Here is a 52,685-nt window from a genome sequence, read left to right as displayed (position 1 = left end):
CAAAATAAGCAAAGTCGACATTAAACAGAAAGCTGTTGGTACAGAAATATATCCCACAATATGGCATGCCTAAACAAACACTGTGTAAAAATTTCAAGTATCTGCGATAAATAGTTGCCGAGATAAATGCGAGAGAAATTTTTGTTACGGACGGACAGACAGACAGACAGACAGACAGACACACAAGGGTAAAACAGTATACCCCCTCTCATTCGGAGCGGGGGTATAAATATATTTGTTTCAAGATATAAGATACAATATTATACCTGTACAGTTCCAAGGTCAAGATCTTTCTTCTGCAAGGTAAGGCCAAGTTCCATGACAGGTTGCGGAATGTCCATCATAGCATACGTCATGCTGACAAATATTTCAGTTCCAACCTTTTTGTGGAGACCAACAGTTTTGGGATCTTTTGCGTTAGAAGCACAGTAGGATAGCAAAGAGTCCAGCGTTCCAAGGCTTGATAAAAACTCAACCATCTGACCTACAAAAATATAATCTTTCATCAAATATGTAATATGCTTTAAAGATCTTTAAATATAAAATACAAAGTAAAATAAACCAGTAAGTTTACCTGATGAACTTCCCTGTATTTTACTGAAGGTTTATTCAATACTTTTTGTATAGCCTCTAATTTGTCTGCTTTGGTGGGTGAATTCTTAAAATGATAAGAAATAGTTTCAAGCGTCTCTTGAAACTTCAGCATCCAGTTACTTTCTTAGCCACTTGTTCTGTACACAGTGCTAGGCGATGAGCTGCACAATGCGTGTTTTGAAGATGGGGGTTATGCCGTAAAAAATGACCTGTGAGTCCCTCTTTCCGGCCGGTCATTGCCGAAGCACCGTCTGTTCCCAATCCCATAACCAATTTTACCTCTACTCCTCGTGAGTCAAGATGTTCCTTGATAGCTTCGAAAATCCATTTAACAGTACCATTTGTTACACGAAGATTCGTAAGAAAGAGGGTAGATGGCTAAAATTAAATAACATAATGGCAAATTTGACAATTATCAACTTTGCAAACATTTGACATTTTAAAAAATGTCTATTTATGTAGAACTTCTCATATCAATTATGTCTGGTCAAGTATTTTACATGAATATTTTAGATTAAAATTTTAAATAGTTACTGATACTAATTATAAATTCAAAATACCTGGAGACTGACTGGATTAATAATGCGAGCTGATATGGAGAGTTTGTGACGGTTTGCAATATCAGTGCTCTCGTCAGTTAAGATGGTAAGGTGAGGTGATCCCCTTAGCCTTTCTGTCGTGTCATTATTGATGACATTGGATATTGATTTGAGGAGATCATTGGCTGTATTGTATAACGAATAGTCTACATATTTGTTGACATACAAAGAATCAATGTCCGAAACCCCTATGTCTTTCAAAAATCTTATCATACTGGAGTATTTTGATAAGGCAATACCTTCTTTTGATAACCAATAAACCGCTTTCATAGCAATTACTATGGCTTTTTCCTCTTTGTTATGAACATTCTCGACTGTTTTTTTCAAGTTTTCCTGCTCTCGTGGGGCCATTATTGCTCGTTGATGGTCAATAGATGTTTTATGCCTTGTAAGTGTGCTTGTTCGGAAATTAGTATTTCCTGTAGTAAAAATGTTTTGCATCCTAAACTGCTTACAGTGTTTGCAAAACATTTTAGTTCCATCAACTTCCAACCACAGGTGCAAAGTTAGCCACTTGGACTGGAAATGTCAAACATCGTTGCCGTTGGCATAAGGAGTAAATGTTTTGGTCTGTTCTTCTAACTCAGAGACCTCTGCCGAGTCAGGAGATGAAAGAGTTGCTTTCGTTGTTTTGGGTCAGATGGCCCAATACCAATCTTCGCCTTTGGGGGCATTTCGGGCAAGCGTCTGGATACAAAATTAGTAACTTGTACTTGTTTTGCTTCGAAATAAATAATCAAAGTTTTTATGAAAAAATCATTATTACGTATTAGAACATATTACATACTGGAGTATATCTTTCATATGTTTATTATTTAAATCATTACATATAATTTTAATAAATATAATTTACTTAGTATTTGGAAAATAATTTCTAGGGTAATCTAAACGAAGGAAATATTCCATGTACAATTCCGATTTTAGTCTTGATCAACCAGACGCTCTGCTGATGTAAAGAGCATACGCGACTTCAAAGAGTCTGATTGAACGAAGTAACAGCCTGCTCAGATACGTCACACGATCGGTCAATCTTCCGCCAGAGTTCGTTTAAGTCAGCTTGAAAATAGATCTACAGAACGGTCTTAAAATGCAAGATAAGAGTTTCGACCCACAGTTTTGCATCTTAAAGCGCCATATCTGTAAGACATGCGCCAGACTAACCCCTTTCTAAATTTTTAGTGCGTCACTTACAAATATTGAGCGCCAATGGCGCAACCCAAAGTGATCCCTGTGTGTTGTTGTCATTTGTTAATAATGAGTATAGTAAATTCTTAGAATTCATTGTTTTCAGTTTCACTTATAACATGCTCCGGCAAAAGAGGAGAAAGGCGGGGGGGGGGGGGGGGGGGGGTTAAATTGATGATAAGTTAAGAGAAGTGTCTTCTGCAAAAAAAGGGGAGGCACTCGTCCACTAATCGGCACGCACAAATTAGGAATGAGACATATTATGGCGCGAAGTCATGAACTGGCTGGAATCTCGATCCGATGCTCATCCATAGACATAGATCCTTGGGGAGGATGTCAAATGAACTTTTTGACATTTGTTTTGTAACAACTACATATACACTGAACAAAAAAGAAAGGTATATATGTAAGTGTACAGTTTTGTTTTACTTTTGTTCGAACAAAATTTTTGACAATAAATGTCCTATATAACAGAGTTAAACTACATTCTATTTTGATTTTAAAAAATCCTGATTCTTCAACCGTAACGCCCATTAACTGACGGTGAGTACAATGGGTAGAAGCCCGTGCTACACACAGTTTGACCACGTGTATCCGCAACATTCTTTGCAAAGAAAACCTTTGCAGTCTGTTAAAAAAGAAAATCAAAAATTTAGTTCATTAAATGCTATTATTGAAATGCCTCGGTTGTCTAAAGAAAACTGTGAACGCTGTGTTGGGATGCTCCAAGCAGTCATGTCCCAACATGCTGTAGCAGCCACAGTCGGAACGTCTCAGACGACGGTCAGCCTTCTTTGGAGACGTTTCCAGACCACTGGATCTACAGATGACCGGCCCCGCAGTGGAAGACCAAATGTAACCAACCCTAGGGCGAAAAGTCAAATCCGGTTGCTTCATCTGAGAAACAGATTTTTAACGGTGGTAGATTCAGCTCAAAATGCTTCAGGGAGAAGGATTAGCTCTCAGACGCTACGAAACAGGCTGAAGCGTTGCGGTTTGAAAGCCCGTAGACCGTACAAAGGAACAGAGCTGACAGATCGACACAAAACCTCCCGACGGAACTGGGCGCGACAGCATTTGGGCTTTCGGGTGCAAGAGTTCTCTTTAGTGACGAGTCTCATCTAAGTTTGAATTTTGCCGATGGAAGAACCCGTGTCTGGAGGAGACGTGGAGAGCGTTTTGCTGGTTGCTGTGTGACAGAAGTAGACAGATTTGGTGGTGGTAGTGCAATGGTTTGGGGAGGAATTTGTGGTGGAAACCGAACAAGATTTGTTGCAGTGAACGGTACCTTAACATCCCAAAGATATAGAGATGAAATTCTCTCCCCTGTTGTACTGCCATATCTGCGCACCAATGGAGCTGGTCTAACATTCCAACAGGACAACGCAACAGCTCACACAGCTCGAGCAACAAGGGAATTCCTAAACCAGAACAACGTTGACATGTTAGACTGGCCCTCAAATTCTCCGGATCTCTCGCCACTCGAACACGTTTGGGACGAGTTAGGTAGGAGAGTAAGGATGCGCAGACCCCAGCTCAGAATCTCTTGCAACTGGCAACAGCACTAGAGGAGGAATGGAATAATAACCCGGGGCATGCAAATCAACGATATGTATCCTCTATGCGTAGAAGGTGTGCGCAGTATTGAATGGAGGTGGTGGCCACACACGGTACTGACTTGTGAAATTCCATTCTGACCCCAGGGTGGATCAGAAGAGTGTTCTAAGCCCGTGTGTTTCTAAAAGGGACTTTTTACAAAAGAATATTGTCAAACATTGGTGCCTTGTTATTACATGTATAACCAAACACTGTTCTGATCCTTTGATTTTAAATAAATTGACAACAAATTATTTATGCTATACCTTTCTTTTTTTGTTCAGTATATTATACTTTAGATCGAATGTTTGGGAAGAAATCTATCGACTTAACACAAACACTTAGAGTAATTCTTTAATGTTCAATAAGTTATCTAAGTTAGTAAGACGACGCGACTCATGTACCCTTTTCAAGATGAATGATCGAATATCGGGTCACCCCCCACCCCCATCCCCCAATCGGTTCCTTTAGTAAATATTCAAGCTTTATGAATTAATACATGTGTGTATTTGTTTTAATCAGAACTGATGTTTCATTGGTAATGATGATAATCCAATACCAATATTTTCTTACATTGTACAGCATTAGACAAAGAGATATGTAACAACTTGTTTCGATGACCCTTCCCCCTCACCATTGTTTAGATATGGCTATTATACTGAAGAGCGTGGTTTTTAATATTTAAATCGGTCAAAATATGTGTTTTGACAATTTCCCCTAAAGTAACTTATGCCCTGTGAATTTATGTGGATAATGTTTTTAAAATAATGATTATTAGATTACATATGCGTGATCTTTTAAAGATAAATATTAGGGCAGATTTGAGGGTTTTATATGGTTTAATATTCATTAAGTTTTTTATTATTTGTGTGTGTACTTTACAAACAGATGGCAGATCTAGAGAAAGAAATCCTGAGACTAGGAAGGGCCTACCAATGTCTTCTGTGCGATCAATACCAGGGAGAGAAGAGACATGGGATTCCTCAAATCTATAAATATCACATCGCCCTGCACAGTGTACCTTCTTATTATGGTCTCTGCCATTTCATAGCGACAGAGAAGAAGAAATTAGTAGACCATGTTACTCACTATGTTAAGCAAACTGAGGCAGCAAAAGACCTGGCGGATTAAGGAATGAGCTATTTACACGAGAATAAAGACCCTATACTATTGACAGAACACCACTTCGCAAAGATGGGAAGGGAAGACTCCCATGACCTGTAGGCCAGTCGGATAAGGCGGACAACTGTCGTCCCTGACTTAGGATTCCTGGGCTGCGAACCCAATCTTGAATTTTTGGACTAGATTTTAGGGTACGATTCCCCTCCAAAATCTGCAGGGCTCTTGAGCATTCAATGAAGAATACGTGCTGGAAAGGGGAGTGGAAAAGAGATAGAGAAAGAAGAGAGGAAAATGGAGAAAAGGGAGGAAAGGCAAAAATTGTTGAAGAAAAGGAAGGTGAAAAAAGATCCACAACAATCACGGCTAAAGGCAACCTTGATTTGCAAAGGTAGACACCATGAACAATCACTTATTCATGATTAATGATGTATTGCACCATATGATGGGAGAAATGAAGCATGAAACAGCAGAGCTACAAGAAATGAAGGATGCTAGACCATTGGAGAGAGAAGAAGCTGTCAGCAAAAGAAGGTGAAGAAAATGAGGCCAAACAGGACAAGGCGACCACCCAAGAGATGGACACCTCCTAGACGGAAAGGATGGAGGAAGTAAAAGACTAAAATGTATGAGTTACTTATTTATAGCTGTATTAAATTTTGATTTTGTGTATATGAATTTTATTCAGTTTCCATTATGACACTGGAAACTAAAGGGGGGGGGGGGTAAATATAGAGTGTAGAATGTAATATTTAAATAGGTCAAAGTATGTGTTTTGACACATTCCCCTCAAGTAACTTATACCATGTGAATTTATGTGGATGATGTTTATAAAATGATTATTATAAGATTACATATATGTCATCTTGTAGAGTTGAGTCCTATATTTAGTGTTAATGTACATGTAAAATTACTTGTTATTTATGCATTATTGTAATAAATTGTTACTGTGTTTACAGAACAGAGGCGATTTGAAATAACATGTTTTGTACGATTACAATCATGTTCTTGTTTTTAAAAGACTATTTATGTACTTACAGGTTTGTTATAACATTATTAATATGAATCTCTATCCTCTCGTTTCTGTAGTTCCTCTTTATTGACAATTTCACTTGTTTTTCTTGCATACGTATGCATTTCTGTGTTGCTGTTTCGAAGTTGACCTCTACGTCCGGGTCAAACTTCGTATTTTAGAGATCACCCTCATAAATATTCATACCGGGTGAATTTCAACGAAATTGACATTGTTAGTAAACAAAATCGCATTTTTGTATTGATGAAAAAAGTTTAAAAGTTTAACTTTGAATGTTTGTGATTTTTATTCATAGAACTATGTTATTTGAGATGTATTCCGTTTACTGTTACCAAAATATGTATTTAGCAAACGAATTTTAGAAGTGATATTGTTCAACTGATATGAACTGGGTTACATATATCAAGATTCTGATAATTTTCGTTAGTCCGCAACTTTGGGGGTTTTAGAGATGTAAGTGATTTATTTTATTGGAACTTTAGTAGGGTTTAAGAGGTTAGTTTTTGATCACATATTTTCATAATTTGAAAATCTGATCAATTAATTTAAAGTTAAATAGTGAATTATAATTAAGGCCACACTTTCAGATTTATATCGGAATCAGACCTTACAAACTTCTTTTGGGGAATTTTTATCATTGTTTACATTTAAATTAGGGTAGATAATTTTAGTAAAGTCACGTATTCAGAATATTTCTGAATCAGACAATTTAAACATTAAAGTTGTTGTGAATTTCCTGGAGTTATGAGGGTATATCAGAGACATGAATTTAATAAATGTTGTTTTGAGGAGGCTTATTTTTTTTATTTACTGACTTATAAGAAATAGTTTGTGTATCAATAAATTGTGAAACTTCACAGCAGACTCTTTATTTTTTTAATTATATTTGGGTTAAGTACTTGCCAGTAAATGTATCTGGTGTCATAAGAACAAGCATTTCAAAGTGAAGCGTAAGCACGTAACATATTTTTGGTGTCAGAAGTGGGATCCTATAACATTTTAATTACGATCCAGTGAAACAGACTCCCGAGTGCAATGTATGCAACAAGAGCACACAAGAGAATGGTGAACAATTTTAAGACAGGTGACAAATTAGACTCAAGTGATGTAGACACCCAAATGGATGGGGAGTCAGCTGATTGAGATGTCGGTAAAACGAATAGGAAACAGTCCAAAGACACTAATGATAGATACAAGAGATACAGCATGTACATTAGACAATAATGGTGTACCTACTCAACAACCCTCCTTCATCAGCAACTCCAATACATGTAGGGTCGGCTCAAACTCCCAGAGAGAGGCAAGTGCAGAGACAGACTATAGTAGTCAAGACGAGGTAAGATTCATAGCTCCATCTGTAAGGAACACCCCTACCTCTACTCGAGTATGATATCCACTTGTCAGTTCACGATCACCATTCTATCGAGCAGAGTCTGAGAATGACGAGGCAGCTGTTGAAAGACAAATGTAAAAAGCAGGGATTTTAGGTACTTTCAGAGCTCTCATTTAGGAAGTGACGACCACCATGACAGAAATGAGGTCAACGGTACAAACGCTGAATGGATAAATAAGAACCGGTAAGAAACCACGGAATAAATAAGTTAATGGTTATACCCATCATTTCCGTCCCTTAAACTCAAGAGTAAAAGGTCAGTTAACCTTTACAGCGAAGTACATTGAAGCATTTATTAGGGGTTTACTCCAGAAAAGTTTCTACGTAATGTTTTGACTGACCTTTGTCTAATCAGATCGTAGCTTGGCGGAGTTAAGACATTGCCGCTCGTGACTTGAATGAGAGAGAGAGAGAGTGAATTGAGTAAATTATAAGAGGTGCCGATGAAGGAACAATCATTAGTTATAAACTTGCAAACAAATTAGAACCATTTTAACAAGGCCTTGGACTTTCAGGAGGATGTAAATATCAATTTCTTGCGTCAAAAAAAGTTAAAATGACGCTGGTTTCAAGCGAAATATACATATATTGCGTAGCCTTCGCTCAAAAGCCAGACAATCCTTGTTGATTTCAAATAGCCATTACTGAGTGGCCAGCATTGAAATAGACGGGCCTACGATACATTGCCGATTGACACAACTACCCAAAGTCCAAGCCCTTGTTAAAATGGTTCTAATTAAGGTGTGTATATAAAAATCACATTTATATCCTATATTGGTATAACTTTAAAGCGTTTTAAAGAACGATTATGAAAATTTCTTTGGCCGCGCGCCGTCGACAACATGTACACTGTACATGGATAAAAATGACGTAGCTTACCAACTAAATTTCCTAGCATGGAGTCCGAGAATACGGACATAAAGTATTTTGAAATGCGAACGAATGATCACTTATGAACATGATGAATTTAGATGTAGTGTAAAGGAAAGGCAACGCAGGCGGATGCTTAGTGGGAAAGTAAAACAATGGCGGACAAATTCGTCCTAAGGTAAATAATGTTTCACACCGAGGAACCATGAAGAAAGTTTTTATACAAAGTAAACTTACAACCTATGTTTATTTCCAGGAAGATTCAGTCTTCTATGTTTGACATTACCTCATCCTATTACTGATCAATATATAGACATCGTTGTTCCCTGGTTAAAGAATTTCAAAAAACTTCAAAGTTTAATAAAATTATTAGATATACTAGACCTTGATTTGTCACTTTATAGGATAACTATTGTTAATAGATAGTTCGCTCATCTGCGTCATCTATAATTTTCTCCATTAACCAGTTAACTCTCTCTCTCTATCTCTCTCTCAAATTAAGTCACGAGTGGTAATGTCTCAACTTCGCCTTCTACGATCTGATTGGACAATCAAAACATTACGTAACAACTTTTCTTGAGTAAATGCCTATTAAACGCTTCAATGTATTTTGCTGTAGTACATGTAGAAATCTTACAAGAGAGGTAAGTACAGATACCTCATCCACTGAAGATGATGACGGAAGCTGTATTTCAACAGGAAACAACTCCAGCTTAATAAATGAGGAAAGGTAGAGTAACGTCTTTGGGGCCAAGTTACCCCCTTTACAGGCACAGAGCCATGGAAAGTTTGGCACAACAGGTTTGAACCAGTTGCTAAACTTAATAGATGGGATGAGCATGATAAACTACAATAACCTTTACCTTGGAAGCATAATCAAAACATTTGGTTAGATGATTAATTGCTTTAGAACCTAGATTGAAAATTTTCTTGTCTTTTCGAAGGCTGAAAAACTTGTTTAAAAAACTTTTTAGTGTGTTTGAAGTCACAGGGGCTCGGTTGTCGGATAGTTGAATACACTTTTTTAACATGATTGAGACAGGAGTTTTCAGTGAATGTGTTTGCTGCATTACACAACAATACGCGTAAGATTGCTGATTTTAATCAACTGATTTTAATTTTTGTCTTCGGAAACAAATAATAAAGAACTCCACTATCCGATAATAGAGGCCCTGTGACTGAATTCTGAACATCATTAAATCATAATGAAAATTGTAAAAACTAAGAAATCGTAGTAAATGCATTTGTGAAACAAAAATGAATCAAATATAAAATTTGTAAAACTACGAACCTGGATATTATAGTAGAATCATTATCCATGAATAGTTGATGATGGTTTTCATTTTCTCTAGCTTGATTTTTAAGGTCACCTGAGTCACTTGGGTGGTCTATTGGAATTAGTCGTGCGATGTCCGTACTTCGTTAACAATTTTAATTTCTTAACCTTCCTTTTAAACAGCATGGCCATTGTTATTGTATCTCGAGAAGAAGAGGCATATAAATGGTGACATTAATGACTATACCATTTTCGGTGCCTTTTTGGCGGGGCCAAATATGCAAAACAAGCCAAAGTTTTAAAAAAATGTCTTCTCTACTCCTTCAAGAGTGGTAAAAAAAACTAAATGCTTGATTATAGTGTCCATGAAGCCTTCTATTTGTAACATACATGTAAGTAATAATTCATTATTGGGTCAAAAGTGCATGTCCTATGGTTGGGCCAATATGGCTATATAGTGAAACATTTTGGTAAATCTTCTTCTCTACTCCCATATATATTTGAGAAAAACTAAATGCATCCATGAAGTTCTCTAGCTAAAGTGTTTAAATTCATAGCCCCTTGGTTAGGAGTTCAAGTTATTAGGTAGACAAATTTGGCTATATAGTGAAAATGTCTTAAAAAACCTTCACTACTACCGTATAAATTTGAGACCAACTTAATGCATGGTTATAATGTCCATGAAGTCCTCTACCTAAATTTGGAAATTCATTCATGGCCCCTGAATTAGGGGTTCAGACCCTAAGGCGAAGCCAATATAGCTTAATAGTGAAAAGATGTTAAGTCCTATAAAATCTACTTCTCCTTATTCGCACATATTTGAGAAAAACTACAAACTAAATACATAATAAGTAATAATTCATTATTGGGTCAAAAGTGCATGTCCTATGGTTGGGCCAATATGGCTATATAGTGAAACATTTTGGTAAATCTTCTTCTCTACTCCCATATATATTTGAGAAAAACTAAATGCATCCATGAAGTTCTCTAGCTAAAGTGTTTAAATTCATAGCCCCTTGGTTAGGAGTTCAAGTTATTAGGTAGACAAATTTGGCTATATAGTGAAAATGTCTTAAAAAACCTTCACTACTACCGTATAAATTTGAGACCAACTTAATGCATGGTTATAATGTCCATGAAGTCCTCTACCTAAATTTGGAAATTCATTCATGGCCCCTGAATTAGGGGTTCAGACCCTAAGGCGAAGCCAATGTAGCTGAATAGTGAAAAGATGTTAAGTCCTATAAAATCTACTTATCCTTATTCGTACATATTTGAGAAAAACTAAAAACTAAATACATGGTAATGATGTCCATGAAGTCCTGTGAAATGCATGGCCCCTGGTCAGGGCCTTGGTTAATGTTAATATGGCCACTTAATGAACATGTAAAAGATTGAACGTTTAATATGTTTTATCTACGTTTACAGCAGTGTGAGATAAATTAAATGCATGGTTGAGAACCTATTACTGTTGGTCATGTGTTGTCCTTGAACATTTTTACAATTTTAAGTTCATCTTAAAAACTTTGTTATAATATATTTAACAATTTTTGGCCCCTAAAGCTAGGGAATGAATTATCTGAGAATTCTCCGCCCCCCCCCCCCCTCCCCCCTAAATGAATTGATGTCTAAAGCAGCAAAAAATGATTTTTACCACGGTACGGAGATTAGAGGAAAAAAATTGTCTTGTTGATTTGAGTAAAAAATTGTATACAATGAAATTCATAGTTCGAGTCACGTGATGACGAGAGTATGATTGATGTTCGATGAGCACGAGATATCGGTTCTAGCCCGTCTTCTCACAAGAAGCATCACATTTTCATTAAAAAAAATTCATTCGGCGCGCATTTGCGATTTTGACATGGTGTGGGACACAGGTTTCCAGAGATTTTTCTATTGAATAGTTTTTTAAAATTTTTGTGTTGTTTTTTTCTAGTCGGTCATGTCGTCGATGACAGGATCAAAAGTTTCTTTTAAAAAGGGCGAGACAGCAATATTTTATAATATGTACATGATACATTATTTGTATTGTTTATTTAAAAAAAAAAAAAAAAGCTTCCGGGAGGCTCCAATTTGGCTAGTCGGCAAATATATATTGGAAGCCATCTGGGTGGTTGGCTAGTATCTCTGAATTCTCAGCATGTATAATGATCATAACTTCTTCATCTTATAATTCATATTTGTCAGGGGTAGTATTGATTTAATTATTCTTAAATCTATATGTTGGCCAGATTCCATTCTTTGTTGTCTATTAGTCCAGAAATACTCAAGATGACTGATCAGTCATACTCATTTATTAACACACATCATTTTAGCATAATACTGGTTGAACTGTACGTCACAATAATAACAACAAGCTTTCTATGTGAACACGATGTATAAATACAGATTATTCAGAAATACCAGTTTGGGCCGTGCAGTGATAGAGTAGTATAGTAGGAGATTTCTAAGTAGGCTATAAATTACATTATTGAAATTTCTCACCTATTTCTACTTTTGAAATGTTGCCGCCGTACAACTAGCTGAAATCTGTCGTAGCGTAGTGGTAGTACGCGCTTGCTTATATTGCCTCCCATTATCTGTCACATGACATGAAATAACCAATTGAAATATGCCGTACAAGCTATGAACCAATCAGAAGCCTGTACGGAAAGCTGAGTTACCTCACAAGTTCCCACACAGAACTACTTCTACCACACTGGCCTAACGTACAATGCCGAATGATAAATAATTTAACTAATCATCTATTAACAAGTTGCTAAGCAGTGAACATGTAACTAATTACACGTTTATAAATATCACATATTCATTTGTTCAATTTATTCGTAAATAATATAACTGCGCATGAATATCGTAACTACAGTCAATAGCATAAACAAATATAGTTCCTAGAGTAAGATTGCATATAAACAATTTATCAACAGTTTTCTTGAAATATTACACAGTGTTAAATAAAAATGCTAGTTAAATTAAACAGTCAGTACATTTAATTGGAAAAGATTAATAACTGGAAGTAACGAAGTCCACACGAAAAGGTGATGGAAGCCGAAAAGATAAAATGAAAATATAAACGAAGGAATCGTTCTTACACTGAATGTAGAGCCCTTAATGAAGTTTAATAAGGTAATTCTACGGTCGTATGTATTTCATCAAATCTATTAGCTCTGTAATAAAAACGTAAACAAATAGCTATTAAGTTATTAACACAGGCACATACTTCTGTTATCTAAAACTTGAAACATATGGGGAAATAGCTACATGACATCAATAAAAAAAAAATTCACATTTTATCAATTGAACAAAACATGAAGAGACAAACATATACACACTCATTCACTCACACATATTCAAAATGTACAAAGTCTAGAAAATCATACACTAGTAGTTATCATTATGAAAATATTTCTGTTGATGATAAATTAAGGAGAAAAATTGGACCAAAAAAGGTAATTAAGTAAAGACCAATACTTTATTCAAGTGATGTAATAAGGTTATCAAGCATACTCCATCTTATAGTGAATTTATCTAACATCATTTGAGTATAATATACTTTTTTCTCTATCAAATAATATGAATATCTTGAATTTTTGACTTCACTGATAAAGAGGCTTGAGCTTTTTCTTGATTTGTAAATTAGGTATTTCTATGTTAACAATTCAATTAATTAAGAAAATCATTTTTTTTCTTTTGTATAACCAAACATGATTTCACACAATGAAAAATGGACTCTTATTACAGTAAAAAAAAACCATATGTTCAATTGACTCAGACTCAGTTGTGCATAAATTACATCTGTTGGTGTTATTTATTTTTCAATTAAATAAATACATATTTGTTCCTAGAATTCGGTAAAGTATTTTATATTCCAGCCATAGCAGCTTACTGTCTTTTGTGCATTTAAAAAGTGCATTATATATTGCTTTCCAACAGAATGAGCTATCAAGGTTAAATAAAGTTTTCCATTTTTCTTCATGTTTGACAACAGTACATGTATTATAGTTACTTATAAACACATTATATACATCTTTGTTGCTTTTAATAAGATTGTAAATGTATCCTGGCAAAACAGACAACGTTTTATCCCATTCAGTAACATTGTTCACAAATAAACAAAGAACTCTTTTAAATCCAAGTATAATGGTGAATGGTAAATTTACATTGAAATCATTGCACTGTATAAACTCTCCATCTTCATTAAAAAAAGTCAGATACATATATAAACCCCTTTTTATACAGTATTTTAAAAAATATTGATTTTCTATCTATTTTTATATGTCAGAATAATGTTTAGTTTCCTTGGATGATGAAGAAGGCAGCTGGGCAGACCCAATAAAGCTGGTGAAGGAAATAGGGGATGGTGATGGTTCATTTTTCCTCTTTCGGTTTACAGGTGGATTAATCTGTTCTTGTTGGTGCTCTTCAATTGCCTCAACGAACTTTTAATTGATTCCAATAAATTTGGTCAGCCTCCTCCTGATTGTAGTCGAAGTAATTGATCTCCTTCTGTCCTTTGTTGGCTACTAGGCTTTATTCTGTATCATTTGCCATTTTTCTCGAAATGCTGGTCATTGCTTTCGTGTCACCTAGCACTGTTGCTATTAGGGACAGAACAAAACGCTGTGGGTCGGGACAAATGGTGGTACCTGAGTCTTCATGCTGTTCCAACCACTGACCCACTGATCCTTTTTCTTGTCCCAGATGATTCTTAAGGCCCCTGTTGTAAGGAAAATTCTAGTGAAACTCCCAGCAATCCATACTTTGTTATCTGTAATTTAATTAAATTGTTGTGAAGGGAAAGTTCATGTGACATCTTATATTGTCTTATCATCTAAAGGAATTTCTTCTTAATTTTCAAAAGTACTATGGATGATGTAGAACTGAATAGGAAATTATAACATCAAAAACATCTCGTGTAGCCAAAGCTCTACTGGTATCAACATCTACATCTAAATATTCATGAGACCGGTTAATACAAGACATCACACATCTACTGAATTCAATCCCTGATGTGTACCAGGTAGTAGGTCAACGTCTATAACACTGTTTGATAAATGACTTATTAACCATCCCAACATCTCTGGGAGAAGAGTTCTGGGTTATAAAACCAGCTCTTTCCTAACCTTCTTGCTGCACCAATCTACCGCCTATCTTTTACATAAAACATCGAAGTACGACTTCTCAAATTCAAATTCTGGAATACAGAACTAAGGAATGCACAACAACATCTATAGGAACTTCTCTAAATTATTTAAAGCTGTCTTGAACCAATTGGGGAGCATTTTTCCTTTATAACTTTTATAAACTTTTTCTGGTTTATAAGCTGTTCTCTGCACAAGGTAGTTGACGTCATCTATTCGTTTGGTAGTAAGGTATAGGCCTTTCTATTTGGACGTTAACTTGGGACACACTCAAACTTTCCTAGTATTGTCATACAGCCAGACAGGTTGACCTCTCTCCATCAGATGTTTCTTTGCTTTCAGATCTTAGTGCCGTTTGTTGTACTCTGCACTCTATTTCAGATGGTTTCTTGTTATTGTTATGGGCATCATTCAGGGTTCTCTGTAGCTCTTCTATATACTCGCTTATTTCAGTTTCACTATATGCTTCACTGGAAGGCTAGGCTTTCCAACGACTGCTTCTAGAGGGACAGTGACATTTCTGCCTAACATCATGAGGTTTTGTGTCTGATTAATGCTGGAATGTATAGTAGCTCGGTATGCTGTCATGACTTAAGGGGGTATTTATCCCATGTTCTCTGGATGTGCTCACAGTACATTGTCAGCATAGTAGCTAGGGTGCGATTCAAGCGCTTGGCACTGCCATTTGCCTGAGGCCTCATACTACTGGTTCTAGTTTAATCAATTCGAAGGAATTCACTCATTTCTTTAAAAAGTTTCTATTCGAAATTTCGTCCTTGATCGAAGGTGTACCAAATCTACAGATATTTCATTTACAAAGGTGGTTACAATGGTTTCAGCTTCTTGATCTGGAATAGCTATTGCTTCGGTCCATTTGTTAAACAGTCAATCAAAACTAAGATATATTTATTTCCCCTTGTAGACTCTGGCAGAGGTCCTAGAATATCAAGAGCTATCCTTTCCAAGGGTTCTCCAAACCAAATATTGTCCTAGGGGTGGTCTGTTTTGTCTTTGACAGGATTACGTGCAGCACAGAAAATCGCATCTTTTGCAGTACCGTGTAATTTCTTTAGTCATAGATGACCAGTAAAATGAATTCCTTATGCGGGATATGGTCTTTTCAGCGCCTAGGTTGGCTCCGATGGAAATATTATAATAATAGTGAAAGACACCTGGTTTCTTCTGTTTTGGTACAATTATCTGTAGTACGACTTTGTTAGTCTCAAGATCTGATCTATACAACAGACCATTGATGACTTTAAGTCTCTCCCTTTGCTCCGCGAAGTTTTAAATGACTTAGAATTGTGTGATATGACATCCCATTTTAGTCATGTATAACACACTGTCTAGGCTAATAACAGCATGCCTATAGATTAAATTTATATTTGTAATTGTCTAATTTCATCCACCCCATCCCTCTAATATTTCCTGCTTTGTAAATTTATGCTGGGGTACTTTGCTTCTAGTGGTCACTCTGACTGATTGCTTGTTATTGTTGATTAATTGCATTTTAATAGAAACGACAAACAGGTAGAAGAGGGTGAACATGGTTAAGTATTAATTCAAAGGGGAAAAGGCTCACTGGTAGATCACTCTGCTACTTATTAAGGCAATCTAAATGAATCTTTGATCCGGGTATCCCCTATTCTTTGTCTTAGAACTACCCTGTATTTAAGTAATTTAACTAGCTTATGATCATTTAAAAATTATATCACAATATCTAAAGAGCAATGTTTTATTTGAATTTTATTTTATGGATCGTTAAAAGTATTATTTCTAATGCATGATTTCGTTGTTTAGAAAAGAAAAGGAATTTTAGTATGTTTTTGTGAAATTAAAAAATGTTTTGTTCTAATTTAGACATGGTAGAGTTTAAATTTCGTTGTGAATAAATGCATCATAATAATATGATCATCTAAAAATCATGTCTAGTTATGTCAATGTTACGTTTTAATTTCAAAACAAAAAATATTTATGACAATAAAAATCAACTTTTGTTCATATTTTTCAAACTTATGGATGGAAATTAAGAAAAGAGTTGTGTCTTGTAGACAGCTAATGTTAGGAAATTATTTAGAAAGAAAGCAACATTTTAGAAATATTGATTCATTTGTTATGCTTTCTGAATTGCAACTTGCAATTAGTATATACGTTTATATTTGTCTACTGTTCGGTATTTAATTACTTGTTTTCTTTTTCTTTTTTAGAGATTAAGACATCGGAACAACTTCAGGGAGATCAACACATAGCCGTCATCTTGTGTCCTGGATTTATTATCTATTTAAACATCGGCCTCATTGACGTATTGATTTCACTCCAAGAAAACCGATTATACAAAGTTATGAGCGGTAGGGGATATAGCTCAGTGGTAGAGCATTCGACTGCAGATCGAGAGGTCCCCGGTTCGAACCCGGGTGTCCCCTAACCTTTTGGATGATTTAAGGGTAGTACAATTATAGCACAATTTTTATCGATGATTGTTATTGATTTTCTATCGAAGAACATTTAGCTATTTAAATATATGTTCTATACATTTTATAGCACAGCAAATCTTAAATCTATTATAACTAACTGATGTCAAAAATTTTGTTAATAAGTAATGTTACAAGCAGAGAACAAAACGAAATTAATTACTTTTAAAGATTTCAGTTTTGTATTTAAACGAATGGTTTTGATATTTGTAATTATTTGACTCGTCTGGCGATTTCATATTGCTGCTTCATTTAACTTATTCTTGTCAGGTTCTGTACGAGTCAAAGAAGACACTTAGTCTACCTTGCATAATGCCACACACTACCTCAATTGTTTCTAAGAAGGTTCACACTTGATGGGGGCTTGGGATAGTGATGCTGTGAATCTAAACTAGAAAATTTAAATATAAAGTTCAACTCTTTATTTATTAAAGCTTTGCTGTGAATCAGAGTTTACAATATTAAATTATTTGATTTAAAAGCGAATGTTTGAGAAAGAATTAATAGATAAACATGCAGTACTTACGTTTCTAAAAAAAAATGAATTACAAACATTGTTTTCTTTCATAAATTCATTCTAAAATTATTATTTGCTGAGTAAATACTTATCCTTCAGATTCTCAAAAACCAAACAATTGCGGCAATTGTACTTTTTTTCCTGATCGATAACATTTAGTATTATAGAGGAAAACTTAACATTGTATTCATTTTTGTTTAAGTACTAATGCCTTGCTTTAAGATAAAGTCCCTTGCTATGAAATCTTTACATATCAAAGGCTCATCATTAGATGACTCTTCAGAGAGACAGAATACAGTTTTCAAGTTAGGAAGTTGTTCTTTTGCAGATCAATTGTACATATATCAAAGGTGTGCATATTGCTTGGATTTTCATTTCCGATAATTTATGAAAAAAATACCAGCTTTTGAACTTCGTCATTTTTTGGCAAAATATTGCATATAGGGTACCCTCATTGTACGGATAACTCCTCCTACAGTTTTCAAGATAGGAAGTTGTTCTTTTGCAGATCAATTGTACTTATATCAGAGGTGTGCATATTGCTAGGATTTTGATTTCCAATAATTTAACAAGAAAATACTAGCTTTTGAACTTAGTCATTTTTCGGCAAAATGTTGCATATAGGGTACCCTCATTGTACGGATAACTCCTCCTACAGTTTTCAAGATAGGAAGTTGTTCTTTTGCAGATCAATTGTACTTATATTAGAGGTGTGCATATTGCTAGGATTTTGATTTCCAATAATTTATCAAGAAAATACTAGCTTTTGAACTTAGTCATTTTTCGGTTAAATGTTGCATATAGGGTACTCCATTTCACTGGATACGGGTTGACATGGATTATGGATACAGTTCACATAAAAGAAAACCCGGTTTGCTGTCACATTGACAGCTTTTCACTTGTTTGATAAGTATTATTCAAGGAATAAGGAATCATTCTTTGACTATTATGAGGTGATAATTTCGGTCGGAGCGTGGTCAAATCCAATGAAGGCTTTATTATAGACTTGACCACGCTCCGACCGAAATCATCACCTCATAATAGTCAAAGAATGATTCCTTATTACTTATATTTATATTTTTTCCAATCTGTACACTTTAAAACAACATCATTTTAAAACCACTATTTTTTTTATGTAGCACTTGCTATGTATTACTAGGCGGCGCAGCCAATACCGTTTTTCGGTTATGCTACAAGACCCGCCCATTTTTTGTCACTCATGTTTTATATAATTATTGGGTTTTAGGGTTCAAAATTGGTTCGTATTACTATCACAAAGACAGCTGAAAATGTAAATATTTTATTTTAAAATCAACTATAGGTAATTTCGCATGGCAGTTTTTTTAAAGCTTTAGTTGAATAATAACGCACTTTTTTTCTAATATGAATTTTAGGGCTTTTCAGACAAAAAATCCGAGCTATATATAAATCGCGTATTCTGTAATATTATAATAAAGTTCACTTACAGTGTACAATGCATAACGTATAAGTAATCAACCTGCTTCTGGAAAATTGTATCTAAGCATTTTTACCAAACAAAATTAATAATAATAAAGTTTAATCTACGCCAGTACTGGTTCTTGTCTTAGATTGGATAGTCAACCCTCGATTCCAAACGCCGCCGCTGTAGAAGTGGCGCTTTGGTAATCAACGACAGCGAACCAGTCTTATTGAACTCTGGCGTAGGAGTACATACAGGTCTTACTACAAAAGCGTTTGTTAATAATTCGAACATTTTTAAATTTGACTATTTTCAAGGTATTTAAAAATAAGTTTCCTTGAAGAACAATGATGAAAACATTAAAGTTCCATCCAAAACAGCAATAGCTTTCTTATTTGTAAAATCGCCAAAAAGTTCCTGTGCCAGAGGTCTTGTATGATTTTCTATAATTTCTTCTCTTGTATGTTGTAGTCCAAGATGATGTGGTACAAATGACTTCATGAGTGCTGTACGGACTGATTTTACTGCTCTACAGAGGGAAGACTTTGAAATTCCAAAAATCGTGGCCATAAGTTGATTTGACATTCCTGATCTCAGTTTCAGAAGAAAGATTCCAAGTGACACTTTTGTGCCTCGGTTTTGTGTGTTTCGAACATCAGTGGAAATAAAGGAATGGGGGTCTTTAAAGTTTTCTTTAGAGATACCAGTCAGTGCCATATAATCACTGTTGCTCATGGTAGACAGTTCAAAAGAAAATCTGCTTGTTGAGGTCTGGAGGGCATAATTTCGTATTTTTTGGATCAGTTCCAGCACTGTCGACTTGTTTACAAATGAAGACTCGAATGTCTGTATATTGGTCAAAACACCAGGTCTGAATTCTCCTTCATCAATGTGGGATGGACAACATCTGCTTCCAGGTGGGATGATGATTTCATGGTGAAGAAAGGCTGAAAATCTAGCTGCTGAAGATACGACAACAGGTTTAGGACCCGGTCGCTTGCAGATTAAGCAGTAAGCATGTGAAGAAGGTGTTCTCTGGAGAGGCAAAGATATAGATGGTGGACTGCACATTCCTGGTTGTGGAGGCTGAGACACAGGAAGGGAACTAAACTTCTGCTGGCATGTTTTCTGATGTCCATGGTAGCGATGTCTACACTTGTTGCACAAAATGTCATTTGAGTTTCCTCAACAAGAAAGTTATTTCTGAGGAAGCGACGGATTGCTGTTGACTCACATTTTATCTGTCATTTGGTCTTGTTCTTTTTTTTGCAAAGGATGCATGGGAAAATCTTTTTACTTTCTGTTTTCACTTGATCATTCATTTTTATGTTCTGAAAATACAAAACAATAATGTAGTTACACACAGCATTCATGTTCAGTAAAAAATTAAAATATCATTTTAAGATTTATGTTAGCAAAAACTTGCAAGTATTAAGTAACTTTACAGAAAAATTCAGATTGACAGACTAGAATTACAGTGCAGGCACGTAGCATCGTTTTTGAAAGTGGGGGGGCCAGACTCATCCAAAAAATCTTGACAAGCAAAAAAAAAAAAAAAGAAAAGAAAAGAAAAAAAAAGAAGGAAATAACACTTTTCCAAAATCTTCAAAATCCTAATCCGTGGGGGGGGGGGGGGGGGGGCTGGCATAGCATATAACTTCATTTTCAATCCTTATTTCCTTATTTTCATATCTATTTTTTACATCCTCCTAAAAAGTGGGGGGGGGGGGGGGGGGCAACTCCATGATTATTCAATTTTTTATATGTCAATTTTAAAAGTGGGGGGCCTGGCGCCCCCCCTGATGCTACGTGCCTGCAGTGCCCCCCCCCCCCCCCCGGGCAATCGAATATCTAAGGTGTTTTTTTACTAAATCTTCAGATTGATAACCAATATTGTATGCTTTAAATTACATGCCTATATAAAAACAGTTTTTAGGCTGAATAACGTACACATGAATTGAACAATTCATAGGCCAATCTGCTCATCTGTCAAATAGTACCATGCAGACGAACGTCGGGAACAATACATTGTAATATTGATTCAAGAAAAAATCACCAGAAATCTACGTATTCAATCAAATTCGTATACATACCTTCAAAAATGTTCCTTCTTCATTTTCTGTAGGTTTTGTTGATCTTCCGTTTGTGTATTTTCAAAGATTAATCAGAAAAAGTAAAAGCCTCTGTTTGTTTACGTATGCAAATAAGCATGTATGGAATGTCGTGCATGCGCAAAATTTAGTGTTAAAATTGAACACGTATACGTTTCGTTAACAACACACTGTACCTTTTTATTTGTCAGAATTAAATGACAATGACCTAATGTGTTTGATTCTTGTGTTTTTATATTTTTAAAACAATAGGTGTGGGAAAAAGTGTAATACTTTCAAAAAATAAGTAAAATCGGATTTCTCCTCATTTTTTTTACATTTAAATTTTCATCAACAGCACACCCTCTGATCTAAAAACTTTCACTATAAATATCTTTTTTTAATTGTTACAATTTCATAATTTAAAAACATTTTTAGATCAGAGGGTGTGCTGTTGTTGAAAAACACCACCAAAGAACGAAAATGCTGTGATTTTACCCCAAAACCGGCCAGATATCGGTTTTGTAATTTACATACTTTTGCAAGCAGACGTTTTGGCGGGGAAATTCTGGCATGTCAAAATAGTATCAGGTCTAGACTAACACATAGTATCAGGTCTAGACTAACACATAACACCAATTTTATTTCATTTTGACTTAGTTTAATTTTTGACATATCACAGGGCCATATATAGCTAAACATGGATTTAGTCCTTTATCAATTATTTTTAAGTGCTAAGTCCTGTCAGCGGTGATGGGCTTTTTGTTTTGATTTGGTTTTTTTTTATTTGCATTCATTAATGTGCAGGTCCAAACACTGTTTCACTTCCGTTTTGCCTAAAATACAAGTAACTGCATAAGAAAGTTGATTAAAATCAACTCAAAAAACTTGAATACACATGTTAAATGTGATATATACTAAAAGCACAAAAAGATTCAACTAAAAAACCAATTAAATGAACATATCAACTTGTGTAAATCAAAACAAATGCAAACAATTACTATTAATGAATATTCACATTTTGTTATCATAATACTTTTTAAATATACTTATACTATCAATTTTTTGGATTTTGTAGATCATTAAATTATGTACATTAACACTATTTTAGAATTGATAACCACTGTAAAAAATGTTTTATAAATCTGGAAAGCAGTACACTGTACTAAAGAAAAAATATAATTGTTAATTTAAAAAGAAAAAGAAAAAAAAATGAAGTAAATCTGAATATGTTAATGAAAATCAAATGTGAGGTAACTAATTTTGAATCAAATATTTTTGGAAATAAATTTCCTGCATTTTTATGACTCGAGCGATTTATATATTTCCAAAGCACACCTCACAGCCTACTCAATATTCAGGGTCATGAACCCTGGGGAGCATTCATTATTGTCCCCAAGAGAGACAACTCTTGAAAACGTGCATTAACTATAGTCCGTTTCTTAATCTTATTAAAATAAATAAATTGAGAAAAGTTTTCAAAGTATTTTAATTATAAATAATACATATAACAATGAGTTAAAGGCATGAAAGAAGTACATTTATTTATCAAATATAGGCTGGTACATGTACCTGGTGAATATTAAATGTATATTGCTTGTAGGTACATGCATAAATCTACACAACTACATTCAATTAATACACTGTGTTATGTAAACTGAAAAAAAATACATAGGTTGTAAGAGATCTTTTTTAAAATGAATTTTCTTAAAATGAAAAATAAATTAATGAAATTGCATATATCATTCTAAAAAAAATCATAATACTAATAGACACGAAGTTCAACATAAATAAAGTGATACATTAGATGGATAGGATATAATGTACAGCAATTTAAGATTTAGATGTCATTTTTCATATGAAAGGTAATTAAAATTCCATACCATTCAAACAATGAAAAGGTTGCAGAAGGCCTATTTGTATCTAGTTGAATATAATGAAAATAAATTAATGACCTTGTACATACATCATTTTAAGAAAAAAAAGTAATAAACATGCTGTTCAAGAAACTAAAGTGATATATTATAGGAATCAATAGGATATACTGTACAGCAATTTTAATTATATATTGGATTTGTTTCCAAACATTGGAATAAAGGAAAAAAACCTTTTATAACTTATTTAGATTAAATAATATTCTTAAAAAATATTAATATTTGTATTTCATGGCTAAAACTGAATATTTTTCTGTCAATTTCTTCGGTTTATGAACAAGACCTATACTTTTATCAGACACTTTTATATATATTATGTCCATTTCCCATTGTAACTAAGTATTTTTGTTCTGTTTGTATACAAAAGAGTATATAAAAGGGACTTAGACACGATTTGAGCTTAAAATTCAAAATTTTATATATCCATTTTCAATATTTAGAATGGTTGATATGGGTATTTTTAATGCTTTGTCAAAATTTGAAAGTCAAATGCTGAGTTAAAAGAAAGATAAAGAATTAAATATTCTTTGTTTTGTAAACAAAGCGCGAGTCTTGTTATTATTTACATATGTGTTTTATTGGTGTAAGTTTCATTCAAATGTTGCTTTTTTCTATTAATAATATCATTTATGATCACATCGAATCAGTTTACCTTCTTTTCTATGAATCATTTTCTCAAAGAAGTGGTAATTTCATACTTTATATTATTTGTAAACAAACATAAGACTCGAGCTTTGTTTACATAACAATAAATTCTTACCCCTATATCTCTCTTATAACTTGACTTCTAACACTCAAATTATGGTCAATTATTCAAAATGTGCAAGTAAATCATTTTATGCATAAAGAAATTGAAAACAAAATTTTGATCTAAAATCGTGTCCAAGTCCCTTTAAAAAAAACTTGTATAAAATAGTAAGGCTAAATTCCAATTTTAAAAAAATAGCTGTTTCCAAAAATGTTACATGTAAATGAATATGTTATATAAAAACATATGTTAGATGGATGGGTAGGCAAAATACAAATTAAGTGCACTCGATAAAAAGTTTGCTGGTATTCATTATGTGAACACAATTCATCCAGTAACATTTAAAGTTATGCAACATAAATAAGAATGTTATGAATGATGTGTATAGATCAAATTCTTCTGTAGTTGGCTCCATAAATCTTGAAAAGATGGTTGGTAAAAGGGCAGAATAAGGTTCCATTCTAATCCTCATGCATTCCATTCAAGAAATATTCATTAATGTCATGGTCTGGAAACTAAAATAGAATAAACATAAAGTGTTAAGAGAATTACATGTAATTTTTGCAAACATTGTGCACTCATCAAATACTTAGATGTATATATTCAATGAAGTTATTTATGGAATGTGCAATTACTAACAATGTAATCTTTTCTAATATTGTACATACATGTTTTACATCATTTTGCCACTAATTTTAAACCCAGCTGACAGTTTCTTTTTGTTATATATATATACAGCGTCAAAAGATAGTTGCATCATGTGCATGTACTTTCAGTGATTTCAAAAGCCATAAAAACATTTCAGTACTACAAAACACTTTAAATTTGTCAAATGATTTTACAAATGAAATATGTACTAATATACCAGTATGGCACAAGTGATATATACCGGGTACTTTTTAAAGCAGTACAATGTATCACTTATATGACAACATCAGGAAACCTGGCTCAATCAATTCTGCACACACATGATAAATGTAATGAATGTGTAACTTCAATGGTGTAACTTCAAAGATATTTAGATATCCAGTGGACAGAAAGATATTAAATATATTGAACAAAGATCAAAGTCATAAACACTTATGTAACACTTATGTAACATATGATTGTCTGTATGAGTTTCAACTATCAACATTCTATGTACACCAAAATATGATTGCGTCAATAACAAAAACTAATCTGAAAAACATATTTCCAGCATAAGAAATTCATGGGATTACTGCAAATCCCATTTTCTCAGAGAGTGTAAAACACATCTCTTAAAGTTTGCTTGGCTTTCAATCAGCTTAAACCAAATATATCTACATATGGAAGACAAGTTGTAAGTTTATTACATGACAAAGAAGTACCTTCTGGGCTTCAGCAGACATGACTGGGTCATTAGCAATATCAAATTGACAATATTTTCTATATTCCCGATCTTCAGATCATCTGGAAGCCGCAGGTAAATCTGTAGATTAGAAGAAAAAAGATACACTAGCTATCATTACAAAGCTAAATGCTGTCATTATCAAAACAAAAGGGTGTGTCCTAGATTACACTTTTTTATGGGCACATGCAGTATCTGAGACATGGTCAAAACATTACCATGATAACAGCTATAACAATTCATTAAGTGGGAAATGACATATAACTATAAAATTTGTTATGGCTTTCTCTCTCTCTCTCTCTCTCTCTCTCTCTCTCTCTCTCTCTCCATGATCTCTCTCAACATCTTTGTCAGCAATATTTCTAGTGCAATGTGGCATTATTGAAATATAAATATGGTTCACGGAAGCAAGGCAATCAATAACAATTACATGTACACTGTAATTACACTCTCTCTCTCTCTCTCTCTCTCTCCTCTCTCTCTCTGATCTCTCTCTCTCCTCTCTCTCTCTGAGTCTATCTCTCTCTCATACTCTCAATCGTATAATGTTATATTTACATAACAAATGCAGACCCTTGATTCATAAACACTCTCATCGTTAATAGATAAATAAGACATAAAGTTAACAGTTTGAATGAGATACAGATATCAAAACCACATGTACAGTGTACATTGTACATGTACGTGTCGAGGAAATTCTGTATGGAAATGACTGAAAGCATGATTGACACAAACTCAATATTCTAGGAAAAACATACAATATTTTTTTAACGTATGCTACGTAACAATAGGTGTAAAAACTGACTATAATACACCTGCATACACATTTCATACTAAAACATGTCTTTCAAGTCACATTTCACAACGACCATTAATTATCGACATTTTTGTAACATGTGTACTAGACTTAATGCATTGTAGGCTTTTAAAAGAGTGTTTGAGTAGTTTAACAATGTAAGTAAGTATGTTCTTACCGACGAATGACTACTCCTTAGCACGTTTTAGATTGTTGACAAATTCGAGGATGGCTGTTCAGACTGTTTCATGCTGAACAAAATTTAACGGGATAAGGCTAATCACCCCAAACTTCGACTTCACATTAATAAACAATTGTTCTGCAACTTTAAATAATTTAAAAGCTTGCCAATATAAGATACAAAAACGTTTACTTACTTTTTCCATTTAAACTCCTCTCTCGATTTTCACGAGTATTAGACTGGTCTCGTTAAAATCCCGAGATATACGAAGTTTTGACGTTCTCGGGTTTTTTCATTCTGTCGTGAATATAAAAACCAGAAAGGTTCCGATTATGCTAATAAGGCTGTGAGGTGTGCAAAGGTTGCATAGTATTCCATTATGGTTTGTATTCAGATTCTAATAAAAGGGTATAAACACTGCGTCGGCCGGGAATTGAACCCGGATCGACTGCTTGGAAGGCAACCATGCTGACCATTACACCACCGACGCTGTTATATTTTTTCAACTGTGAATTTTTCTATGAACAAAAATTTAGAGTAGTTTTTAAGGTACCTCACTACAACTACACCTATACTTTTAAAGACACTACGTCACAAGATGGCGATTTAAATGTTTTATTAAACTGTTTATATCGTTCGATTGGGTTGTATATCGTCGTAGCTCAATGGGTAAAGTATAGGGCTTCTTAACCGCAGAACATGAGTTCGAATCCGCCTGGAGCTTTTGTTAATGTCAACTGAATTAAATTTTTGAAAATGTAAATTTTCGTCCAAAATTGCACATTTTTGCCTATTAGACTTAAATACTTCCTATCCATTATGATATCTATCATAATCAAATAACACTCTGCTGATTTGAGAAAATATTTCACGGTGTAGTGAGCAACCTTAAGGAAAAATGTTTTTGAAATTATAACTCTAATTACAACAACGCATTCTTACCAAAGGTAGCCAAAAGTGTATTAAAATGTTTGAGTCAGGTGCTTGGCGCCTTGGATTTATTGTCAGAGTTATAGAAAGAAATTGCGTCGGACGGGAATTGAACCAGGTCGACTGCTTGGAAGGCAACCATGCTGACCATTACACCACCGACGCTGTGTTTTTTTTCTTACTTTAAACTTTTAATGAAAAATGACAATAACAAACGGTCAACCATCTCAAAAATCCATAAAACAAAATACAAACTCAAAGCAGAGCCACACAGACCTCTAAAAAGATAGAGGTAGGATCAGGTGCCATGGAGGAGTGAGCATCCTCTGCTGACCGGTCACACCCGCCGTGTGCTCTATGTCGTAATCGGGGAAAAAACGGAAAAGTCCGTAGACAATTAGGCAAATAATTATGGTTTAACAGTTAGTATGAAAAACGGTAAGTCAGAATAGGACCCAGTGGAAGATTGTATTTGCTGACAAGGTTGTTGTATCGACCATATGGCTTCTCAGAAGATTTGATCACGTACTTACCAAGTTCATATTCCTATGAACTTTTTAACATTGCTGTTTATTACTTATATTTACATTTGAAAAGGGCAAACTGTTCAGAATTGTTAAAAAAAACTAAGATTTCATGATTACAATAATTCGATGAGCGCGTGCTATAATCATGGTTACCTCATGATTAAATTAAACTTATTTGCAGATGTAAATATGAATGAATAAGAAAAGGAAATGTCTAAGTGACAAAGAATACAAACGGACAGTAAAACGGAGAACATCCAAATCAAATGTACAAATATGGTATCTCATAAAGTAAGATATAAAAATGAAAATTAAAATGCAAAACGAAAGTACTATATATTAAGTCATTTACATTCAACACTGTTGTCGTGAGGCCTAGAACTTAAAGCAAAAGCTATTGATAATGATGTTCGAGTTGTCCACAAAGTTACATTATGAAGAATTTATGTTAGAATGGAAAGTAAAATATAACATATTGCATTCAATGAAAAACCTTATTTTGGATATCGTATTCCTAGTATATGATCTATTCAGCATAAAATTTGTACATACATGTATATATTTTCAATTTATTATGAAGCCTGTTTTATTACACTTGTAATATTATTGCAATTCATTCATAATCCAATACGGTTTAATGAGTATAAAGATCAATTGTAAAAGAAGATTTGGATGAATATCAGATCACATCTAAAAAGCAACTCAATCGACAGAAGAACAATTTTAAAGATTGTATCAGTAGGCTGATTTATAGAAATAACAGTTGCAAATTAAAGTACAGAAATGGGATAATCATGGTTTCGAATCTGTAAAAATCAGATGTTAATCGATAAATAACTCCTTGGAGGTTGACCCTCTCTCCCAAGATTCATTGTCTTGAGGCCAATTTTATCAAGAATTAACCCCAACGCTAGGCTGGGATGTAAAACGAAACGTCATTATTTTTTTAACATATTATATGTCATTCTAAACTCAAAACTAAATCATACGTTATTTGCTTGTCATTCCACATTTTTATTTTTTTTTAAATATGTTCTTGATGTAACATTATCTATTCCTCAGTTTGGAACTTCACATAATGTGTTACATACACATTATTTGCCAAATAAGGTGATTAAACAAAATTAATTAAAAAGAAATGCTAAATAATGCGTAAATACTACATGTCCTTGCTAGAGACAGTGTGCATTTATTTAGATATTTAAAGTCTAGGTTATATTTGAACATAACAATTATTTTAACACATCTAACGTGTTGTACGAACAGTTTAGAATTATCGGAATTCTTGTTTTTCATCTGTTCCTATCTATATTTTTTTTACATATTACTTCAAACAGGAACATTGATATTGTAAATATCCTAAAATCAGAGAAGGAATCAATAAAGCAAACTCTAATGTTGTACTAATCAGCCCATCTTTCAAGAAATAAAAAAAAAACCAACAATACATTTACAGTATAATGTATACGAAATATATTATGTTCAATAATAATAAGAAAATTTTATAATGGCATTCAATGATTCAAAAACGTATACATATTTTGAATTTTATATTCTTGAATCAATATATCAATATAAAAAAAAATCCTTTCACTTATCTCTATTAGTTTATATCATTTTTCAGAGTGCATTATATTTCTTACGGTTGGTATTAATACTCTAATTAAAGGGGTATAAAAATTGCGTCGGCCGGGAATTGAACCCGGATCGACTGCTTGGAAGGCAACCATGCTGACCATTACACCACCGACGCGCTTATTTACTAATTTTTCTACTTTTTATTTGTATCAAGAAACAAAGAAAGACCTGACGAATTCAAATTTTGCATATTTATTTAATTATAATATCTTAAATGTGCTAAATGAGCTAAATTATTATTATGTTGTAAATATATAACACGTCACGGTGCGCTGAGTTTAAGAACGTGCCACGTACACAGAGCAGATTGCCTCAAGTGAACATAAAAAAAAACAGCCTCTAGCTGTGGTTACTCGGTGCGCTCTCTAACAAACATAAACAGTCGGCATATATATTCAGTAAGATTGTCAAAAAGCAGCAATTTTCATTCCGGATTCTTTTGAAACTTAATAGATTGTACTTTGTTTTCTTCTTAAACAATACATTATAATGGTTTATTGGATTCGATGAAAGTAATTTTACAACAGAAACGCCATGTTTCTAGTTCTTTCTGACTTATAAAGAAGGTATAAAGAACTTGAACTTTTTTTTTACACGGTTTAACTTTTTTTTAAAACTAGTTTGGAGGTAACGTACATGTATAGGTTCATCAAACGAATGATACATGGATATATATTTGTATAGAACGATTATAGATATTTATTTGATTTTATTTTCGCTTGTTTTTTTAAATACGATATTGTTCTCATTAGGATCTTAAATTGTACTTAGATTTTTATTTAACATTTGATTCATTTATTTATGTATTTTCATCAATATTTTAATTTGATTTAATTATATTTATTTGAATTTGTATTGGACATTCGACACATTTCATATGTGTATGTTCCCAGGCAACTGACGTTATAAATTTGTCTCATAATACAAAAATTATACGTACTAAAGTGTATTATTGGGTAGAGGATACACACACATATATATATATATATATATATATATATATATATATATATATATATATATATATATATATTATATATATATATATATATATATATATATATATATATATATATATATATATATATATATATATATATATATATATATAACGTCAGGTGTGTGTGCGTGTGTGTGTGTGTGTGTGTGTGAAAAACATACATCAACATTTGTTGGTTTTTATTTTGAAAAAATGTAGTTGTTTTGATCAGAAAGGCAACATATTACATCCACTTATGTATAACTATTTCAATGAATGTGTAATTATCACCATTTTTGTCTGCGCTTCATGTTTAAATAATATTTTTATTTAATAAAATTTCATATCAAGTAATCCTTCAAAATCCATACTTCTTAGAATTTGTAAACTCTAAATGTGTAGAATGGTGTCACTTACACCTTTAAAATGCAATCCATTTTAAATGATCTTGCATCACTTCGATACTCAATGAGGAAAAACAAAATTGCGTCGGCCGGGAATTGAACCCGGATCGACTGCTTGGAAGGCAACCATGCTGACCATTACACCACCGACGCTGCGTTCAATAGGTGGATAGTCTTATAAAATACAAACATAAAACCTAACAATTTTTACAGATGAGTAAAAAATTAGTAGTTTTCGTTTTTATTGATCATTTTAATAATTTTTTTCAAAATATATTAATCGCAAAGCTACTTTTATTTCACATTGTAAATGTGCGTTAAAAGAACAGTCACCTGTTCATTAGTTATGGTTTGTTTTCATATTTTAACCTTACACTATCGTTTTTTTAGAACACGAATTATATATATATATATATATATATATATATATATATATATATATATATATATATATATATATATATATATATATATATATATATATATACTGTATTCACTAGTCATTCAATAAATGTTTTATGATGAATTTCTTTTAATTCAATCAATAAAATAAACGATCGTGGCATATTGAAATATTATGTCAAATATAAACACGAGTTCTATCATATTTTGTCTTCTTCCTCCTCAAAAATCTTCTGATTCAAAATTTTCCATGGAAGGTGTTAGCTGCTATCATATTATTAGATAAACACTTTACGTTTGAGAAATTTCAGAGTACTTTAGATGAAAACGGCTTCATTAATTATTTGAAATCTGTTGAATTCAACAGGTCTTGAATCTCACGCGTGGTCCGCCATTCTCACTGGAAAACACATTAACACTTGGGCGCATACAAAATAAAGTTGGAACCATGAAAGGTCAAAACAATGGGAATAATCGTATGATTTAAGATGAACAATCATCAAGGACAAGATTTACTTTAAAGTTTAGCTTTTAATAGAAACTTAGAGTGCAGACTAGAAAATCAGAGAATGGACATTTTTATGCACTTCTGTAAAAATCACCGAGATGCATGAATGTATATATGAGAGAGACAGGATTACGGCCACTTCAGTATATCGTGTAAAACAATATATTTACGTTCCATATACATTTTTCTTCCTATACGGTCTTTGCTGTTGTAATGGACCATTTTTATACAAAACATCAACCCAAACCATAAATAGCTTAGGTGCTTGAAAATGTGTGAAGCATTCATCCATTTTATAACTCAGATTACATCAAATTTCAATTTGTAGTAACTTTACATTACTTTAAGATTAAGAAAAAGAAAACATATTAGTCAATTTAAGCTTAAAAAAAGAAAACATGCTTGTCAAATGTTATCTTTTAGCTATAAAAGGACAAATAAAAATCAATATTAGAGAAAAAAAATGTATATCCCTTTCTTTGCGAGGATACTATGAATTTACTCGAGTGAGTGTTAAGTTGTTTAAAATATAGACAAAAAAGAATTGAATGTATACATTATGATGTGAATACATATTTATACAAACCAAGTTTATATGAGGAAAATTTATTAATACATTAAGTGTAAAAGTACTATACCTTTTGGTATAAACAATCGCCTTGAGCTTCCAGTAGACAGCTTACTAGTATTCTGAGGTGAAAAATGCAACTCTGTAATGTATCTAACTAAATATCTTATAATGCAAATTGAAATCATGTTCAATCAATAGATAGATCTTCGATTTTAATGATAATGAAAGTAAAAAAAGTTCATAGTATAATACCATGGCCCATGGTATTATACTATGGTCCATGGGGAATGGTGATAAGCAGACAGCTTATTCTGAGGTGAAAAATGCAATTCTGTAATGTATCTAACTAAATATTTTATACGGAAATCAATGTTAAAACAAAAGATAGATCTTTGATATCAATGATAATAGAGGTACAATAGTTCATAGTATCATACCATGAGGAATGGTGATTTAGGACTATTCTTTCTTACTTTGTCAAAGTGCACGTGATATTCTCCGAATTCAGACTGCACGACAATACTTTGTTGTGGACTCTTAAATATTGATTTGCAGAAATTAAGATGGAGGATTTCAAATAGTAAATCTAGATAACTCAATCAATGGTTCAGCTAGAACCATTAAGTTTGTCTGATAATAGATTAAAGTATTCCTTTATTTCAGAACAATATACATGTAAATATATTGGCTGATAGTGTGGCAAAATAACTGAATGGTTTTGTCATCATGACCTAATGAGATTATGTATGGAAAATAGAACATACCTTAATGTATAATACTGACCAATGGTTAATACCTTAATGTATAATATTGACCAATGGTAAATGCTGTTTCATAAACAAATTCTAGATCTTGTTACAGATGAAAAAGCCATAATTCAGACATATTTTTCACCATGCATTTTGTTGCTTTTTTAATATAAGACCCACGAAATTAGTAATTTGGCCTAGAGTTTTAATATATAGCATGCATTCATTTCGTATCTGCCCATTGCAAGTAGCGCCAAACGAATCACAAATACTCAATGTAACATGACCGACTCCACATGTTTCAATAAATTACCCTTATTAACACTGAAAATCTAAACCTGTACCGGTGTCACAGGAGAATAAAATCACCGGTTAAAGAGTGTCGAAAGTCTTCCTTTTTTATTAAAACCCCCGACCCTGGTCACGTGATGCTACGTTGAGCGGAAATGACAGAGGTTCCTTCTAAGTGTGGGTTGAGTCCTATAAATTACAAGGCATTTCCCCTCCTAATTCATTACTTGTTTGGCAACATTTGAGGAACTGAGGTCTTCCTGAAGAAAAGCAAGCAAAGGTATGATTTTACATTTGATAGATACTGTTGATATATTTTTCCTTTCATATCATTCTTTTTAAATCATTATATAAGCCATTTGTTTGGCAACAAATTGTATTACTAATTAATTTAGAATCGATTCTTAAGAAAGCACAAACTTTTAAATCTCATTTAAACGTTATTATCTTCCATTGCCTTTCCTTTGGGATTTAGTACTAATTTCAATTCATATCTTGTTTGTCACAATGTGAAATATATAGCGCTCAACAAATATATAGCGTTCAATCGCTAGCTCTGTTTAATCCAGTGGAAAGCAGCATAAAGTTGAGTATATGTTTTTCTCTTAAAACCTAATTTGATAAACGATTTTATATCTAAAGTTTTGTACATCTTGTTGCCTGATGGTATTTCTCCTTTGAATGGTAGCTAGAATCATATATTCTCTATTGCTATTGTCAAATATATATTAAGATTTAATGTTCGTCTCCATTATCCAAGAAAAAGTAAAAATATTTAAAGGGGTGCACTGAAAAATCAATTATATCAGCAATAAGAAATTTTGATTTTTATTTCTTATCCTGTTGTTCTTTATTCACAGTGGTTGTACAGTTTATAAGAAAAACAATAGACTTCATTAGATTTAGAAATCTTTCTTTTGTTGATAGATTGTTCAGAAATACGGCTTAATTGATCTAAGAAGGTAATAAATGACAAAATTCAATTGCACAATAAGTATCAATAGTCTTTTATTTTGAGTTGATAGTGTTAGATTTATCAAACTGGTTTTGAGAATTTAACATCATTTAAAATGACATAAGAACGGTATCATGTCAAAAGTCATTCACGCTTTAATTTTTTTTTTTTAAATCTTATCAATTGATAAAATGATTAAAATGATTTTTTGAGTGAAATCAGGCATTTCTAAATAAAACTAGCATTATATGAGTTTCCTTGTTACTGTAAGTTTAGATTAATAATTAAATAGCCATGGGCGAATGCATATTTAGCAATTGAATATCAAAATGTAAGACGGAAAGAAGAATGAAACTTTTTTCAGCAGGTTTAGAAAATATGTAACGACGTAGTGATAAGATCCAAGCACGTCCTGTATATATGTGGGGATGTTTTTAAACCAAAGACAAAAAAGCGGGTCGCCAAAAATTCACACCAGCAACATTTCCCCTATGGTTATGGAATCCCTCTGGACTTTTGACAAAAAGCTTACACATTGTCTAAAAACACTGGTGAAAATAATTTAGGGTGTTAATCCGGTATACTTGACGGTTCAGGTACCTATGACATTATCTGACGACGAAATAAGCGCGTCCATTTCCATCAGGGCATTTCTTTAAGTGCTGAATTTCGTGCCCGATGCAATTAATAATGCATGTAAGCCTCTACATCTGTTTCATTAGTAAATTGACTGTGCATTTCTATCTAATGCCTTTTTGTCTTTGTCTCGATGATGTGAGAAAAAAGAGTTCTTCGTGACACGCCGTCAAAGCCTTCGGCTGTTTATTTCTTCCTCAAAGAGCAACTGCTAACTGTGGTCCATTTGTAATTTTATTTACGTCTGTCTATGCTTTTACTTGAAATTAATCAACTCAGCTAAACCTTTTTGTATCAAATTGATCTTCCTGATTATTGTTTTTGGTACATGTTTATGATATTAGCCCCTTTCAATCGCCTAGTATACTATGCACATGTAAGAAGTGAAAAGTTTTATATTATCCGGGTTCAAATGTTCATTATAACTTTTAAAATGAAATCAATTTATGCCCATTCAAATATATCCGGTACGTTCAGTCAGAATTTAGAAAAAAAAATACACGCCAATTTATACAAGCAGAAAGTTACACATAAACAATCGATAATACATTAGTGTCGATATGACCTATCTTACCTTCATTAAGTAAATGTAAATTTTAAACATACCTATAAGTTCTTTGTTTTATATTTAATTATTCTATCGAAGACTTTCACATACCTTTATACAGAATTTATTGTTACGGTATATCAGAAAGATTTACAAAGAGATTAATTTCTCGGGCCTCCCATGAATATTTTACATAATAAATCCCATCTAGATAACGAAGTTTGACTGTATACAAATAAATGATATTCATTATAATATAGTTTTGTACAAATGTTTTTGAATTTGTATATCGAATGATTACGGCAACCTTCCATTTCTGAAAATAATAAATCCCCAATATCACACCAGGAATAAAAGGCAGTCTACATAAAGATGGTTGATTGTTACAAAATCTTACAAACGGAGCGTTAAGGTGGCCAATTAATTCATGTTTATATATATATAAAAAAATAAATAGTAGTTGATTGTTACATTCTATCTAAAATATAGGATAAATTGTAACCAACATTTTCTTTTTCACGAAAGAAATTTCAAATATTTCAAAATCTTTCTTTTTTTTCAATTAAAATTCATTCATTTTGATTCTTCTTTTCGCTGACAAAAAAAAAGATTCAAATCATTTTATGTTTTCATATAGTGTATAAGGAATAAATTTTTGGACTTCCATACTGGTATTTTTTGTGTGGATTGCATTCTGTTCTTTGAAATAAAATCATTTTACGATCACCATGAGACAAATTTATTCAACAAAAATTACTAGTATCCAAAATTTTCATATCCTTCAAAAAGGCGAATTATGTAAAATTTATCAAAGATTTATCAAAGTTGCTTTTATAAATAGATAGTTGTATTTTTCATTTTTGATTTTGATTTCTGATACTACTACATCTGTAGTAATGAAGACTTTATATTTATTGAGATTGTTTTTGATACTCTGATATTTTACTAGAACATACCTCAACTTTTGTCTTGAGTTATTTCTTCGGTAAAGCATATATAATTATATACTATAAATGTGAGATTTAAAAAAAAATTCTGATAAAATAATCCACTTTGACCACTGGAGTATTCAGTTTTGATGTCAAATCAAGATTTGACAGGGCGTATAATTCCGAATAGTCGGTCATATTCGGACAACTCTTTCTATAATCTTGAACTTTAACCCGCTTGCATTTAGAAGCACGGATGATTTTCTAGTTTTAAACAAATCATTATCTAGGCTTATAATGTAATAGCTGCAAGTCTTAGCTCCCGGTCAGAAAAAAATCGGATGGACGACCTGGGAGCTAAAGTGCCACCCATTGAAAAAAATTGTAAATTTATTGTGCACAAAAATCTGCGCTAGTTTTGGACTGATTAAATTTGCTTATATGAAAATTCTGTGAAAACGATTAGTACCATCATATTTTTTATGCAGTTTACTACCTATATCGTGTCTTTACTTGCCTCTGATAGTCTTTTTAACACCATCACCAGCCCCGTAAAGTGAAGTGCTGCAGTTTGTTTACATGTAAAAATGACAACTCCCGATCTCCATGTAAATTTAACATACTTGATTTTTCGAGGTCGGTAGCGTGTTCCAGAGAAAGTCTGATGCAAGTAAAGAGGCGATATCAGAAGTAAATTGCATGAAGAATTTAATGGTATAAATTGTTTTCACATAATTTGCGTATAAATAAGGTTAATCTGCCCAAATTAGCGCACGTTTTTTCTGCACAGTTAATACACAATTTTTCAATGGGTGGCGCTGTAGCTCCCAGGTTGTCCATTCCAATTTTTTCAGACCGGGAGATACAGACTTGCAGCTAATAAATTATAATGTAAGTGTAAAATGGCTAAGTTTATAAATATTATCAAAACTGCTCATCATCCAATGGCTGCTGTCCTCTTGTTTTAGGAATGACAATAAAAAAAAGGCTTTACACACAGTTTAAAGGCAAAAAATCTAAATATTGTTACTTCTTTCTTCTGAATGAATTAAACAATGTATTGACTGACTTAATATTTGCCCCCCCCCCCCCCCAAAAAAAAAGCTCTGCTGATATAAAAAATATATAAATGATTGATTTGAATCTTTTTCAGATGCCCCGACAACTTTACACAGCTCTGTTCTTAGTCCTCGTCGCACTACTTTTAAGCTCAACACCGGAAGTCTCCGCCAAAAGTTCGTGTTCCTACGCCTGCATGAAGACCCTATTTTCGTGCAAGCGGCGGAGTGAGGGGGATTGTTGTAACAAATTCACTGAATGTTTCCACACCTGTGATCTTGCTGCACCCCCGTAAGTAATGTAAACAAACAACGTCTACTTGCGAAAAGAAATCTTGCTATATTAGAGTGGTTAAATATACAGTGGCTTTAATATCATATTATTCTTGGTTTAAGACTGCATGCTGTGAAAATTTCGTCCATAGGAATATTATTTCGTTAAAAATGAGATATTCAATGACGATGTAAAGAACTATATATGATAAAAGTTAAATTTGGCCCCCATAATTCGCCATTTTTTAAGTGTTTCGGGTACAATAAAATGATAACTAATGTTTTAGAAGAGCTGATATAAAATATATTTCTTATCTATTTGATTTATTTGCACTCACTGGCAGAATATGACGTCAGAAGTGATGCCATCTCTATAAATCAATCAAAATCAGCCAAAAATTGACATTTTTCTTATCTATTTACGAATGGGAAATATAGAGCGCATGCTTGAACAAGGAAAAATTTTTTGTCACTTATTAGTCTTGGCTAGATACATCTCTGATTAAAATATTTTATTTGTTCAAGAATGCGCTCTCTATGTTTTCGGAAGGAAAAACTGCTTGAAAACAAGCTGTTTTACGCTAAAAATGCAAAAGTGGCGGGAAAAGGTTGTCTTTACAATGTCATATATCTAAATTGTGGGCACTTGAACCAAAATGAATTTTATGTAAACACATCACATACATATCTGTACTAAGAAAACAAAGAATGATAGTAAAATGATGATGTTCATTTTAGGGAGCCATTTTAGGCCCTTATCATATATAGTCCTTTATACTTTTTAAATATATGGAGCAAAAATTCCTCTCTGGGTTATCGTTAAATAACAATTACGAAGATACCTAATAATATAAAAATTAATTGCAGCCCAGAAGACTGGGCTACTCCATACATGTACAACCGTTTTAATTGTTTTGCAAGTTATCGAAAATTAACATATACAATTTATCATTAAATATCTATAATCATAATTATTAACCTCACAATCTTGATTTTTATTCATTGCACAATATGTAAAGTTCTTTCATATGAAAACTAAAAGTTTTATTATAATATTATTACATCTTCAAAGTATTATTCCCTCTATCTCTTACGAAACTTATAGCTAATTCATAGTTCTATAGAAACAGCCAGACTGAAATCTACATGCCCCGTTTATCGATTGGTCGAAATCTACAGCGGCTGAAACTTGAGAAGAAATTGACAGGTCTGAAATTGACACACCCTGTTTATCGATTGGTCTAAACTTACAGCGACCTTCAAAATATCACAGACTGCACGAAATAATCATGATGATGTCAGACTCAAAGTCTCACAGGAGACGATTAGCCTTTTTTAAAGCTAACCTACTTATGTATATTAACAGTAATATAGTGAATTTTACTAACTTTTCATAATCAATTTATTGATTTGTTTAAGAGGGATGTTAATATAAACAATAAAATGCTTTCTTTGATGATTCATGCGGGTTATGAAGATAACGATCATTGCAGAAAAAATTTACACAACCCGCTAACGCAGGTTATGTATTTTTTTTTTGCAATGTCGCTTCCTTCATATCCCGAATGAATCACCAAAGAAAGCATTTTATTGTTTAAATGTGATCTTAAAAGAAGAAGTTAAGCTTGCTTATGATTTGTAAAGCACAAGGACGAATCACTATTTTCCAGATTTTCATATATTAAACGACTAATAAAAGAATTAATTGTTAATCCATTTTTAATTATCAATATTTACATAGAAGATGCAATTATAAGCTTAAGGCATTTGACTAAACCTCCGTGTTTTTTGGGAGGGGGGATTGGAAGGTGAAATATTATTACATACCATTCACTAATATTAAACATGCACGTGTGCATGGACATATATTTAAAAATCACGAAAGATGTCTTCTTTTTTATATCGATTTTTAGCCATAAAAATGAAATGGTGTATGTATAAAATTTATATGTATTCTCATCTGATGGACAGGTTTTTGCTAAATATTTTACCCGTGCGCCAATTCGTTGCTATAACAATGCTTTCTTGTGTTTACCGTAGCTACTGGATATGTTGGCTTCAATATTTAAACATCTTTCTTTTAACAAAGTAATTACTAGTAAATGATCGTAAAAAGTGAGTAAAAGCTACCAAATTACTGTTAATGTACATCAGTGAGTTAGCTAAAAGAAACATCCAAATCGTCTCCTATGGAATTTGATTCTGATATCATCGTTATCATTTCGTGCAGTCCGTAGTTTTTCTTATATCGTTGTTGGTTTCGACCAATCGATAAACGGGGCGTGTAGATTTCAGTCCTGTCAGTTTCAATCGCTGTTCGAAGGTTTCGACAGATCGATAAACGGGTCGTGTAGATTTTAGTCCGGCTGTTTCCATAGAGCTGTGGAACTATAAGTTTCTGTAAGACATACATGTAGAGGGAATCTTACTCGGTAGATGTAAATATAAAACAATGATCTGATCATATGTTTATATATTCTAGAAAGCCACGACGTAACACTGATCTCTCAGAGAAAAGGCGACTTGATTTTGATAGATAACATAATGACTGCTATACAAAAAATTAATGAATGATTGAAACACACTGCTTTCATAAAAATGTTTATCAACGAAATAAATTGTTCTAGACTTTTTATTTGTCGTAGGTGTGCTGGAAAGCGCGGGAGTTGGAACAAGCGATACCAGGTCTCCCAGGGTTACGAGGACCGGGAGCTTTACCCTTACTATTAAACCTTGACCTTCAGCATTAGTGAACAGCTGCTATAACACAACAGATCAAATAACAATGCATCACTCATTGGAGACAGTGAACCTAGGAAAACTTGCACCGTACACATTATCTGTTTATATATTTTTTTCTTGATGAAGAGTTGCAATGATCACTATTCAAAGCCTTGCTTTTGGTATCAGACCATTTCTTTACCAAGCACTATTCTTCAAAAGAATTAAATTTCTATCACTTCATGTTAGGAACTCCACTACTACCATCACAGCATGTACTGTGTATTTTCAGTTCTTCAGTGAATAAATACGTCGTGCACTATCAGTGCATTGAAATGAAAAAATAATCTGTTTTTATGGTTTATAATTAATGCTCATCGTACGAACGAATCACATGAAGACAGATGATAATTAAAGGACCACTATCCAAGAACCGCCCATGCAGTAGTCCCGTTGGTAATAGATGTGGATTGGGTAGAAATAGGTTTGGTCGGATTGTGTGAGTGGTGATGATGGTAATCACAGGCAGTGGGTAATGCACATACCTCAAAGTCGAACTTCCGGTCTCTAGGTTAATGCCCAAAGAAACAACGAAAAAAAGTTTGGTTTTTTTTTTAAATACCGCGAAAAAATCATTTGAAATCTTTTGAAATTATATCCGGACAGTTCTAAAATACTTTGACCAAATCTAAAACTGCAAGAGATTGTATATAGTTAATAGAAGCTTACTCCGCCTTGTTGTCATGAAAACTAACAACTCCTCTAATGAAATAGTTGTCTGGGGCAATGTATGTAAACGGGCCTTGAAGGTCATTAACCCAGCCGGTGTAGTGGCAATTGGTTTCACATGTAACTAAGGAAGAAATTGTCTGTTTAGCGATTTTAAAATTGAGCGCAACTAGTATTATTGCATCTTAAATATAAAATATAGTAATATAATTTTTATTAAATGATCATAGTGATAAATCACAGGCAATCTCTTGCTAGAAAAACCCTTTGCCTGACAATCTACGAAAATACGTGTATATATCTTTTTCAGCTTAAGCAAGATAAGTGTCGATGCTGACCAAATTTTTTTTTCAAAGCAAATATCTAAAGGTTGTAGTTTTTAACAATTAATACAAAATTTACTTACTTTACCATTTACTTACGTGGAAGATTGCAACACTTGAATTTAAACCTCCTGTCTTCGTATGTGTCCTGGTGGTAGCTTTCTATTCCATGGATGACACCAGACCCACACTGAAACACTATGGGACTGTCCATCGCATTGACATAATCTGCAACAAAAGCAAAGGTTTTAGTTGCTTTTTTTCGATGTATTATTAAACATAGGTAATCACTGATTACAAAGCTCACAGAGACGAGACATCAACTTTACGAAGCAACACCTTTATGAGACCACATTTATCATACTATATAAAAATCACAGTTGATGATCTTGGATAAACATGGATACTCTTTTGACACAATATCGTATTTCTATATCATATGTTAAAATATTGTCTGATAATGCAATATGAAATTATAACATATGATATGACACTGTATCATGTTATTCATTATTGTATTTGATCACATAATACAATATCATAATATAAATGATACAATATAGTAAAAACCTTAACCTCATCCTGCATCCGAAAGCTATGTCTCAAATTCAGCATTCAAGCCTGTCATGTGTATCAGTATCATAAGACACACCATCCATGCAAGTTTGGTGAAGTTAGATTCAGTAAAAAATAAGATATAATCATCAAAATTCACCTGCTCCAAAAACTAGCTCTAAAAACCTTAATCTCCTCCAGCATCCGAAACCTATGGCTCTGATTCAGAATGTAAGCCTGTCTCGAGCATCAGTATCATAAGACGCACCAGCACCATCCATGCAAGTTTGGATCCTAAATTTGATCGATAAAGTAAATACAGATATATACCGGTCCAGAAACAGGAAGATACTTCCACTGGGGAATCGAGGCGGGCGTTACACTGGAAACTGAACTTCCGGTCGTTGTAATAGCTGTTGAAGAAACTCTCTACGTTGGTCAGGTAACTGCCGACGGGGCACACAAATTGGAAATGTCCGTCAAACTCGTTGGCCCAGTTCGACTCTGGAGCGCCACCTCGCGACAGAGGCATGAGTAAAAGGAAGACTGCAAAGTAGAGCTACTGGGGGAGTTACATTCTCAAAAAAGAGAACTTGCTAATACTTGTAGACGCGTTATTTGACATGTATAGCATGTTTAAACCCTTGATGACATATTATGACCTTAATACAGAGAAAGTCCTCAAATGATACACAGGATGATATTTTCCAATCGTTACCATGACTCCCCCTTTTTCGAATTTAGTGATTATTTTATGAGGCGAATTACTAAATATTGTCTGTGAATGTTTCATTAGTAACAATATTAGTCTAAAATATAAATAAAACTATCGGTATATACACAAGAGTATAAAACATATACTTGTTGGTGTCATTTACTGCCATTGTCTTTTTTTTAACGATACTTTTTTTTCGAAATCACTTACCTGGGACGGCGTCATTCATGTTGATTGCACTGATAACCTACATGTACCTATCTCGATCCGGCCTTGACCTTAGGTAACCACCACTCAATCAACTTCTCCAAGATCAATATCAGTGACGCTTTTTTAGGATTATGTCTTGTATGTACGAACAATTTGAGCGGTAAATAGGTTTTTTTTCTAAATATTTTTGTTCAATAAATAAATTAAGAATTTGCGCCATAATTTGCTTTCAATGATACATATTTAGTTTACAAATAAAAGGTTTACATATTGTGATGAATAGGAGTTTTTCTGAAACTAAGGAATAAAAAAATCTCAAAAATCTTTGAGTATTATGGGTGGTGAAGTGTATTATGATAGATTTGATCACCCCTACAGTATTTGATTAATCAATAATATTCAAAGAATGATTCCTTATTACATGTACTTATATAAATGCAAGTGATGAATTTTATTAGACTATACATTACAAAATCGATCGTGATGTTATCACAGACTGTGACAATGGAAATGAAAATATCAGAGGTTCATGGACGAAGTCCTACGCTAGGAATCGAACTCCTATCCTATGGGCACCGGTAACTGGAATAGGTCGAAATTTAAAGTTCCTACGCAAGAAATCGAACTTTTATCATATAGGCACCAGTTACTGGAATAGACCGGAATTTATAGGTCCTGTGCTAGAAATCGAACTTTAATCATATGGGTACTAGTTACTGGAATAAGCCGGAATGTATAGTTTCTTCGTTATGAATCGAACTTCTATCATAGAGTCAATGTTGTCAATGTATAACGACCACATTGTGTACGTAATAAATGAATGGTCCGATATTCTTAATCACGATATCATTTGAAGGTGTTATGAATTAAAACACTCCACCAAAGGAATTTTCGGGGTTTTTTTTAATTATTGTCCAAATCATTGCGCCTTCAAGTCTATTTTCAACGCAAGTTTTATTAAGATTATATAAAAAGTAACTTGTATTTCATACAAATCGTTTGGTGAATGTATGCATATAGTTCCTCTATATTGAAAGAATCATTTACCGTGGATATTTTGACAAAATTAAATATTCTTCCTTTAATCAAGGGAAGATAACGCTTTAAAAAAATGAAAAATGGCCGACCTCTTGTTGTTAGTCGTGTGAATTTGGATCTTTTTACTTTCATTGTTACTTGTATTTAGCGATTATTATTTAACTAATTCAAAATGATTCAAAATTGTTCAAGATCCCTTCATTATACATTGAATACTTTATATGAGTCTTTAAATTAAGTTGCTGCTTATGAATCACTTTGAAATTGACTAGAATTCCAATTTTTTTTAAAAATTAAAGGAAGGAGAACAGTATTAGGTTTGAGCTCTTGATAGGGAGGGATATAACAATGTTTGATGCCATCAATTTATAAGATTATTTTCTATTCTTTATATCAGGTTTTTGGGTATTTCATGCCATGTGTTTATTGGGGGGGGGGGGGTTAAGACGTGACGCAAATATGCTATAAGGGAGCGTTGCAATCAATGTTATAATGGAATTATATAATAAAAAGGTACGAATAAGGGAGGTATGTGAAATGATGATTAATAAAATAACTCCGTATAGAGTGAAAGAGTGAACCTCTAACAGAAAAACAACCGATAGGTTACAGTGAAGTAAATGAATAGATCACGAGATAAATTAGCTTCTTTGATTAAGTCATTTATTATTGAGAATACGAGATGAAGGGAGTTGATGATTGCATAACCCTGTGTTTCTGTAGTATTCCAGATACCCGTTACATAATTACCCAGACGTTGCACTTTATGTATACGCTGCGTGAATAACGGTGCATACCTGTGATTATTATGTCCGATCATCGTCAAGTAATGTTGTTTAATAAGTTGTTACTGGATAATTCCAGTCCGTGTAAATAGACAACATGATGAATGGTAGCCTGAGGGGACATCACACCGGGCCCCAAAAAATCTGCCGGGGTCAAAGTGTCATACGGTCCTGTTTGTTTGCTTTTTTTGTTTGTGTCTGACTCAATCATACTAGCATAACAGTAAATTCTTGTGTAGTATATGTAGTTTGGTAATTTTTTTTTCGGTAATGCTCACTTAAAAGCTCGTGGCAAAGCTACCTGTTAGATGTTGATTGTGACAGAGTATGTAAAGTAGTTGCATGATCATAATATTTGCAGACCTACAACTTTGCTTATTTCGTTGAGTGTAGTAAGCTCGGTTTTTGTGTACTTTAGTCAGCTACCTGATGTCAAGCAATCAGAGATATAGCCATGTTATTCTTTCACCTCATAAGAATTTAGGTTCTTTATTTTGCCAAATTTCAAACACTTAGTAAATGCAACTAGTTTAAGATATAGTGAAAAAAGGTTTTGTTACCATTTTAAATACCAGAATACATCTTTATGATAAACATTGAAACTGTAAAAAAAAATTTTATCGCCCATGAGCGTGTAAAAATGTATGAGGTACTCAAAATGTTGTCTGCATATAGCTATATAGATTTTTAACGAGCATAACCTATATCCACGCGTACTGAGCAAAATTTATTTACACTAAAAGGACACTTTTACAAAATATGTGCATATTAAATTTAAGCAATATTATATGTTCCTTTTTTTGCATTTTCCCTTGCTTTAAAATTGTATCAAAGCATTCTATATGACCACAATTCATCGGTCAACTATGACAGTATCGTTCATACAAGCATAGAGAATACTAAAACATATTTTATTTCGAATATATCAAAAAGTTAAAATCAATATTTTAAAAATTATGATATCAAATTCCCTTCGTACTGCGTTGAGACTAGCTATTGACAAGCCTTGACAACACATTCCAATTAGAAAATAGATTCATTTTTAGAAATAGCTTGTCGTTTCGTTTTGGATTTTGATGAACAATATTTTTGTGAAAAATAATTTTCACGAAATAAATTCACACCCAAAGCTGCAACGTTTTATGCGCCTAAATGCCTTATAACCTCTTGTATGAATTACAATCTATCTCGCAACATCATTTATGGAGCTTTTAGAGTACTCTTGCAGGTGTCATATGGTAACATCTGCGAATGAAACAAGTCAATTTTGATATTTTATAAAGTATTTATTACAGTAAAAAAATGTATAATTACAAATCGCCTTAAAAATTAAAACTAACATATAAATAAAAAACAATGTAAGTTATGACAATTACATTGAAGTGAGAAATGGGTAAATGAAATATTATTATGTGCATGAACACTGGATTTCTTTGATTGAAATTTGAAAACGTTCTATAGAGTTAGGTCAGGACAGTGGAGCGCCTGCACATCGGGCGAACCTCAGGACACGTCAAACAGCGCCGACCGTTGTAAGACACGGTGCTCTGGTCGTAGCACCTCGCTGGAAGTCCCTGTGGCACCTGTCCGCACGTGGGGAGCAGGTTCTCACAGATATCCAATTGTTCTAGTTGACAGCCGGGGTCGACCTGTGGACATCCGGGACATTCTTGGCCGTTCATTCCCATGATGACTCCGGGTCTGAGACAAGATTCGGGGACATTTCTAGGCATATCGGGACACATAAGGGCTGGGCACAGTTGTGGATTGAATGGACGAGTTGGCGCTCTTGGTGTAGGTGGTGCCGGTGTGGCTGGTAGCGCTTGTGGCGGCCTCCTCGGCGGCATTGGACATCCAGGGGCCATTACTCTGGATGGACACTCTGTGGTGCACTGTGATCCCGAGAGTTGGGAGGGTTGTCTCAAACAACGATACGGGACCCCTCGGACTTCGGAGCACTGAATTCCGGGACAAATATTGTAGGACTCTTCTATGCATCCGGCTTCTTCTGTTTTGAAATAGGGACATGTTAAACAAGCTCTGTTTCCAAAACTGATGACGGATTGAGACTTGCATCTATTGGGAGTATTTGTTGGAGCCCCCCAACAGTCTAGAATGTGGTTTTGACAAATCTGTAGGTTTAAACCGGGACAGAATGGATCAATGACTGCACATTTGCGACAGGGTGTTCCCTCGTAGCTGGATAGCTCCCCTTCGGTGATACAATTCTGTGGAATTCCGGCCAGCGGTGGACAATAAGAGTTGGGACACAGCGACACTGGTGTTAGGCTACGTTTTGGTGCGGCAGATAGTGGGTTGCAAGCTGGATTTTGTGTGTCTATCTCTGGACAGAGGTGACATTGTGAGGAACCGAGCCTGACCATACGTCCCTCCTTTACGCATGCGCTAGATACCTGAGACAAGTCAGCACATTTTAATCCCGGACATCTCCTTAAGTCTGGTGTATTGCATTCTGGGTCCTCGGTTTTCAGAAATGGACAGGACAAGCATGGTTTGTTGTTAAACTGAATGACGCTCTGTTCTATACACTTCTTGGGTGCTGATTTGGGTACACCGGTGCAGTCTACGATGTGATTCTGGCAGATGTCCAGATTCAGACCCTCACAGAACGGGTCTACGTAATCACAATCCCTGCATTGAGCGCCCTCAAACTCAATAATCGACCCCTCCCTGATACACGATTTGTTGATTTGGGCAAAAGACGGACAGGACACATGGACGCATGGTGGAACCTCATTTTGTTGTGTGGGGATTCCAGATCCCGGAACGGTTGATCCCACTCTTGATGGACCACCAGCAGGTTGTCTTGGTAAGTTTTCGGGTAAGCATTCAGAGTAAATAATATCGCAACTCTTGCAGAGCGACCATCCTTGGAACATCAGGCTGCCTGGAATAATGCAGAAATCTGGCATATCCACGGGAATAGGCTCACACATCAAGTGTGGACAGGTCGGGAAGCCTCTCCATAACCAAGGGAGCCTATTCTGGCCTGTTGAACAAAACAAAATCAAATCATCAGTTTGATATTTTAATTGCGCAGAAACAAGTAATTCTAGTCATATAAAATAGATATATGATATCATAATAAATAATTTTTATTAAAAAACAGAACAAAAATATGTTCATCGTTCATGTATGAAAAATAAATTTAATACAGTTGTAATTCTAGATAATATTTTTATTTAATTTCTTAAGGTGCATATTTACCGTAAACAGAACAGGTTCCTATGAGCAGCGTTACCAGTAGTTGAGTTAAAGCCATTGCTGTACTGTGTGTTGTTCTTTAGAATGAAGGTAGTGCCGAGGATAGGGGTTATATATACCGGCTCAAGGGAGCGGGCAGTGAGCGCTGATTGATGTAAACGGCCTTCAGACAACACCGTGTCATTTATTAATTAACCAATCAGAATCCCGGAATGCGGAGATCCCAGCAACGTAAACCCCGATGATGACGTATTTACTGTTATTTCAGCTCTAATTAGAATCACGACTTGCGGCGAAGACAGGTTACCTATGAATCAAGGAATTTGGGTTTCACGAACTTTGTATATTTCAAAATCTGTGTGAAATAACATATCTTTTTTCCATTAATTTTAGGCATTTTTACTTGCAAAAAAGTAAAAATTGTACTATATAATGTTTTAGTTATAAATATGTTTCATGTATAACCGCTCTGTCGTCACATTTTGGTGTTGCGTTGAAACTGATCTATCGTAAAATTGTAATATAATACTTGATGGGTTTTATCTCTTTGTTTACCAGTAACATGTGCTATAGAGCCCTACAGATGCTACACGTGTCGTCCCACCACCATCACCAGCTGGATCCTACCCCGGGCGGCCTTTTAACGACCTCAATCAGTATCTATCATGTAACATTGACAGCATGTCGTAATATTGAAAATAACTGATGGTAAACCACGCTAACTTTCGGGCATACCACATTAGTTCTTAAGTATAAAATAATCAAATATGCTCTGTGTTATTAACAACGTCAAATACCCCGTCCTGAAGGTACGGGACATTGAAATTTAAAAAAGTTGAGAGAGAGAGAGAGAGAGAGAGAGAGAGAGAGAGAGAGAGAGAGAGAGAGAGAGAGAGTACTTGCGCACTAAACACCTAAACCGGATGAAGAGATCAAGGTATTTCTATTAGATCTTTAATGATGAGTAGATGAGTAACTCATGAAAATTAATGACTGTGATTAATTAATGTTGTTAACTGCTATGATTCATGTCTTGGTTTTTTCGTTGAATTTAAATGTTTTAGCTTAAAAATCATGGATAAAGTGACCCCCATAAAAACTTTCACATTGCCATGCCTACTTAATGGAAATAGTTCTATGCGCGTGGGAGGCCATATTTAGGTAATGAGTGCACATGTTTCGCTCTTAATATGTGACGCGAGGTGTACCGACCGTGCATTGTAATTAATTAGCCATTATAATCATGTGGTTCATCAAAACCGCGCATCTTAGTGTCATATAGAGCCATTGCTATCCTGCAACACGGGCGCTGTCCGCTCTAATGGCCCGCAGTATACCGCGAAAGGTGTCCTTGGTATGAGCTTTAACTGTCTTACCATGCTGTATTTCACCATTCTCTTCCCTTACTGTCATCGACATTCATCGTAAAAATAACGGTTAGTATGTTTATGTGTTTATGCATAAAATATAGTAAAGGTATGAGAGAGAGAGAGAGAGAGAGGGTTGTTTTTTTTTAAAAATTGATGGTAGTGGACTTTCGACAAAACAATTTGATTAAAATCTTATGAAAATATGACATATGCTTTTAAATATGATGCTTTTAAATATGATTTTACAATTCTGGACAAACAGAAGTGTCTAAATTGTTTGTTTTTCATACAAACCTCTGGAGAAACTGACGGGGAATTCCCGAATTCCCCCCTCTAAGTCAGGATTATCAGTGATACAGCAGATGCTATACATGCGTGATGACCTCAATGCAAATAAAACCATCGTCTTCATGGTCAGTACCAATATATATATATACCTCTGGTGATTGGTTACTGCCACCTCCACCGACTTGAGTCATCATTTGAAGTATTTTTACTGTGTTTATTTTGATGGGAGACCATCTAATTCATGCGTAATTCATCTGGCGGGACAAGACGTGTTATATTTGATGCAATTGTACACCATATCACCACAATAGATCTTCAGTTTTTGAAATAGAAATTCAAGGCGCTGACATGTATTTTACAAATAACTCCGATAACAATGTGCAAACCACTTCAGTCTAAGTTTTGTTTAGTTAATAATGAGGTTAATAACATTTCCTCCTGAACCCAGTATTTCATTTTGTTTCTCATTACAAGTTTCGTGAGTGTTAAACTGTTCAAGAATACTATTTTTTCTTTGTTCATTTCAAAAAACGATTAATAACACAAAACATGGCTTTTATCTCCATAACATTCAAGAATGAGAGTTTTTCCATCTAATAGTTTTCTGCTGTGAAAAAGATCAAATAGACCGTCATAAATAAACGTTGCGCATTATTGTCTGTAATTACTATTTCATTCAAAAATCATAGTTGTAGATGACTGAAAGAAATCAAGTAACCAATTGCTGCTGTTATTACGGCTCCATGTCGTTCCTGCATCACAATGACCACGCGATCTTTAAAACGAAAACCCGATCATGATAATATTTTTCAAGCTATTGAGCGTTTGGTCGGGGATTTCCCTGTTTTATTATGCTTTTGTGTGAGTGAGGGAAATGACCACTGTTGTGTAAGAGGTGAAGGTCAGCCTCATAACCAAATCAGACAGAGTTATTCACTAAATGCAAAAGAAACCTAAAACCAAAAAAACAAAAAAAACAAAACACACCAAAACCCTCACAATATAGGCTGTGCGCAGTTATTTTAATGAGAAAAATATATTTGGAATAAATATTTTATTTTGTTTTTCTTTTTTACTTTTTCTTTGACGTGCGATTTTCATCAATAGCATAGTAATGGGTAATGGTCCAAGAAAAATAAAATCATAACACATAGTATCATGGAACAAGAGGCCCATGGGGCCACATCGCTCACCTGAGCAACAATGACTTTATATGGGCGTTCAAAGGATATTGTACCATATGGCCCCTCGGTAGAATAACAAAAAAAATAAATTTGTAAAGTATTCGAATTTTACACTTATTTTTGCATACACTTAATCTTTGACATTGTACCTTTATGTAATACCATTTTTACCAAAAATAAGAAGATCCTATGCAAGATATAAAACTTTACTTTTGGTAGGGGTACACTGTTAACTTCCAACTAGATGAACTAGATAGGAAGAAGATTTTATTTAAAGAATCATAAACGACTGTTGTTTACCTGGCGTAAACTCCCGTGACTTTTTAACCTTACTCATTTGATTGATGAATACACTCGAATGAAAAATGTTGTCAGGTGACATATAAAATAGTCAATGTATTGACAGGCATAGCACTGTTTTATTCAAAAACAACAAATGGCTGAAAACCAGGATTATTTTACGCTGTATTATTGTCTTAGGAATAGCGATAATGCCTTTATCCCCGTAACAAAATGTGTCAGAACTATAGAAATTGTGAAAACCGTTTTAACGGTGTCGTTTTTATTTACTCTTGTCTGCAAAAACTATTAGAATTAATATGGAATTCATATAATTCTGAATCATCGTATAAAGAGGGACCCCAGAAAGTAGTTACAGCATATCATTTTGTGTACACGTATTAAACGTTTATCGAAACATGTCTAATGTATGATCAACCAAATTTCAGCGTCAATCATAGAATTATAAGCAAGATACAGAGCTCACACAATTTTGCTGGTTTATAACTTGGTATTTCCTATTCAGCATCTAAAATGTAAACCAAAAATGGCCTCATATCTGTGCACAAAGCTCTGTATCTTGCTTATAATTTGAAGCTTGACACTCAAATATGGTTAGTAAATAGAAATTGTAAACAACTAACAGAACAGAAGAGGCATGCACTAAAACAAAGAGCACAATTTATTTTTCAAAATGAATCATAGATATACCTAGTACATATTTCCGTCAGCGATATTAAACTCTGTTTAAAGTAAATAAACTCGATAAAAACGCTGAGCATCTCAACAAAACACATTGCATTAATCCACCATTAAGCAAAAGATCATACCGAATTACCGATAGAATGAATTGTATTTAGTACTTTGTTAATACATCAGATTTTGCTAATTTGCGCAGGTAAACAGTTAACTGTCTGATTTATGGAAGTCTATGTTTGATTTGTTACGTACAAAATACAAATTACAGGCGATAGTTCCCCAGGTTACATTGCATTAATAATATGAAAATGAACGAAAATCAAAACAAGCTAACATAATACAACCGTCAAATGTGGAAACTGAAAACGCATTGAAATATTTAATCTCAATTTACTTCATAAAATTGGCATCAATGTATCTTGCATGTTTCAAAGATTCCCTTTGCACGCGAACTGTTGCAAAACATTTGTCAGATCGACCCGTTTATCATTCAACATGGCTGCTTTAAACAAAGAAACTACTCTTACACCGTCCCGTTTAAGAAGTATGGAATACAGAACCCTAAGTTATAATCTTATCTAAACACGCATTTCTTTTATTATTATTTTCGTAATAACTCAGATTTGAAACAGAATTAGCCCATAATTTTTGCAATTTACATTTTCCTTTCAATAAGGAATATTTATGCTAAATTACGTTGAATTTGACTCAGTAGTTCTTAAGAAAAAGATTTAAAAAAATGCACCCCCCTTTTTCTGCATTTTCGAGGTTTTCACTGCTTTGAAAAAGATTGGTCTTTCATTTCTGCAATTTGTAT

The 52,685-nt window shown here is 33.7% G+C and overlaps 3 protein-coding genes, 3 long non-coding RNA genes and 4 other non-coding genes across 11 annotated transcripts in view; 3 read left to right on the top strand and 7 right to left on the bottom strand.

The window, feature by feature from the left end:
- Positions 1–958, bottom strand: part of LOC136275830 (uncharacterized) — a 2,407-nt gene extending 1,449 nt beyond the window's left edge. Inside the window, exons 1-2 of the long non-coding RNA XR_010714325.1 lie at positions 575–958; positions 267–484 (exon numbers count right to left, since the gene is read on the bottom strand). This is a non-coding gene — a long non-coding RNA (uncharacterized lncRNA). The remainder of the gene's footprint in view (positions 1–266; positions 485–574) is intronic.
- A 2,098-nt stretch (positions 959–3,056) lies between these two features.
- On the top strand, positions 3,057–3,503 carry LOC105321473 (uncharacterized). The gene has a single exon (XM_011419749.3). The coding sequence runs from the start codon at positions 3,057–3,059 to the stop codon at positions 3,501–3,503; it is 447 nt and encodes a 148-aa protein (XP_011418051.3).
- Positions 3,504–17,154: 13,651 nt separating this feature from the next.
- Positions 17,155–17,226, top strand: Trnac-gca (transfer RNA cysteine (anticodon GCA)). The gene has a single exon. It is a non-coding gene; the product is annotated as a tRNA-Cys (tRNA).
- Positions 17,227–22,661: 5,435 nt separating this feature from the next.
- Positions 22,662–26,691, bottom strand: LOC117690048 (uncharacterized). Of its 2 annotated transcripts, XR_010713783.1 has the most exons (4): positions 26,547–26,641; positions 26,348–26,420; positions 25,354–25,454; positions 22,662–24,519 (listed from the first exon to the last, which is right to left on the bottom strand). It is a non-coding gene; the product is annotated as an uncharacterized lncRNA (long non-coding RNA). The 2 variants fall into 2 exon arrangements; XR_010713784.1 differs by lacking the exon at positions 26,348–26,420 and having other exon boundaries at positions 26,547–26,691.
- Positions 26,692–26,768: 77 nt separating this feature from the next.
- On the bottom strand, positions 26,769–26,840 carry Trnag-ucc (transfer RNA glycine (anticodon UCC)). The gene has a single exon. It is a non-coding gene; the product is annotated as a tRNA-Gly (tRNA).
- Positions 26,841–29,488: 2,648 nt separating this feature from the next.
- Positions 29,489–29,560, bottom strand: Trnag-ucc (transfer RNA glycine (anticodon UCC)). Its single transcript has one exon. It is a non-coding gene; the product is annotated as a tRNA-Gly (tRNA).
- Positions 29,561–30,909: 1,349 nt separating this feature from the next.
- Trnag-ucc (transfer RNA glycine (anticodon UCC)) lies at positions 30,910–30,981 on the bottom strand. Its single transcript has one exon. It is a non-coding gene; the product is annotated as a tRNA-Gly (tRNA).
- Positions 30,982–33,484: 2,503 nt separating this feature from the next.
- On the top strand, positions 33,485–40,712 carry LOC105336174 (uncharacterized). Its single transcript, XR_901403.4, has 3 exons — positions 33,485–33,629; positions 37,570–37,766; positions 40,393–40,712. It is a non-coding gene; the product is annotated as an uncharacterized lncRNA (long non-coding RNA).
- A 128-nt stretch (positions 40,713–40,840) lies between these two features.
- Positions 40,841–43,136, bottom strand: LOC105336173 (hemagglutinin/amebocyte aggregation factor). Its single transcript, XM_011440391.4, has 5 exons — positions 43,001–43,136; positions 42,406–42,621; positions 41,620–41,748; positions 41,198–41,321; positions 40,841–41,035 (listed from the first exon to the last, which is right to left on the bottom strand). The coding sequence occupies exons 1-5, from the start codon at positions 43,017–43,019 to the stop codon at positions 40,891–40,893; spliced, it is 633 nt and encodes a 210-aa protein (XP_011438693.3). The 5' UTR covers positions 43,020–43,136; the 3' UTR covers positions 40,841–40,890.
- A 2,952-nt stretch (positions 43,137–46,088) lies between these two features.
- LOC105336172 (uncharacterized) lies at positions 46,089–48,210 on the bottom strand. Its single transcript, XM_011440390.4, has 2 exons — positions 48,052–48,210; positions 46,089–47,833 (listed from the first exon to the last, which is right to left on the bottom strand). The coding sequence occupies exons 1-2, from the start codon at positions 48,104–48,106 to the stop codon at positions 46,287–46,289; spliced, it is 1,602 nt and encodes a 533-aa protein (XP_011438692.3). The 5' UTR covers positions 48,107–48,210; the 3' UTR covers positions 46,089–46,286.
- Positions 48,211–52,685: the final 4,475 nt, after the last annotated feature.

The sequence above is a fragment of the Magallana gigas genome, chromosome 5 (genome assembly GCF_963853765.1).
Source record: "Magallana gigas chromosome 5, xbMagGiga1.1, whole genome shotgun sequence".
NCBI classification, from domain to species: domain Eukaryota; kingdom Metazoa; phylum Mollusca; class Bivalvia; order Ostreida; family Ostreidae; genus Magallana; species Magallana gigas.
The sequence above is the reverse complement of the archived record's forward strand: the minus strand, read 5'-3'. Positions and strand labels throughout refer to the sequence as shown.

Bases quoted from the DNA above. Each gene is read 5' to 3' on its own strand.
- LOC105321473 (XM_011419749.3), top strand. From the start codon at position 3,057: ATGCCTCGGTTGTCTAAAGAAAACTGTGAACGCTGTGTTGGGATGCTC.
- LOC105336173 (XM_011440391.4), bottom strand. The intron at 41,749-42,405 runs GTATATATCTGT...CTTTTGTTGCAG, and splicing joins ATCTTCCTGTTTCTGGACCG to ATTATGTCAATGCGATGGAC. The intron at 41,322-41,619 runs GTAAGTAAATGG...TTTCTTCCTTAG, and splicing joins CAAGTGTTGCAATCTTCCAC to TTACATGTGAAACCAATTGC.
- LOC105336172 (XM_011440390.4), bottom strand. From the start codon at position 48,106: ATGGCTTTAACTCAACTACTGGTAACGCTGCTCATAGGAACCTGTTCT. The intron at 47,834-48,051 runs GTAAATATGCAC...TTTGTTCAACAG, and splicing joins AGGAACCTGTTCTGTTTACG to GCCAGAATAGGCTCCCTTGG.